The sequence below is a fragment of the Heteronotia binoei genome, chromosome 5, assembly GCF_032191835.1.
Source record: "Heteronotia binoei isolate CCM8104 ecotype False Entrance Well chromosome 5, APGP_CSIRO_Hbin_v1, whole genome shotgun sequence".
NCBI lineage: Eukaryota > Metazoa > Chordata > Lepidosauria > Squamata > Gekkonidae > Heteronotia > Heteronotia binoei.
This window is the reverse complement of record NC_083227.1, coordinates 130,111,950-130,174,755: the sequence shown is the minus strand read 5'-3', so window position 1 is coordinate 130,174,755 and position 62,806 is coordinate 130,111,950. Positions and strand designations below refer to the sequence as shown.

General features: G+C 42.4%; 2 protein-coding genes across 3 annotated transcripts; one reads left to right on the top strand and one right to left on the bottom strand.

Annotated features, from left to right (window-relative positions):
• Positions 1–2,286: 2,286 nt before the first annotated feature.
• HNRNPA0 (heterogeneous nuclear ribonucleoprotein A0) lies at positions 2,287–4,979 on the bottom strand. The gene has a single exon (XM_060240412.1). It carries the CDS (start codon positions 4,655–4,657, stop codon positions 3,740–3,742), a length of 918 nt encoding a protein of 305 aa, XP_060096395.1. The 5' UTR covers positions 4,658–4,979; the 3' UTR covers positions 2,287–3,739.
• A 15,534-nt stretch (positions 4,980–20,513) lies between these two features.
• Positions 20,514–36,536, top strand: LOC132571525 (neuropeptide Y receptor type 6-like). 2 transcript variants are annotated; one of them, XM_060238326.1, is made up of 2 exons: positions 20,514–20,674; positions 35,164–36,536. In XM_060238326.1, exon 2 carries the CDS (start codon positions 35,337–35,339, stop codon positions 36,450–36,452), a length of 1,116 nt encoding a protein of 371 aa, XP_060094309.1. In that variant the 5' UTR covers positions 20,514–20,674; positions 35,164–35,336; the 3' UTR covers positions 36,453–36,536. The 2 variants fall into 2 exon arrangements, with proteins under 2 accessions (XP_060094309.1, XP_060094310.1); XM_060238327.1 differs by lacking the exon at positions 20,514–20,674 and adding an exon at positions 34,371–34,482.
• Positions 36,537–62,806: the final 26,270 nt, after the last annotated feature.

The following is a 62,806-nucleotide window of genomic DNA, read 5'->3' as shown; positions in this document are numbered from 1 at the left end:
TTAACCATAAGAATGGGTTGAAAGGCAAAGGGAGAACAGATGATGTTCCTGAGTAACCAAGGGACAGGCAGGTAGGATAGCTTTAATTTACAAGGCTGAACAATAGTCTACATTTAAAGTAGACAAAAGTATGACATTTTTTCCCAAACATCTCACCAGGTTAACACCATTGAAACTCGTATCATAAATGACCAAGCCTCTAGATGATTTCAGTGAACACTGCAGAAGTATTCACAAAGCTAGAGCTCTCATCAATGTGTAACTGCACCTTTATCGTGACAGATTAAGATCTCCTTCCAAATAATGTTAAAGCAATTTTTGTATTTAGATATTTTCAACAAGTTGTGCTCCATCCATAAGTATAACACAAAGTAGTGCTAACCTGCTACAACTTTTGAACCTTAGTTATACAATAGAACTTGGTGGTTATCTTGGCAGGTGCCATAGCTTACTGAAGCATAGAAATTATTGATTTCTCTCACACGTTAAAAAAAAGATGACTCCCTATTTGACAGATGTATATAATTACTAAAAGAAACTAGAAAGCACAGGGCACTTTTGCATGGTGTATATTGTGATGCTAGGGTTTGTGTAGAAAAATACTTTCAGATATAGCAGTGTGCTTTGTAACCTTTGCATCAGACTGAAGCACAAGCTGTACTATAGCTGCCATACAGCTTCTGTTCAAAATTTTTCTAAGACATAGCTTTACTTTAAGGAAACTGGACTACACTAGAAACCTACTTGACTAAGAATAAATTACAAAGGATCAGATCAACTGCCTGTTTTTCAATATACACCGCTTTACTGTTTCAAAAGTATTATGCTAGCAGTTGCTCTTTTGAAATGACAGCTGAACGCACTGGTTTCTTACCGTACTACCACTGAACATTTCCAGTATAGTTTTTAGTTACATTACACATAGCACAACTCTTACATTTGAAAGCCCATAATAATAATTTTTGACAATAGTGATGTAGCACCAGTGTATTCTTGCTGGAAGAACTGCACAGCCATGCAATATAGTGAACACTCTATGGCACAATGAAGTGCTGCCATCAAGGTCATTTCACTCCTACATAAAGGAATTAGCACTAATATATAAAATTACCAGAGATGTTCATACATCTCATTTGCTATTAAGAACTGGAAGGGAAAATGTGCAAACAGCACCTCTGCATCAGAAGCTGTATTATATACTGCATGATGCAGACCTATTGTCCAAATACTCTTCTAGACACGAATACAGATGTACAAGTAAAAGCCCAATGCTATTACTTTATCAGTGAAGAGTTAATCACATTTATAACACCATCCCCTCACACTGTGACTTTTCACTAGTTCAGCCTCTTTCGTTTTAGCACCACTGGTCTTTCCCTTACGATAACCTTTATTACATTAGCAGCTTTATATATTCTTTTCAAAAGCCTCGTCATTGTATTCTAAGTGTTCTATAGTAAACATACAGGAACAATGCACCAGCTATTCTAGTGTCCAGTCACCAAGGATCATTTGTGTCCTATCTGCATGAAGCTTTACATTCCCTCTAAATTTGGAAAACCTAGGAACATTTAATGTATTGGAACTAACATTTCTCATTAACAGATAGTAAAAAATCAAACTTACTTCCAAACGCAGATACTTCCAAGTATTTCCAACACAGTATGTCTACTGCTAGTCACAGCTTATAAAAGCCTACTTCACATTATGCCTTTCTTACATGTAAAACTGTGCAGAGAGCATGAAAACTGTATAGACTGCCATATTTAGTATAGTATTTTGCTATGTGCACATGGTGCAAAACCACTGCTAACAATGTTTTAATGCTTTATAAAAATGCTTTCTTTAGAGCAAAAGGTACTGTGAAGCTGCCTTACAATTGATATCCCTTTTAAGTGAAGTTGATCTTGAAAATTGTACTTAACATTTTCACAAATCCAAAAAACCCTTTTAAAAAATCAAGCCAACTTCTAAAATTACTTATAATCTTTTAGTTTGCTCTACAATTGCACGTTCTTTAGAACATGTTTAACTGTGCAAGTAGTCAGATTCTTTTTCAGATCATCTGTTTCAAACACTTATTACTAGTTACCTTCAGTACATTTTTACTGGAAAACTGATGAGTCAAATAAGCTTTAAGTTATAAATCATATCAAAAATACTTTGAGCCAGGAATTCAATTGTAGCAGAGAGGCACTGTAGAATGCTGCAATATTCTGTCAAAGTCTGAATACTTAAAATCCAGTAACACTTTAGCCGTTTCATATATACTCACTGAAGCATGTGAAGAATTGAATTCTTTATTTGCAATATCCATAACTATTCTATATTTCTATTCAGAAAGGCAGTTTTTCTCTCTAGAACATTGTTAATAGAACAACAAACTTTAATTCTACTGTGTGAAAGGGCTACAAATACATCAAGCAGACTACAGAGATTTTGCTTTACAACTGGCACCTAGGTTACTGGCTCATTTATCAATCACCTAGCACAAAATCAGAAGATTGGGCTTTTTATGTACTCAAAACGTTTACTTTGGGGGAAATTTCATATATTGGTTGAGTCAAGTTCCACAAATTCTTTGACAACATGTAGGTTTGACCTTCGCCATATAAAGACCTAACAGACTTCACAGATCTGAAAGCCATTTTTTTCCTGTTGCTGGGATTCTTACTCCAATGTTCTACTATTCTGCCAGCAGATGGCACTGTAAAGGTAATTCTTGGTTTCTTTTATAAGAACAGTTTAGACAGTTATTTCAACCAGATGCTATGCAAGCAAAGTATTTAATAGAAGGGAATAACCTCTGGATTGTTTACAGGCAAGCCAATAAATAACACAATGTGAAACTGAGCAATCTGAAGTTTTGAACACCTATATGAAAAAAGCAGATGCTTTAATTGTGTTAGAACTACATATGCTGATGTAAAATGCCTTATACAAAAAAAACAGACCAACTGTGTCAGCAAGGCAAATGGCCCAATTACAAAATGATGGACATATAAAGTATTTAAACAGTTCATCCACCAATGGGCACTTCAAAAATCAGCCTATAACTCTGAAATAACAATCCAATAATAGCAGGACAGAAAAAAAAATTAGTTGAGGCCCTTACTAGAAATGAAGTATATTACCCTAAATGCATGGAGAAGTGTGAGCAGACTCAAAGAGCCTTTGTTTTAACTGTATGGAATGAACTCTAGGAAAAAAGACATGTAAAGGCCAATGAACACAATGATTTATTTAAAAAATAAAAATGTAAAAACGATTCCCCCCTCCCCTTTTACAGCCATGGGATCAGAATAGATTTTGTAGAAAAAAAATGTGTAGGTATCCAAGTCCTTACAAAGTTAATTCCCCTTTGCCCCTCCCGTGTTTTTAACTCCAGAATCAGCACATTCCCTCCCATCCCCAAATAAACCAAAATTAAAACAATCTTGTTCCTAGTATAAAAACGACCAATGTCCAAGCAATAAAAAAATAGAGTCCATCAATGACTAACACAAAATCGTTGTGTGAAGCCCGGTCCATCTTCGGGAAGAAAGAAGTGGCACAGGCAGCAGAGCGACCCCAGCAGGGGTAATCTGAGAGCTGCTCCGCATCATGGGAGCCTTTTAAATGGAGGTGCCCGAAGGCGAAGAATAGGGGGACTATTGAGAATCTGGCCCGGTACAAACGGAGAGCATACTCCATGCAGACAAAACTGGTACTCCCCACAGCGATTATGGGAAATTCCCGCTTAGAATGGGCCTCCTCCGTAGCCTCCCCCACCATAACCGCCTCTGTAAGGTCCACTGTTACTACGGGCTCCCCAGCTGCCGCCCCCTCCGCCTCCCGCGCCTCCGCTCTTCATGGGGCCGTAAGACGACTGGTGCTGGCTGTAGCTGCCAAATCCGCCGTACCCGTTGCCATAATCGCCGCCGCCGCCGCCGCCTCCTCCTCCATAGCTCCCTCCTCCGTATGACCCGTAGCCCCCTCCGCCGTAGCCTCCGTAACTGTTATAGCCGCCGCCGCCGCCTCCTTTGGAGAGCCCGTTGTGGTCCCGGTTGCCGCCGCCGCCGCCCCTTCCCCGTCCCCTGCCGCCCCAGCTCGACCGGGAAGACCCTCCGCCCCCTGCCTGGATGTCTTCCCGGGGCACAGCCTTCTTGACCTCCACGCGGTGACCCTGGATGGGGTGGAACTTTACCACGGCGGCCTTGTCGGCGGCGTCGTGGTTCTGGAAGTAGACGAAGCCGAAGCCCCGCTTCTTGCCGCTCTGCTTGTTAGAGATGATCTCGGCCTTCTCCACGGGGCCGAACTGGCTGAAGTGCTCCACCAGGTCGTTCTCGCCCAAGTCCCCCTTGAGGCCGCCGACGAAGAGCTTCTTCACTTTGGCGTGAGCTCCAGGCCGCGCCGAGTCCTCGCGGGAGACGGCTCGCTTCAGCTCCACCGCGTTGCCGTCCACGGCATGCGGAGAGGCGGCCATGGCAGCATCGGCCTCCTCCACGACCGAGTAGGTGACGAAGCCGAAGCATCGGGAGCGCTTCGTCTGCGGGTTCAGCACCACCACGCAGTCGGTCAGGGTGCCGTAGGCCGAGAAGTGCTCTCGCAGCCCTGCCTCCGTCGTCTGCACGTTCAGGCCGCCGATGAACAGCTTACACAGCTGGGAGTTATCCATGCCGGAGCCGCGGCCGCCAAACTCCTCCTCGCCTCCTCTCTGCTGCCGCCGGCAGGGGGCAGCTGCGGCCTAGCAAAGACGGACGCTACGAGGCTGGAGTTCGTCACAGGCGGGAGGGCGGCCACGGCGACCAGACCTAGCTTAACCGGCAGAAAACGGGGAAAGGGGGTGGGGAAGAGGAAGCGCACACTCACAAAATGGCGGCTTCGACGCCTCCTCAAGCGCGCTCACAGCCGGTAACTGGTGCCCACACACAAAGGAAATGCTAAACGGCCCGCCCACCGTGGTCTCGCAGAACACGCCCCGTTCTAAGACCTAAAACGGCTCTACCACTACCTTTTGCGCCGAAAGACATCCTGCTCCTGAGTGGCACCTCTGAAAGCCAATCATTTTTCTTTCTCGTGCAATGGGACGTTTTTTAAAAAGTAGGACGGGAGTGACACTTGAAACACCCAATCACGTTCTCTTTAAAAACAGTTGTGCAACGAAGAGGCGGGCACCTATTCGCGCTGAAAGAAAGCCGGAAAGAGGCAAATAGTACGCCTTGACGTCGGCGCGTAGAAGTATAGGCCAATAAGAACTTTCTTTTGCAGGCGCGCGGGCTTTCTCGTGGGGGAGGGGGGTAGCAGGCGTAGGGGAAGTTAAAGGAGTGCGTTTGAAAAGTTGAATGAGCGTGACCGTTATAGGGAGTTTTCGTTGTCTGACAGGTTCCAGCTCTAGCGAGCACGCAGAAACAAAAGCCTATTGGAGGCTCCGTGAAGTGTGGCCGCATCACCTATGCTTCGATTTCACCACGATGCTTAATCTCTTTTACTCGGAAGTAGGCCTCCTGTTAGCAGACACACTTTCGCATGTAAAGAAGCCATTTGTGTGGCCCTTCAAAGAGGAAAGCTATTGCCCCTTCTTTTCCACGCGTTCCAATCACTGCACGCCTCGTTGCTACTCATTTTGGAGCGTTGTGTCGTTACTTTCACTGTATAAGAATAAAACTGATTTTTCACTAGCAAAAAGAATATGCGGGACATTGTTTTAAGTTTCCGTATAGCCATAATTAAATCAATCATTCAAAGGTTCTATAAAGACATGACATTCCCCTCAGTAAACAAAAACTACCCGCGAATGTCTATTCAGATGCCTTATGTACTTGGCCTTTCCAATGATTGTGGTTTTGCTGATACAGTTTGAACCTTCTTTGCACAGCATTTGGTAATGTTTTGCCAAAATATTTCCAATAAAAATATAGTATCTTAAGCATATTAAAATAGATCCAAATTATACATTGCCCCACCATTTTATTTTTGCTTTCTTGTGATGTTTGAACTCAAGCTAGGGGGTGAAGTTTTATTACAATTTGTAGGTCTTGTCAGCCACCAGCGAGCCTGCAGCAAACGTGGACTATTGCACCCTTCTTAAATCTTCGTTCGCGAAGCCAAGCCGAGAGAGAGAGAGAGTACCCAAAGAAGAAAATAGAAAATGAAGTGGAGGGTTAAAGGGAAATGTTACATTATGGATTATCCATAATGTCTGTAAAATGATCTGAGCACTGCAAACATAAAGTACTGTTTTCATTTTATATTTTCATAGACAACTTTGCCCCAATCTGTGGATAATTATAGTGGTTAATTGGGGTGATTTACACAGAAGGCAATTTTTTCTGCAAACTTGGGGGGGACCCCATCCCACCACAGGCTTGCAGAAAAAGCTGCCTCCTGCCCTGACTAGACATATGAAGTAATCCCACTCGAGGCTACACACTACTGCTTCAGGCAGGGAAGCCTAGTGCGGCATGCAGTAAAGAGGGATCCTTGTCCATTTTGACTAGCCAGTGGCTGAGCCAGGTAGCCTTAACCAGGGCAGCAGCACACAGCACGTTCAGCATGGCAGGTGCAAGGCTCCATTCCCTGCGAATGTCTGCAGCAGCCTCCGTTTGCAAGGCAGAGAGGACAGTCAGTGGCTGCCTCCCACTGACTAACAGCGAGCCTACTACCTACATCCAATGTAGGGTTGCCAATCCCCAGGTGGGGGCAGGGGATCCCCCGGTTTGGAGGCCCTCCCCCCGCTTCAGGGTCGTCAGAAAGCGGGGGGAGGGGAGGGAAATGTCTTGAGCCCCAAAAGAAGGTGCCCCTATCCATTATTTCCTATGGAAGGAAGGAATTGAAAAGGTGTGCCGTTCCTTTAAATGTGATGGCCAGAACTCCCTTTGGAGTTCAGTTATGCTTGTAACAGCCTTGATCTTGGCTCCACCCCTAATTTCTCTTGGCTCCACCCCCAAAGTCCCCAGATATTTCTTGAATTGGACTTGGCAACCCTAATCCAATGTCAGATCCCCTCCCCCCCACCCTGACAATTTCCCATGGGAACTAAGAGTTGCTATTTTGACCAGGGCTTTTTTTGTAGAAAAAGCCCAGCAGGAACTCATTCACATTTTAGGTCACACCCCCTGACATCACCATTGTTTCACACAGGGCTTTTTTTTTGTATAAAAAGCCCAGCAGGAACTAACTGGCATATTAGGCCATACCCTCTTATGCCTATCCAGCAGGAATTGCGTTCCTGCGCGTTCCTGTTCAAAAAAAGCCCTGATTTTGACTAATAATCTGCCAAAAAGTTTGGAAAGGATATTTAGATATATGGTGACAGTGGCTAGAATTATTTATGCAGCAAAATGGGAAATAGACATTTGCCCAGATTAGAAGAATGGAAAAATAAACTAGCTAGTGATGGTAAAACTGATCTTATTTGAGAAACAGATCAGTTATGAAATTCCAGGGGAGATGGAGCGTGTACTATTTGTATGGAAATAGGAGACAAATTTAGAATGAGAAGTAATTTAAAACTTTGTATACAAATGTATTGCAATGGAGAAGTAGAAGTAGCTTTAACTGTTGAATGTTGAATATAATTACAGCAACAAAAATTGTTTTTATTGTATTTTATAGGCCGTGTTTCAAAAATTCTTTTATGTAAGGAAGGGGATATTGGAGAGAAAACACTGTCTGTATTCTGTTCATAATATATAATAATTTTTTATTTTTCGTATTTTCTTTTATGTTTTGTCTTTTGAAAAAACTTTCCTGAAATAAGAGGAAGAGGAGATTGGATTTATATCCTGTCCTTCACTTGGAGTCTCAGAGCAGTTTACAATCCGCTTTCCCTTCTCCTCCCCACAACAGACACCCTATGTGGTAGGTGGGGCTGAGAGAGCTCTTTGAAGAACTGCTGTTGAGGGAACAGCTCTGAGAGAAATGTGACCGATCCAAGGTCACATGAGCAGCTGCATGTCCAGGAGTGGGGAATCAAACCCAAGTCTCTCAGATTACAGTCTGTGTTCCTAACCACTACATCAAATTGTCTCTAAGGGGACTAGGGTGCTAGGGGGATATATTATCTCCAAGAACAATAAATAATTAAAAGAAATCAAGATAAGTACAGAAAATATGAAAAGCACATTTCAATTCACACCATAGCAAGAGTGATTTTAAAGATGCCTGATTACAATGCAGAAATTTTACTCACATGCATTTGCAGTCATCATGTCACTATGCCCTGGTCCTGGATGAGTAAACTAGTTTTCTGGAAGATCGAAGTGATAAGTGGGACTTCCTATTTTCCTCCTGAAAAACTATAAAACTTTAACTGGTTTTAGTTGGTGTATTTAATAACTTCTTTATAAGGATGTTTTCAAAGGCATAGATAGCACATTGGTACTCAGTTCCCTTCATTAACTAATCCCATGGAAGTTTCTCCCTATTTGATTTGTAAAGTTTGCAAACACCATTGCGATTCTTTTAGCGTGTGATCCTAAGTACGTGGAACAGCATCCCACTGACTGTGATGGAATTTGCTTCTAAATAAATGTGCTTAGGATATCTCTCTCTCTTTTTTCTTTCCAAAATATAACTTCAAGTTAAATGCCATGTAGGAACCACATGGTGGCAGACAAGCATAAAAGATCAGTGTGCATTTATGAAAAGAAATCAAAGATGAATAATCTCTAGCTTTACCTACCAGACCTCACACACTTTCTGTTATCTCTTGATCCTGCATGTATGTCCAAAATAAGTTCTAACTATTTCTTGTCATTTTGATGAAAGTTTGCATCCTGATTCTCTCTATAGCAGTAATACAACATCTTTGGTGGGGCTGCTCTGTCACCATCACTGCTTATTTAAACTATTTACTACAACCGTATTCTGTGTGAGAAGACCATCATTATATGGACTAAGTGCAGGGTCGTCTGTATGACAGGGTGAGGTTCTGATTGCTTTTTCAGGGTATCTACTATTTTAATTTTTTGCTTTATAACCAAACTAGGAATAAGGCCCATTGTGAAGAAAAATGCAGTGGGCTCTAGAAAGAGGCTCTGGGTGAGTGCCCCCACCCTTGCTGTCTTCTCATCCACCCACCCAAGTCAAGGCATTCACTCCCCCCCCTTCCCACCCACCCCCAACCATCTCTTCCTCTCAACTACCCCTGCACTTTTGACATTCACTCACCCGCAGCCTTGCTGTCTTCCCCCCCCCCCAACCCTTGGCATTCACTCACCCCTGTCTTCCTCCTGACTCTGCAGCTGAAACAGATGCTGGCTTCCCCCACCACATGTGTAGCCATGTGTCCCCATGTCTGTGGTGGCTCCAAGCCCTGAAAGAGGCTCAGCATGAAGATAAGAAAGAATAATTATGGAGGGTGTGGGTAGCATGATAACAGTCACACAGATGCTGAAGCTCAGCGTTCCTTTTGCTCACAGTGCAGCTTTGCCACCTTTTCCTGTCATATGCAGCCTTGCAGCGTTTAGCATCACTGTGTGCTTGTGATTTTATCTGGTTTTGCTTTTTGTTTTTTGGCCTGGCCTGGTTGTGTTATGGTATACCATAGAGTATGCGCCTCAAGGTGACTTTTCTGTAGGGGGAATTGATCTGAGATCAACTTTCCATCTCCTCCCCCGTCCCTGCAGCCTCTATCTACAAAAAGTACAGTCTTTCTCCACAATGTGGACCAATGCAGAAGGGAAGTGTTCTAAGCAGGGTATAATGACACAGAATCCACTCCGCAAAGCAGCCATTTTCTCTAGGCCATCTGGAGTAATTCTGAGTGATCTCCAGCCCTCACCTGGAGATTGGCAACAATGGTTCCCCAGGAGGAAGTGGCTGGTTTGGAGGGTGGAGTCTATAACATTGTAGCTGCCCAAGGCCCCACCCCTCCTCAAACCCCACCCTCTCCAGATTCCACCCCTCAAATCTCCAAGAATTTCCTAACCTGGAGTTGGCAACTGTATATCCTTCTCAACCAACCATCCACCTACCTTGATCTTCCTCTCTGACTTCAGCTTTCCATCTGCTCCCCACTTCCTGCAGGCTCTACCTAGGTTGTGGGGCTTACATCAGTCTCCTCTCCCCCTTTTGATTTGTATCACAACCCTGTGAGGTAGGGTAGGCTGAAAGTCTGTGAGTGGTCTGAAATCACCCAGTCAGCTTCCACAGCAAAAACCTGAGTCTGGCAGACCCCATTCTGAAGCCCTAATTCCTATACAGCGCTGTCTGTCATGGAGGAGGGGAGCTGCTGCTGAACGGTAGCAAGCAGCAAGGCCTAGCGTAGGTCCAGGAGGAACCTAAAAATCTCCTGGGATCGCAAGTGAACTTCAGACAATCCTTGTCTGTCCTGGGGTGAGGCTGAGGGGAAGTGGTAGAGAGGGAATGACAGAAAAGAAGTGGCAGCCATGGCCTCTGAGGGTCAGTCATAACTCTCTCAGAGCTGTTCTGCTCAAGAGTAGTTCTTGTAGAGCTTTCTCAATCCCACCTACCTCACGAAGTGTCTGTTGTGGGGAGAGGAAAGGAAAGGAGATTGTAAACTGCTCTGAGACTCCTTTGAGTAGTGAAGGGTAGGATATAAATCCAATCTCCTCCTCTTTTTCTCCTCCTTCTCCTCTGATGCAAGAACAGATTGACAAATAACCCTTACTTACAGCTTTAAGGAAGCTTTGAGGATATATCAGTAATATGGACATTTATGCTTATCTGAGAGTTAGCAGACATCATTCCCAAAGCTTTAAGGAAGCTTTGAGGATATATCAGTAATATGGACATTTATGCTTATCTGAGAGTTAGCAGACATCATTCCCTAATAAACAGGATTACCAGCTCAAGATTGAGAAATTCCTGGAGACTGGGGGGGAGGTTTGTGGGGAGGAGGACCTCAGTGACCTTTTTCTCCAGGGAAACAAATCTCTTTCACCTGGAGATCGATTGTAATCCCAGGAGATCTCCAGCCAATACCTTGAGGTTGGCATCCCTACAAATAAACTGGTTGTGCTGAGAGGTGGGCATATGAAAAAAAAGTGATGCAAAATGAAGCTCAATGTTATCTAGGCCAAAAACTTAATTATGCAACACTGTCGATTATTTAATATTGTCTAGCATTAAATATTCAAGAAAGGGAAAAAGGAGGATTTGTGTAACTACTGACCCGTCAGATTTGTCTATCATTCCAAAACTATATCGGAAAAGTTTTGGAATGATAGACAAATCAACCTGTTTGCACATTAAACATGCACTAACACTTCAGGGATTAATTAAAAGCTATGCCTTACACAAAGAATCATACTTGAATATGGGATATATTGATTAAGCTTAAAGTGTTTTATATTAAAGCCTTATTTTCTAATACAGAGATATTTAAGCCAGAAAGTGTTAGTAAGAGAGAAGACCGTGTTCCTAAACAAAAGGTCTTTATCTCAGAGAAAGTGCCAAACAAAGGGAAGCGTTTTCAAGAAAAAGTTCCATATTCCATACAGCATATTCCATACATACTTCGACAGGTGGGTCGAAGTAATAATAAACTGACCCAGGCACTTTGGAGAGATCCTAGGGCATCCCAGAATAATCCAGTGTTTCATTAGGAATGGAACTTCCAGCAGCCCACACTGGTCTTGGCTATCGTTTTGTTTTTTTTTCCCAATATATGCTAAGGTACACACTTTTTGCACCAGCACTGGCTCAGCTTTTTTGCAAGAGTTCAAGTAACCCGAGGGGAAACTGCCCAATGGAAACAGAGATAGGTTGTTCGGTCATATTTTGATAAACCAATTATAATTAATCTGTCCAATTTTGGATATGTTATCAAAATGTATATAAACGGTTGTGATTAACTTGATTCATTGAGAAACACAGGGGAAACTGGTATAGAGAGATTGTGAAGTGTTTCTCCAGGCCTGTTGATAAGCCTTATAAAAACAATTCCTGCTTCAACAGAACTCTGGCCGTGTGTTCCTTTGTTGATTGGGCGATGGAGCACACTTGGCTCACAGTTTATGTGCAGCAGAGACAAATAGCAGTCAGTCCTGGAACATTTAGAAAAATGGCTGTGATTACTACGAGCTGGCATGGGTTTCTCAAGAACGAGTAATGTCAGACTAACCTTATCTTCTTTGTTGAGAAAGTTACTACCTTGCTGGATTGGGAAATGCTGTAGACATAGTTTATATTGATTTTGATAAGGTTCCACATAGTATTCTTGTTGACAAGTTGGTAAAATGTGGTTTGGATCCTATTACTATTAGGTGGATCTGTAACTGGTTGACAGATCTCACTCAAAGAGTGCTTGTGAATCATTCCTCATCCTCTTGCAGAGGAGTGACAAGTGGACTGCCTCAAGGATCTGTCCTGGGTTCTGTTTTGTTCAATCTCTTCATAAATGATTTGGATGAAGGAACGGAGGGAATGCCTATTAAATTTGCAGATGATATGAAATTGGCAGGGGTTGCAAATACAGTAGAAGACAGAGTCAGGAGACAGGCTGATCTTGACCAGCTGGAAAACTGGTCTAAAACAAATGACATGAATTTTAACAGGGATAAATGTAAAGTTCTCCATTTAGGTAGATAAAATCCAATGCATGATTATAGGATAGGGGAGACTTGTCTTGGCAGTAGTATGTGCAAAAAGGATCTAGGGATCTTAGTGGACCATACACTGAACATGAATCAGCAGTGTGATGTGGTGGCTAAACAGGCAAATTCAGTTTGGGGCTGTATCAACAAAAGTATAGTGTCCAGATCACTTGAAGTGATGGTATCACTTTGCTCTGGTTAGACCTCACCTGGAACATTATATTCAGTTTTGGGCACCACAATTTAAGAAGGATATAGACAAGCTGCAACATGTCCAGAGGAGGGCAATGAAGATGGTGAGGGCTCTGGAGACCAAGTCCTGTGAGGAAAGATTGAAGCAGCTGGGTATGTTTAGCCTGGAGAGGAGATGACTAAGAGGTGATATAATCACTGTCTTCAAGTACTTGAAGTGCTGTCTTATAGAGAATGGTGAAGAATTGTTTTCTGTTACCCCAGAAGGTCAGACCAGAACCAACAGGTTGAAATTAAATCAAAGGAGTTCTCGGCTCAACATTAGAAAGAACTTCCTGATAGAGCAGTTCCTCAGTGGAACAGACTTCTGTGGGAGGTGGTGGGCTCTCCTTTTTTGGAGGTTTTTAAACAGAGGCTAGATGGCCATCTGACAGTAATGGTGATTCTTTGAATTAGGCAGATCATGAGAAGGAGGGCAGAAACGGTTGCATCAGTGCTTAGTTCTTGTGGCCCTTTCTTACACACCCAGGGAAATGCTGATTACCACTTTGGGGTCAGTCAGCAGTTTTTCTCCAGGCCACTTTGGCAGGGGATCCTGGAGTTTTTGCCATTTTCTGGGCATGGAGCAGAGGTCACTGTGGACATATGGGGGGGGGGGGGGAGGTATTTGTGAATTTCCTGCATTGTGCTGGGGGTTGGACTAGATGACCCTAGATGTACCTTCAAACTCTATGATTCTATGAAATAGACCATTAGGAGAGTTAAAAATAGGTTTCTGTTGACAAAGTAAATCTCTAGAAAGCCTCTTAATGAACCTATGGATATAATGTTGTATATTTTGCTCCTAGAGAGCAAAGTTATTGAAAGGAAGGAGAAGATTAATGGATTAGCTCCCTACCCCCCACAACCTACTATAATTTCTAAGCAATTTCTTGTTGAAAGCAAGTCCAAGCATTGCAGTTCAAGTCCGGTTTAAAGTAAACATAGGCTGGGTGTTCAGCGGCTAATCCTTGTAAGAGGATGAAGTGGAAAAAATCAGGAGTATAATGATGGAGTTGTCTGCTTCCTGAGATGCAAGGTTATCTTCACACTGCTGCCATCTCATAGTAGGCAAGCCTGGTGTCTAATACCTAGCATCGATTCCTCTTTGCAAGACTTTATCTGCAATATGTGTTTAATCTTTTCTTATCAGATTGGAATGATTATAAAATTAACTCCCTAATAAAGCTGTGGCTGTGTTCCATTCAACCATCGATCTGTGTTTACCTAGCGCTAAAGGCTACTCAGAGGTAGGTTTTTACTTGGCAGTTAAAACTAGCACGAATATTCAAGTACTGCAAACACAGTTCTGCCATTCATTAACCTTTACTGCAAACATAGTTGGTACAAGAAAAATATTGCTATTTTAGTATTATTTTTGGTTGGTAAAATTACCTGACACCAGTGTGTGTGTGTTGGTAATCGTTAGGAGTTGCATTCAAGTGCAATCATATCTTTAAACCACCATGTTTCATCCCCATATTACCACCTAATGTTGTTGCTTGGTCTGTACGGATGAATGAAGCTTTTTGTTTGCCTTTTATCACAATTTCTAAAGCTTCTTTGGCTGCTTTTTTTCAAAGGATGTAAGTAATAAGATTTAAAATACTAACTAAAGATGGGGGCTGCCTGCAAGGAATCTCAGGGGGCAGGGGGCTAAACAATTAGAAAATATCCCCTATTAAGTTTGGAGGTAAGGTTAAAAAGGGAGGCTTCTTCCAATCTTCATTCCACCTGCACGTCTGTTTCAGGATGCCATAAACTGTAAGGGGCTGTAGCTTGCTCGCTGCTTAATGAATCCTAGGAAGTTTGTTTTCTCCAGTCCTAGTCCTTCAGTTCCAGCTGATAGCCACTTGACTATGAGCTTCAGTATTTGAAAGAACAAACAAAGGGCCTGTGAGGAATTGCAGCAGAGGTAAATTGGCCACTCTAGACAACAAGAAAAGTCCCAGTGGAATGCTGGCCTGGAAGAGCACCACTTCTGGCTCCCCCACCAGGGCTGCCCCAATCAAGCGTTATATATGGTGGCCCTGGGCAAATCTTACATAAAGTAGCCTTTATAGCCCCAGGCAAGACTCACATGCAGTGGCCTCAGGTGAGAGTCATGCATAGTGGTCCTGGGCAAGTTGCCCACAGCTGCTACCACAAGGAAGTCCTACCTCCATGGAGGAAAAGAACCCTTTTCTCGAGCTATTTTAGCTTTCCAATTTCCCCTGAATTACAGAGAGAAGGGCAGAGAATAAACAGTTTGGAAATTTCCTCTATACACCATAATATGCACTCTGATCTCCACCTCCAGGATTGTATAAGATTCATCAGGTCCTCACTTCTGTTAGTTTCCTTTAACCAATGCTCAACTGTTCTCAACAGGTGGATCCACACATTAATGGATATGACTCATGGAGCATGGTCAGGTCTCATTAGGCCATTTTGGGAAGTTTTTTACATGTCTATGTTATACATTTACTACATCTCTTGGGGCTTCTCCCTGAATATACAGAGTACATGACTTGGATTTGCTTCATTTGTGATTGGCAACCACCCGCTTTGGTATTTGGTACAAGTACAATAACAATGAATGAAAATTATGGTCAGGGATACAGGAATTCTTCTTTTTGGATCAGATTGTGTCATGTTTACTGGTTGCCCTGATTAAGGTCCCTCATGATTTGCACAAAGTATCTCTTTCCAGGTCAATAGTTTCTGTGTTTAACAAGACATTGCTCTTATAACCACCCTATATGCCTTGTTCACAGGGCCGGTGCCAGGCTTTTTGGCACCCTAGATGAGGCTACCTACTTGTGCCCCGCCCCCAGCATGGCTGCCAAGCACTCCTCAGTGCACCTGTCCTCCTCCCCACCCCCTGCCGGCCCAGAGTTCAAGTCCTGCAAATTAAAAATAACCTTTTTTCAGCAGCACCACCACAGTGTTTATTCTCTCACCCAGTGTGTTTCAGCTTCCTCCCCTTGCACATGGGCTTCCTCTGAATGTGTGCCTTCAGCTCCTGTGACAGCGATTCCATTGTTGCAGTCACCCCCATGTCAGAATTCCAGAATTTATTCCTGCTGCTGCCACTTTCAAGGGTGGACCTAGCGTGCACCACAGGGATCACTTCCCCACTCAGCTCCCTCTTGCCCAAACTCCACCTGCCCTAGGCACAGCCCCCAATCTCCAGGAATTTCCTAAATTGGAAACAAAACTAAACCTAAATGAATGGGGATAGGATTGCTGCCTAAAATGCCTCCGTTTGAACATTTTAAGTTCTGAGCCTTCCACTTTTCATTTTGCAATGTCAGCCTTCAATGCCTAATTTTGGCATATTTTTTCCTTGTTGCTCCATTGGTTGCTAATGAAATATTCTCAGGCAAGCCAGCAGCCCTTTTGCCCTTTTGCATGGCCATTTTGGACAATGAGCCGCATGAGCAGAAAAGTCCAACTTGGCTTACCCTTGCTCTCCAGCAAAGTGCAAAGAGCGCCCAGCCCAACCAAGGGACAGGTGCATTCCAAGGGCTCCCCTAACTCTCCCTTTCACCATTGCAAGGGAGCCAGCAGCTGCTGAAGTGGCGAAAGGGGTGCAGGGCGGAGAAGGCAGTGGCTGCCTTGATTTCCTTCACACAACGCATAAAAGGAATATTCTGACACAGTTCCAAACCTCATAACCAGCCACCTGTCCCAGCAGCCACTGCTGAGAAAGTGGTGGCTGGGTGGGGAAGAACTTTCAGGAGTCACTGCAGCCCGAGGCTGAGGGCAAAGCTGGGTGTGCACTCCATCCCCTCTGGGACGGAGTGGGCAGCAGGAGCACTGTCCATGGCGGGGGAGGTGGCCATCCATGGGGTTGGGTGGCCGCAGCAGGAGCAAAGGCAGGCACTGCACTGAGTCTTGATGGTAGGTCACCCACTGCATGTGGAGGGGTTCCCACCACCCCTGTGGCCAGATGGCACCCTAGGCAATGGCCTACCTGGCCAACTTCCGAGCACTGGTTATGTTTTGTGGAAGGTGTAGATAGGCTGCTTCATGGCGTGGGCAACCCTCAAAACATTTAGCACTTGTGACATTCTGTACATTCTAAGCCAGGCTTGGCATACAAAATGGAGACTGACAGCACCTTAGTCAAGTTGCCCCAGCTCCAAACATGCTGTGACCCCTAGGCCCAGCACATGCCAGCACTGCGCAACTGAAGATAAGTATGCATAAACCTCTTTGTCTCTGGCTAAGGTGGCCCTGGAGCAAACGGACACCTGGCTAATCCCAGCATTCCTCCAACATCCATGGAATGCACCAACTTGGGAAAAGTCCCTTTTATTATGAATTCTCTTCCAGCTCTGCAGCCGTTGTCTTCTGTCAATAATACCTCTGGGTGTATCTATATTTATATTTCCTGGTAACACCCTGTCTCCAGCTCTTGACCCTCTTACTCCATCCCAGATATTAATTGCTTTCCTGCTCCTATTCAGATAATATCATCACCTTGCCACTCTCAATTCTTCTTGCCCTACTTTTTCAGACTTCCACCCTCAAATTCTGTTTGGGTACCCTCCACAGTAGAGTGCTTACCATACTGCTGTTCTTCTCCATGGACTTCAGCCCTCCAGAACAGGTAAATATGATCTCTCCTCCCCATCTCATCCCCTATACACTCTGTAACTACTATTTTTCTGCTATTCTTTGTGTGTGTGTTAGCTTAAATTCTGCTTGTTTTTAAACATATTTTATTCTATTCCAATAAAATTCCTTCTTCTTAATTACAATTGGTTTGGTCATTTCAAAATATATCTCTCTGAACTAGTACTGGTATACACTTGCTCCTAAATAACTCTACCTAGGTCTGCCTCCACTAATTCCCACATAAAAAGAGGAGACCCCCCCCACATTTCTAGTAACAATCTTTCTTCAGCACAATGGCAATTTTATCCCATTATAAAAGCCGCATTCAACAACATAGTAAAGGTTAAAGAATGTCTGCACAATGCACATAAAAAAATATAAAGTTTGCACATATAGGAGGCAGCAGGTGTCCATTGGCACACACTGCCCCACCTCTGGCTGAGGTTTGGCATAATTTATGAAAGATCTTACATGCATACAAATTGTACATTTTTGATTAAAGGCAAAGGTAGTGCCCTGTGCAAGCACCAGTCGTTTTTGACTCTGGGGTGACGTTGCTTTCACAATGTTATCTGTATAACTGAGAGTTCTGCAGAAGTAAGTTCCTTTATCATGCTGATAGAACTTATGTGCATACGTATTATATATATCTACATATCTTCTTGTATTTTTCAAGTTCATAATTTGTTAATGGCATCCCATTCTTGTTGGGATGATTCAGGGTCCTAGGCGTGTACCACCAAAAGCCAGCAAGGGCTTGTCTTGGATGTGACCAGAGGAGGTGCAGACCTAGGTAGGGGTGCCAGTCCTCTCCCATGCTGCTAAAGTCTGGAAGCAAGTCTCCCAACTGAGGTGGCTTGGCTGGAAAACTAGTTTTGCTGCTTGTCTTCCCTGTATTTAATATGCATAATAAAATTTCTGTGAGTTTCAAATTTTACAGTTTTAATAAGAATGTTGGAACTAATGTAATATAACTGGCAATGTGATTGAGTTATAACCTGGAAACTACTAATAAAAATTCTTGTTCTGGCCATGAGCTCTTTGATCTACATAGCCTAAAGGGCCTCCAAACTTTAAAAAACATCTAGAACATGGGAGCACAGTGCCACAAGAACTTTTGGTCTTAGAAGTTCAGATGCAGGGGAAACAAATGCTTTCTGTGTTCCCATGCTTTTGCTCAAAGGTATCATCTACATGGGAAACAGCTAAACAGCCCAGATGCACCATAGATGCATGGATCAACATCCACTCTGAATTTTCTGAAATCCCTCTCACTTTCTCGGTTTTGCAAAATAAATCATCAAAGCTATTTAGATTTCTTTTATAACTGTCATTCCTAGATCTTTATAGTCAAGCCAAGAAGGACCATTTTTCTCATCTCTCAGATGCCATGAACATATCTGTGTCAATCATAACACCTACCACAGGTGCACTTTTCATATGACAAGCACTTGTCATAGCACAATATACACCAGTAGGGTTTTGCCCCAGAACAGCACCAATCCAGCTCAAAGTTCAACAATAATACTCAGTCTCAAAGACCAATGGTAGAAGAGGTCCCAATATCAGACCAATAGCAGTTCTTCTCTGTAGGGACTCAGGTAAATTCACATGAGTAAGAGAGACTCCCTAAGCTTGCTGTTCTTAGTAAATGGGTTCCACTAAGTATTGATAACATTGAAGAAAATCCAATATTGTATTATAGGTTGTTTATGGTTAAAAATGATAAAAATGTCAATTTTTTTAAAAAGGAAATGGCTTCCATCCAAAATCATCTCTCATTCCCCAGAAACACGGTGACACTGGACCCTTCAAGATAGGCAGAGTATGATTTCTCGTTGCTTTCCTTCTCCTATTTAACCTTTCATATCCTCTTTTCAGCTCCTCTTCTTTTATCTTTTCTATTGCCAACCGGGTTGTCTTATTACAGCTGGTTCCTTTCCATTGCATCCTGGTCAGGATCCTGGTCCCAGTTATCTCAGACTCCATCCCTGTCTGTATCACTACACCTTCAAGTCTCATTTCAGGCAGCCCATCACCTTTTTTCTCTCTCAGGATTTGTTTCTCCAGAGAACCCAAGAGAGGAGAACAGAATTAGGATCTCACAATAACTTTGATTGAGAACTTATCTCAAAATGACACAACTACATAATGGGATTAGGTAAAACTGATTGTTTTATTTGGTTTCTGTAAAACAGCTTCCAACTATTTTTGTTTTTATTGCTGATTTCTCTATTTTTGTCTGTACCTTTTTACAACAATAAAGATACTTGCTGCTTAAGTGCTTTGTTTTCTGTCCTTCTCTTATTGCCCAGGAAATTGCTGTATCCAAAAACAGGAGTGGTGTTTACAACAGACAGAAAGGATTCCAAATAGTTCCAGATCCTGTGGGCAGATCGTACGCATATAGGGCATGCCCTGACACATGTAGACTCACACAAGAACTGACTTGGGTTACATTAAGCAGACTTCTATCTCTTAACCTAAACATCTCATCAGCATTGTAATATGGGAATAGTAATGACTTTCATTACAAAATTGCCATTAAGATTACTGGGACAATCTTGGATGCACTTTGAATGCTGAGAAAGTCAACTAATACATGGTCTGTCTCTTGAATCTTGTTATCTATGGTTCTAGAAGTGCCTCTGCCCTTGGAAGACAGTAACAACTACTATTGATCTGATTGGATTGCAGTTGAACAATACAGTAGAAAAATAAATATGGTTTTAATTGTGCCATCAGCAGTACCACAAAAGGGGAAAAAGCAGATTAAAGCAATCTACTGCATTTTGATACCCCCACACTCTACACTGAAGCAATAAAGCTGAGTAAATATGCACAGATCCAAAATCCAGCATGGATTTTTTTTTTAAATAAACAAGTGTGCTATAGAATAGATAACTGCAAATCAGGTTGGAAGATAACACTTGAAAAAAACCACTCATGGAAAACATTATCCCCATGACTACTGGTGTCTCCTCCCAGCTGCCTCCTCATTGGTTTCCCTCTCCTCTCCGACTCCAGAGCTCGCTTTATTTCTCTGTTTCTCAGCAGTGGCTCTTCAGTGTGGTGACTTCAGTTCCCAGTGGGGAATGTCAGTCAATCAGTTTGCTTCAGAAGGCTGAATGAATTGAATAGACTTTATACGTAGTTTAAGTAAGAGAGATGATACACTTCTGATCCCTTTGGACACAAAATATAAGTCTCTTGGTTTTTGCCAGTACTTAGTATGAAAAAGAAAAGAAGACCATTCAAAACAAGGGAGTGGAAATGTTATTTGAAATTTCCAAAAGGTAAGATGTTGGAATATTCATAATAAGATTATTGTTTTTTATTTTATTTTATTTATGTGCCTTGTGGACAGCTGCTGGGATCCAGTTCCTCTCCCTAAGTGCAAGCAGAAGGTGCTTCTACCTGTGCATAGGGGAAAGGACATTTCCTTTTATTGGAAGAGCCTTGCATCTCATGGCATGCCACTCTGGAGGACTGTGTGCTGACTTTGGCGTGCTGTGAAGGGGTACTGCTGGAAGGGGGAGCTGAAAACCCCCATGTATGAACATAACATTGTATGCTTCTTTGGATCCCAGCCACCCTCAATAGCATGAATGTATATTTCAAAGTATCAGTTTCTCTGGATTGTTTAGGAAACAAGTAGGAATGGATAGCAATAGAGAATTTATTATCCAAATTTGATGTTCTATGAAGATGTCTTTTGCCGGTGGTCTTACCAAGGATTCTTCAGCATCTCTGTGAATGAAAACTATAGGCTGAATCAATTTGTGGTGCAATTGTAATTATTCCCCCCCCCCCCCCCCCGCTGAGTGGTTGTTTATGGAAATGAAACATTTATGAACGTATTATTTTTAAGGGAAAAAATTAGTCATGCAGTATGACAGATAAATTTTATAAGTAAACACAATAGAAAAATACATTGTCAACATAAATTGGACTTGGAATAATTACATTGATCATTTTTACAAGTATGATCTATACTAGAATGCAGATGGTTCTAGTTGTATAGTACAATGGCATAGGTATAGGAGAAAGATGGGGGGAGTTGGTGCCACTGACCTACAAGAAGGCTTTTGCCATCCCCAAAATCCTTGGGCACCTTTGCATTTTGTTTTGTGGCAGTCATATCTCTTTAGCATTAAGAACACTCAGAACAACTGTAGCTTTTTTACAATAATAGTTAACTTCTATTGAGTTCTTTGGAGCCAGGATTTCAAAATTGCAAACTCCAAACTTACTGATGTTCTATTCCAAGGCTAAAAATATTTTTGATTGCAACTTTCGGACACAGGAAATCCTGCCTGTTTAGATCACATTTCCCCCCCACATTTCATATTTCAAAGTACAAGAAAGAAAGACAAAATTCATGTAGCAAGAGAGACAGCTGCTAGAAATATAAGGAAAAAAATGCTTCCTAAGGGGAAGAAACTGGAAGTAATAGCAACCTCTGTTTCACTGCCGGCAAAATTACTGAAACCAGGAGGGTCTGTCTACATGAAATCTACTATAATAAACAACTTTAATGAAGGAAAACACACTGTTCAAAACATTTCATATATCTTCTGGACTGATTTGTTTCATAAAATCATGCCCTAAACAGCTGCATTTATTTTGATGAGATGTAAATGTTCAGAAATGTATATTGGACAGTGGCCTCACTATTTTAAACTTATCTTTAATAAAACTACTTTGTTTATAGATAAATATGAACACATGAAGCTGCTTTATACTGAATCAGACCCTTGGTCCATCAAGGTCAGTATTATCTATTTGGACTGACAGTGGCTCTCCAGGGTGCTAGGCAGAGGTCTTTCACATCACCTACTGCCAGATCCTTTGAATTGGAGATGCCAGGGGCTGAGCCTGAGACCTTCTGCATGCCAAGCAGATGCTCTACAACTGAGCCACAGCCCCTCCCCTAATATAGATAAATAGTTGTTACATTTGCCAGCTCTTGCAGAAACCCCCAACAAAGGCATTGTCTACTTGCATATTTGAACTGAGTTACTTATTTTAAATGTACAGTTGCCTTGATGCAGAGCACTGAGCATTGGTTATGTTTAACCCGTGGTGAGTGATAACTACATAATATAAAATATGGGCTCAGGTGCAAAGTAGGATAAGAATGCTTCCATTCATGAAACAGATTTCCTTCTTTTTCTCTCTCTTGCATCTACCTCCATGCACATGTGCACTCATCATGGGGGGGGGAGTCCTCCAAAAGTTTAAGGGACTCTCCAGAGTGTTGTCAGGGGCAAGTGAGAAGCTGCAATGAACTCTTCTCTATTTGTGTAAAGGAGAGGGGAGTGGATCTAAACAGTTGAAAAATAGAGTCATATAGAAGAACCCAAACTATTACAATCCCCTGGTATGATAAATCTTAGGCTACGATCACACACACTAAATAATGCACTTTCGATCCACTTTCTATGCACTTTCCTACTGGATTTTACTGTGTGAATTGGAAGTAGATTGAAAGTGCATTATTTAGTGTGTGTGAGATCACCGCAGCTTTACATTTTGAGCAATGAAAACGTGTGGGAGTGCTTAACTTTTTCTCTGTTCTTCAATCCAAGTTGCCCTTCCCCAAAGTTCTCCCCATGGATTTGTAAATGGGAGAAGTGGCAAGTAGGTAAATATTTATACTCCTCCCCTGCAGATTTTCCACTTGCACCCTCTTGAAGTTGCAGTTCCATGGGGAAAGAAATCATTTATTATGTGCATAGGTGTAAAAAGTATTCCCTGGAAACAGTGTATGGAGAAGTATCACTAGCTGTTCTAGTGTTTTATTTTCACTAAATTTCAAAATGAATTTGCACTGTAATAGGAGATAAGTATGTTATTGTAGAAGTGGAAATGAAACATGTAGGTAAAACTACACCTGGGGCCAGACACAACAGAGGAAAGCCTTGTCTGCATAGCACAGACGACTAAGAGCCATTCACTCCTGCATATTCACTATCCATTGACTGTGCCATGGAGTGATCACTTGCATGTTTGAACAAGCCGTTTACAATATTCATATTGCCCATTTCACTTTTCAGTGAAATTTATTCATATTTTCAGCTGCAACATGTTTAATGTTGAACTATTTAAATGATCCAAGCTGTTGGCAACAATTAACAACACAGGAAGTACACAGGGTTATCAATGGGTTTGCAATATGGCTGGGATTATGGAATACAACAGTTATAGGAAGCAGTTGCCATAAATTGCAGCGGTTGCAATGACTAAAAAAAAGGCTGCTTGCACATGTCTTATTGTTACATCTTGAAAAATATCTTAAAAGTAGGTCCAGTCAGAATATGTTGTTTTGTATTTTTGATATGTGCCATGTCATTAACAAGACCACCATCTAGTTGAGTAAGGAAAGAAAATTACAAAGCATCATAGCCCTTCCTGACCCACCAAGACTTTGTTTGCAGGTTATATCTTACTCACAGACAAATTTCAATGTATTGAAGGGAATGTCTCACAAGTAATAAAAGTCGCTGTGTTACACTGTACCCAAGCACTCAGTGCCTCAAAACACACTTTCCCATGACACAGAATGTTTCTTTTGAGATTCACTTCTCTCCCTTTGCATACTGAATAACTCACACAGTTCTGCTCATTTATAAAGCTGTGTTTTTTGTTTTAAATTTGAAACAACAAAAAATATGCTTGAACCAAGGATATTAGAGAACTTCCATAAACTTTAAAGAAAAATGTTGAATATTAATAATTTCTAACATTGTTTGCATCTGGGGTATTTTTATACCCCTAGAACATATTTCTCTGTTGTGAGATAACTATTCTCTAGACTATCAGTAATGAAGTTAGTCTGAAGAAGACAGAAGTTCTCCACCAGCCTGCACCCCAGGAAGATTATCACCCTCCCTGCATCACTGTGGATGAATCAATTCTGAAGACAGTCCAGCAGTTCAACTACCTGGGGTGCATCATCTCCTCAGATGCCAAGATCGACAAGGAGATTGACAACAGGCTGGCAAAGGCAAATCGTGCATTTGGCCGACTGCACAAAAGAGTGTGGAGCAACAAGCATCTGAAAAAAGGCACAAAGATCAATGTTTACAAAGCGGTTGTGATGACAACCCTCATCTACGGCTCCGAATCGTGGGTTTTATACCGTCATCACCTGCGACTCCTTGAGCGCTTTCATCAGCGCTGCCTTCACACCATCCTCAACATCCACTGGAGTGACTTTGTGACCAACACTGAAGTCCTCAAGAGGGCGGAGGTTACCAGCATCGAGGCACTGCTGTTGAAGACGCAGCTGCGCTGGGCAGAGCATATTTCTAGGATGGAAAACCACCGCCTTCCCAAGATTGCTCTGTATGGCGAACTTTCCACCGGCCATCGAAATAGAGGGGCACCAAAGAAGAGGTACAAGGACTCCTTGAAGAAATCCCTTGGCACCTGTCGCATCAACCATCACCAGTGGTCTGACCTAGCCTCAGATCGCAAAGCATGGAGGCACACCATCCACCAGGCTGTCTCTTCCTTTGAGAACGCACGCATAGCTGGTCTTGAGGACAAAAGGAGATTGAGGAAGAATCGCACTGCTACAGCACCAACCCCAAATCAGACTTTTCCCTGCAGCCACTGTGGCCGGATCTGCCTGTCCCGCATTGGTCTTGTCAGCCACCAGCGAGCCTGCAGCAGAAGTGGACTACTGCACCCTTCTTAAATCTTCGTTCGCAAAGTCAAGCCGAGAGAGAGAGAGAGAGAGATCAGTAATGATCATCAGATTGTTGGAAGGGGTTGTATCTTTTAACAGCACTTAAAATGCTTCTCTGCATTAGTGTTTTCTGTTTTAAAAGATACTCATGGGGTATGTTTGTACTCCAATATGGACTAGGGTTAAAAAAATCCCAAAGTCAGAAACCAGCGGATTTCTGGGGTTCTTTTGTACCCAGATGTTTTTGTTTGTTTGTCTGGTTGGTTGATTATGGAAAGTAACCTGAAAGTTGTAAGTGGCTGTACTTTGGAAGCATTGTCATCTATACTTCTTATCTAAATGACAAGCAGGGAATCCACAAGGACTTGTGGAAGGCATCTCACATTCTCCTCCCACATTATTTCACCTTTCTCTTCCCTGCAAGCCTGTATGCTTTTTCCTCTTTTCCTGCTACCTTCTCTCCTTTCCACCCACCAGCCAACCTACCTTTATCTGCCCCTATGTTTTCAGCTTCCCCTCCTTTCTTTCCTCTGGCAGCCTCTACCTGAGAAAACAATGGCTTAGTTACACAGTGATGCCCCCTATGCCAGGTGCATTTGCACACTGGAGAACCTGCTGTATTCTCTGTTTCTCCTTCCCTGAACTCTTCCCTATTTCCTTCCTTCTGACAACCCACATATCCTCATCTTTCCCTGCTTCTTTCTCACCGTGCCCTGTAGTGAACAATCTACTTTTTATCTGCCCCTCCCCCCTTTCAGGTATATCTATTGCTTTGTTTTTATGCCACCTTTCTCTACAATGGGACCTAAAACACCTTACATCCTTCTCCCTTGCTCCATTTTATCTTCACAACATCTCTGTGTGACTGAGGTAAGTTAGGCTGAGATTATGTAAGTGGCCCAAGTTTACCTCAGTGGACCGACAAAGCAGAGTAGGGATTCAAACCTAGGCATTCCAGATCCTAGTATGTTGCCAGACACCCCAGCTGGCTGGCAGGTGGAGCCCCACCCCCAAACAGGGATGTTGTAGCATGACATCCCTGATGCAATGATGTCACTTGGAAGTGACCTCACTGCATTGCTTTGGGCAAACTCTAATTTTGTAGTAAAAAAAAAAATAGAGCACTGTGTGCAGTTATAGGAATGTCACACGACTCAGGGTTAAGGATCTCGCACCAGTCTGTCCGTGTCTGTGTGACAGTGGTTGCGTTGCTTTATTTTTATACATTATTCTTTACACAATCATTTACTAACAACGTGCAAAATAAGGAGACCGATGTTCACCTTAGCTTGTTACCCCAAATGTGTATTCCAGGAAGGAGGTGAAAGGGCAGCACATTCTGAGGCCCTCAGCATTCTTGCATAGGGCAAAGTACATGAAGGCTTAAGCCTGCCTTCTAAGTCTATAGATGAAGTCAGATCAAGGTTGGCCAGGCCATTGACCCTTCCTTCATCCCATTCTTTTCTGTTTTTAAGAGGTATCAAAAACATTCTGACCCCTCACCACCACTCTCTGGAATCGATTGTATAAAAGGGGTGTATTGTTCCAATTGCTTTGCTAATACATATGCATGATTGGCTTGCAAGATATATTCTTCTCCTGACGGTTTACATATTCTTGTAAACAAGACACATAAGGAAGGCAAGCATTGTACAAAGCAACACATCGCTACAGCTAGTCCTAACATTCCCAAACCCCACTAACACAAAGTGCCCAGCCATCCTGTAGGCAGCCAGGACCATAGTGCTTCCCACCAGGATGGTAGAATGTCCTTATGAATGGAAGCAGCCAACTGCCGTAGGTTATCGAGCTGATGGTTTATTCTTTGAGAATTGTCAGTGATATTGAAGCAGCACATATTTTGCAATGATTCACATCCTTGGTGGTGGAGGAGGAGCAGATAGTTTATAGCTGCACAGTTGTCTAAAACAGCATGCCACAGCTCCACCTGTTCTGTATTCAAGGCAGCCAAGGCAATGGAGGTAGAATTAATAGTTTTTGCTAAGCTGCAAGCAATTTTACTTAATGTTCTGTGATTAATAACAGCTAAGGCTGGCACCCCAATGAGTGAAGCAGCAAAAAACACATATTCAGCTTGAGATAATAATGCCATATCAGAAGAATCACAGGTAGAGTCTAAGGGGACAGTTTCTCTGCTAATGCGTGAGGCAGAGGGTTCAATAAGCCAGGATCTTTGAGGCAACACCACAGCAAGGCGACTTAAACAACATACAGAAAAGAGATATATTAGCAGGAATGTAACTAAAAGTAACTAAAACTAAAACTAAAAACAGCTGCGGCATGCTGTTTTAGACAACTGTGCAGCCATAATTACTGGTTACATTAATTGTTGCATTACATTTCCACAAAGGGGCACCGGTTTGCAGGCAACTGTGCAATGGCTTATGGTGAGAGCAATTTACCATCTGTGCACAAGTAAGATTTCCATGGTTAGCCACATATGGGGTAGATAGAGTTAAGGCATCCACTGGAAGCTTATAGGTGGGAATGCCCTAGTTGGGTAAAGTTGCATAAGAGATTTGGGATTCATTTAAACATTTACCAAGAGCTGTATCAGTTCCTGGAGCCTTGCAAACAGGAATTAGACAGGTTCCTAATAACATATGTAAATCAGTGTGTTGTGTCAAACAAAAATGTGAAACATTGTTAATGTTAGCTAAGCGTTCCCAAATATTAAACTGAAGACGATCTCCAAAACTAATAGCCTTGACAGGAGACAAAATACATAAACACAAACAACAAATAGTCAAGGAGTTCATTGTTAGCTGTGCAAATACAGCAGCCACTAAATTCTCTGGAGATGGCTCTCGCCCAGCCTCTTCCAACGTTTGTTGAGCTGGATTAGTTAGATGCTTCACATCCCTCCATGTGACATCACGAGCTGTCTGGGTGTGTGGGCGTCGCACCATCTCCCATGTGAGACTGAGATTGAAATTGGGAATCGGATTTGGGAGACCCTGATGCCACGCCATCTTTAGCTGGGCGAGCACAACGTGCCAGAACCCTCAAAGGACCTGTAAGAGAGAACACAGCAGCATGCCGGCACCCCCAGTTAATAAGGGGAACTGGACCATGCCAAGTTAATAAGACCAAATTCAATTGTTCCTGAACCCGCATTTGGGTAGGAACCTTCATTTTCACTCCTTTTAATTGTTTTTGAAGAGTGGTTTTCAATGCCTGATTAGCATGTTCCACAATAGCTTGACCTGTGGAATTATATGCAATGCTATGCTGGATTTGAATGTTCCATTGTGCACAAAAATCAACAAATTCAGAAAAACTATATGCTGAGGCATTATCAGTTTTCAACAGTTGCAGTCAACCCATTACCGCAAAGGCAGAAATAAGGTGAGCCATGACGTTTTGTGGCTTCACCACAGTGAGCAGTAGCCCAAAGATATCCAGAGTATGTGTCTACACAAACATTCACACAGTACCAGGGTTTCAAGGAAACTATATGGGTAACATCCATTTGCCAGAGCTTGTTAGGGAACACTTTCCCTATGAAGAAAGGTTAAAACACTTGGGGCTCTTTGGCTTGGAAAAACATTGACTGCGGGGTGACATGATAAGAGGTTTACAAGATTATGCATGGGATGCAGAAAGTAGAGAAAGAAGTACTTTTCTCCCTTTCTCACAATACAAAAACTTGTGGGCATTCAATGAAATTGCTGAGCAGTCAGGGTAAAACAGATAAAAGGAAGTACTTCTTCACCCAAAGGTGATTAACATGTGGAATTCACTGCAGCTACAAGCATAGCCAAGGTGGTGGCAGCTGCAAGCATAGCCAGCCCCAAGAGGGGACTGGATAAAAACATGGAGCAAAGGTCCATCAGTTACTATTAACCACAGTGTATATGTGTGTGTGTGTGTACATAGAAGACAACATTGGATTTATATTCCGCCCTCCACTCAAGAGTCTCAGAGCGGCTCACGATCTCCTTTATCTCCCTCCCCCACAACAGACACCCTGTGAGGTGGGTAGGGCTGAGAGGATTCCCATAGCAGCTGCCCTTTCAAGAACAACTTCTGCCAGAGCTATGGCTGACCCAAGGCCATTCCATCAGGGGCAAGTGGAGGAGTGGGGAATCAAACCTGGCTCTCCCAGATAAGAGTCCACACACAACTACTACACCAAACGAACACATATATTGGTCACTGTATGTCACAGAGTGCTGGACTGGATGGACCATTGACCTGAGAACTGTTTGACAAATGCTTTGGCATTCTGGTGAAAATAACTATGACTGAGAAAGGAAAAGTAGATAGAAAAGTAACACCTTCTAAAGCTTATCAGCATGCATCACCCTGAGCAATCAAGCCAGGAAGATTAGAATGGCTTCCACTATGAGCAACAGAAAAAAGTACTGTGCAGCAAGAAATTAAAAACTGCAAGATTAAAAAAATTGCTAATCAAATTTGAGGGTCAATTTGGAGAGTGATACATGCACCAGGAAGTTGATGAATCAAATTTAATTCATATAAGGTGTCAACTATTAAGTTGAAAGACCTTTGTAAATAGTTTTTCTAGCAGCAATTTCAGCCTGCTGTACTGAGTGCTGTTGCAAAGTAAAGTGTGTCTTTTACACTTTCCCCCCAGCAATCTGGGTACTCATTTGACCAAGCTAGGAAGGAGGGAAGGCTGAGTAACCTTGAGGCAGCTACTTGAATCTAGTTTCCGCCAGGATCAAACTCAGGCCATGAGCAGAACTCAAGACTGCAGTACTGCAGCTTTAACACTCTGCACCACGGGGCTCTTCCTGAATCCAAATTAGCATTTTCCTTGGCCAATTTCATCTTCAATTCTCCTGCTGCATCAGGATTATCAACCTGTCTTCTGATTGCTGCCTGAAGACGGTTGATAAAGTCTAAATAGGACTCTTGTGGCTTTTGACAGACAGTTGCAAAACGATGGGCTGGTTTCCCTTCTGTAGGTACTTTGGCAAGGGTCTGTAAAGCACATTTAGATACAACAGCAAGGGTTGCAACAGGGAGCACAGCTTGTGCTTCAATAGTACTGAACTGTCCAGATCCATATAGTTGTTCAACGGTATAAGTCCCATTGGAGCCACGCCCTTGAACATCAGCCAAATTACAATATTCACTGTCCCATACCACATACTGTCCAGGAGTTAACATCATCCCCACCATATTTTTCCAATCTTGAGAAATCACAGTGTATCCATTAGAGAGCCCTTCTAAAAGACTCTGCACATCGGTTCCCCTTATGCCCATATCTCTGATAGCCTTTTGAATTTCACTCAAAACATAGTGGGGCAACACAGTATAGTTAACAACCTGTTGTCTATTCTCATTCTGTGCATATGTTACTGGGCATACCGATAAAAGGTCAGGCAACTCTTCCCCTGTCAAATGTTCAGGGCAAATAGACAACATTTCTGCCAATTCTGGGACATTTTCCAATTTAGCCTCATCAAGTTCCTTCTCCAAAACTTCACAGACCATGCATCCCGGGGCGTTAGTTAGTGGGCCCATGGCTGGATCCATTGGTGGACGAGGAGGAGGAGGAAGAGGAGGAACAGGGGGCACAAGTTGGACACCAGTGCATTTTAGGGGACAATCTTTGGAGAGCTGGCTTGTGTTAGAAACGGGCATAAATTTCTCTACTGCATACCTGCATTTATGCCAGGCTTGAAGTAGTTTGACAGAAGCTCGGGGCTCTGTATGAAGGGTCTTCCCTATCTTCTCCCAGTCCCGAAGTTTAAGAGAATCTCCCTCCGAGTACCAGGAGCATTGTTTACCGATCTCTTGTAAGAGAGTCTTAAGTTGCCCAGAAGTCACAGACCTGCCGTACTTCTGAATGAGGAACCGCAGCTCCTCCAAATGTTTCTGCTGGGTTTGCGAGAACTGTCCTCCCATACTCACCAATGAAGGGGTCATTTAGAATGATGGAGTGCACTCAAGGGGCCTATGCCAGGCATTGATGAGAGGGGTCCCTGTTTGCTGCGCCACTTTAAGGAATGTCACATGACTCAGGGTTGAGGATCTCGCACCAGTCTGTCCGTGTCTGTGGGACAGTGGTTGCATTGCTTTATTTTTATACATTATTCTTTACACAATCATTTACTAACAACGTGCAGAATAAGGAGACCGATGTTTACCTTAGTTTGTTACCCCAAATATTTATTCCAGGAAGGAGGTGAAAGGGCAGCACATTCCAAGGCCCTCAGCATTCTTGCTTAGGACAAAGTACATGAAGGCTTAAGCCTGCCTTCTAAGTCTATAGATGAAGTCGGATCAAGGTTGGCCAGGCCGTTGACCCTTCCTTCATGCAGTGTCGGTGATGTGATAAAATCACTTGGCACCACAATGTCAGACCTGCCATGGTATGCTCCTTCTGAAAGATCACAGTCCAATCAGGCTTGCATGCCATGTGGATGGAAAAGTGCCAAGTTTTGAAACTCCCATCCACATCAGCAGCATTTTGCTGGCATCATCCCCTTGTGGCTGCCATCCTGCCCACACATATTGACCATCAGAGGACTTTGCTAACTTTTTAAATAAAGTCAGAAGTTGCTATAACACTATAACAGTGATGTTTTTCAGCCAACACAAAGTCTTCAGGTGGCACAAGGAAGAGTAATGAAGCTATGAGGGGATGGCCAAGGAAAGTATATAGAATCCTTCCATATGGAGGGTCCATTGCTGTTGCAAATGCATTTCTGTTTGTAGCCATAATGACTGCTCAGTGGTGAAATCATCACAATGTGAAAGCAACCAGAGTTTGTAGCACATCCTGATTTCCATGTTAAGATGGCAGCTGCAGATTGGGTTTTCTTGCCATGCCATAAAGCAACATTTTCCCCACTCTTTTAGTTTTTTGTACTGAATATCTAGCATGAAGAAGAGTTAATGAGATTTCAGTGAATACACAGTTTGCAGTGCACAGGGTGATGTGATTCATCCATTGTTCCTAAACAAGATTTGCTTTTTATCTGGAGACATGTAAACATAATGGCCTGCAGAAGTGTCATATCACAACCCTTCTATTTTAAAGTATGCAGACAAAAAGTGAATCAGCAAATGTGAGAACTGGAATTTTGCTTTTATCATTGGTTAACTGGCATACCTAAATGTCTTCGGGCAATAACTTGTGTCGGAAAAATAAGCATTAATAAACTAAGCATACCCAGAAGGGTGATATCCCTACTCTACTTTTCCAGCACTTTTTGGGGCCTTGAGCAGTTATTGCTGAAAGATGCAGGACTATATCAGAAAGAGAGTTGTGTTTGCAATGCACCTCAGTAGTTTCTTTCTTTCTTTCTTTCTTTCTTTCTTTCTTTCTTTCTTTCTTTCTTTCTTTCTTTCTTTCTTTCTTTCTTTCTCTCTCTCTCTCTCTCTCTCTCTTTCTCAACATTTTTTCATTTATTAAGTTTTCCAAAGGATATTACAAATCAAAAGAAAAACTTTTACAGAAGGTAGATAAGTAAGTATATAGCTTCAAGTTTTGATTTTAAAAACAAAAGTAACGTAAAACATTCAGCTCAGGGGCGTAGCTAGGGCTTCGGGGGCCTGGGGCGCAAGATTTATGTGGGCCCCCCTATGTGAGTGGCGGAGGGGAGGGGGAGGGGAGGGGCTTCCCTGCCTTAAGACGCTGAGCGGCACGCGGCCCTCCCCACATCCCTCCGCCCCCGCAGCCTGCCTCACGCACGCCCGAAGTTCCTCTTTCTGGCGCACCGCCGCAGCTGGGGCCAGGAGCGGCTGAGTCGTCGGCGCCTGGGAGTTGAGGGGGCCGGAGAGCTCCGGGGCGCTGCTGCCGAGTGTGGGGATGCGGCCACTGGGCGCGCAACGCCGCCGCCTCCTCCTCCTGCTGCTGCCCGCCGCCGCCTTCTGCTTCCTGCTGCTGCCCGCGGCACGTGGAGCAGCAGGAGAAGCCTCGAGCAGGCGAGGGTCGGACGGCGCTTCCCCCGCCCCGAGCTGGGACTGTGGCCGGAAGGTCTGCGTGACGCTCCGGAGCCCTGCCGGGGAGGGGAGGAACCCCCCTTGGCAATGCGGGGGCCCCCCAGATCCCCCAGACCTGGGGCGATCCGCCCCCCCACCCTCCCTCCCTACGCCACTGATTCAGCTGACCATCATTAGAAGTATAGCATTTGATTGTACATCCAGTTCTTAAGAATTATGTCTAAAGTTGCCAGATATTCTACAATAGGAAACCAAATTGATACAAAATGTTTTTCACACTTATCAACAGAAGAAAAAAACACTGAATTGGAAATTTTAGCCATTATAAAGTGTTCCCACAGACGTTGTTGCCAGTCAATAATTGTTGGCTTATAATAGGATATCCATTTGGCTGCAATGGTAGTGCATGCTAGCAAAATGTGTATCCTTATATTTTCAGTCAAGTTATCATCTAAGGGAGACCATTTGCGTAATAATAAAACTTTGGGGTCAAACGGAAGCTTGATATTGGTAAGGAAAGTACCGCAATAGTTCTCATGATGTTACATAAGCTCACTTTTTAAGATCCCCTATTATGGACTGGTATGTATTGCAACCCAAAAGCCATCATTATAGATCTTCACTCCAGCTTTGTCTAATTATTGCTATGAAGTTGCATTGTGATAATCATGTGGGATGTCTTTCCAATGTGACAATAGAATGGTAATGTTTCTTAATGATTATAGATGTCTCCTCAGTTGGCCTTAAGTGTCACAAGAAGACTCTGGCCAATTATCTGTTGGGGCTTGAAAGAGGTGATCCCTCTCTCCCAGCAGATGAAGTTTTGTATGAAAATAAAATGTAGTTTATAGTCTGGCAGAGACGGAAACAGAAGCAGACAGACACTGCTGAGAGAAGGCTGAAGCAAGATCTTGCTCTGTCTCTCTCTGGAGATCTGATGTGATAGAGCATATCTGCTGTTCTGCAGGACTGCATCAGTTGTATCAATTTATTCTTTACCTACGTCTTTCTAAATGAAGTGAAACACTACCCAAAGCCATATGCTTTGAGTTCTCTCTATAGGGAACCATCCCAGGTTAACATTACCCCTGAAACTTTCACTGCTAAGTGGGGTGTGTGCATATTGTTATGCTTGCCCATGCTTGCCGATTCATTTGTGAAAGAAAAGTGCTATGAAATGCTGTGAGGAGAAATCTGAGAGTGCTGGTTCTGCTAATCATTTGCAGCAAAAACAGCAGAGTCTTGTTGCATCTTAAATATTGACAAAGTGGGCCCCACTGCACAAAAGTTTATGCATGAATGGGGAAAAAACATGGATACATGTTATTTGTTTTTTCCTGTTATATTTCTACAGCTTGTTTCCAGACGTTGATTTTACCTTGTAACAGGAGGATACTTATTGACAGAGGTGAAAAACAACTCATCCAGGCATGTGGATCAGTGTCCCTTCATTAATGGACTAAGGTGAGGTATATTTAGGGTATCTAAGATGGGGAAGGGAAGCAAGTGACCAGTGATTCATTCTCCTGCTTATAGCTCGGGCCAGGCTGATCTTATACTTGCCTCTGTGTTCTTGGGAAGGTATTTGCACCAGTGACCTTGATTTGTATGTTAGTTGCATATGGTGTATGCTGTTTGTAAGGACTGAAATAACAGAGGGACAAGAAGCATGGCATTGGAATGTATCCAAAACATATATTCTAGGAAGATAGTTCTATTGAATTCATTAGGATTTACTTTTGAGTAAGCTTGTTTGAAAACTAGGGTGCTTGAGATTCAAATCAGCTTTTCAGCATGCAAGTCAGGGCTACCAGGCACAGTGTTCCCTGTAACTATCCATTTAATGTCAGAGGCCATTCTATATGTGCATACCCATTGCCATGAGATTCTGCTTAAATGGAGCTCTGTGTCCTGAAGCTCTGTGGAGAAGTTTGTATTTGGGGTAGTAGGTGTGTCTTTTTAAAAAAAGGTTTACAGTTTAAGCATAATTTTACAATTTTTGAAAATCTTTACTTTGTAACTTCTGTTTCTCCTAACCAGTTCTAAAAGTACCAAATTCCTGAGTTTTAAAAAAAATAGTTCCAATAGCATAATACTAAAACAGTTATATAAATGAGCTTCCGTTCCCCTCCCTTGTATTTTCAGAATTCATCCATGATCAGATCTCCCCAAGAAGCAGCTCGTAAAGAAGAATTTTATTTTTTTTAAGTACACCTGCTGCTGAGCTACTCCAAGAAAATAATTAAATCAAAGGATGTTTTAAAAAACAAAAACTGGCTTCCAAGCTACAATTATATATATGGTTTCAGAGTTGTTTCATGATTGGTAAAACTATTCAGCAGCCCAGCATGAATCTGTCTATTGCAAACAGCAGTACATCACAGTTCCAGCACTTTGAATCCTGCCGGTCGTCCTTTCCTGCAGTCTTCTTGCTCATCACAGCTTATGCTGTAGTGATATTGGTGGGGATTTTTGGCAACCTGTGCCTGATTATCATCATCAAAAAACAGAAAGAAAGCCAAAACGTTACCAACATTTTGATTGCCAATCTCTCCTTATCCGATGTCTTCATTTGCATTATGTGCATCCCTTTCAATGCTTCGTACACTCTGATGGACTATTGGGTCTTTGGAGAGGCAATGTGTAAAATAACTAGCTTCGTACAAAGTATGTCTGTCACTGCTTCCACATTCTCACTTATATTAATTGCTGTTGAAAGGTACCAGCTAATAGTGAACCCACGTGGCTGGAAGCCCAGCATTTCCCATGCATACTGGGGAATTGTCTTCATTTGGGGGTTCTCTATGATCGTATCAATTCCTTTTTTTGTGTTCCTGCAAGTTACTGATGAACCCCTTAAAACCCTTTCTTCCCACACTGATGCCTACATGAACAAGGTTGTCTGCATTGAAGTGTGGCCATCTGTTGAAGAGCGACGGGTTTTTACCACAACCATGTTCATTTTCCAGTACTTCTTCCCACTGGGGTTCATTTTTGTCTGTTATCTCAAGATATTTGTGTGCCTTCAAAAGAGGCATGGTAAAGTAGATAAGATAAGGGAGAATGAGAGCAGGATAAATGAGAGCAAAAGAATTAATATTATGCTCTTTTCCATTGTTGCAACTTTTGCAGCATGCTGGTTACCTCTGAACATATTTAACATTGTGTTTGACTGGAACCATGAGGTGCTGATGAACTGCCACCATAATGTGGTCTTTATCTTGTGCCACTTGGTAGCAATGATGGCAACATGCATCAATCCAGTGTTTTATGGGTTTCTAAACAAGAATTTTCAAAAGGATTTAGTCATTCTGCTTCACAACTTTAGATGCTTTGCATCTCAAGAATTATATGAAAACATTGCCCTTTCAACGGTGAACACTGATGTGTCAAAGGGATCCCTGAAACTGAACAACATGCCTGCAAATATCTGAAAACAGGCAACTTTCCAACATTTACTTATCTAGTACATTTGTATTCCTCTTATTGTGGTGGTTTTAGTTGTGTTGCTTGAAGGCTGAAATACCTTGCAGAGAGTAAAATAAAAATAATTATTAATATTTAATTTAAGTTCCTAGCAAGAGTTTCCCATGCTGCCAGACTTTAGCGTATTAGTGCTAAACTAGAGTGATCTATTGCTAAGCAGAGGTATACCATCTTATTCACAGCAGGTTGGATTTAAACTAAATTAACAATTGCCACCCATTCCCTCTCCTTCCTGCAGACCCTCTTCAAGTATTGTTTCTCAATATTTTCTGTCCCCCAAGGGTAATTTGGTGGAGATCAGTGGGCTGCAATAGGGGAGGGGAGGCAGGAAGGATCAATTCTGCCACTGGAAAATTTAGTCTGGATCAAACCATTGACTTGATTGACTTAGAATGGTGTAACTCTGTTTAGGATTGCATCATCATCATTATTATCATCATTAATTTGATTTATTAATTGCACTGTCCTAGCTTGTGCCAGGCTCTGGGTGACCTACAAAAGGAGGCATAATGCCATAAGGCATATATACAAAACACTGGAATTCAGTATACAAAATTAATAAAAACATGTGGAAAGCAGTATTCAGGAAGGAGGTACCTTGTTTGCTTGAGGGTGATGAGTGGGTGATAGAGTGGCACTCATATTTAACATACCCTAGGACCTGGCATGATGATGTGCTGAAGCGCCATACTCCAGGATCTGGGTCTGATCACTGCCTACATGGGTGACTTCCTGAAGACTTTATGTATCCTATCTTGAGCTCTGTGGAAGAAAGGCATGATATAAATGTAACACAGAGATTAATGCTTCTCCTGATCTGCCAGAATTATTACCTTTTACAAAGCCCTTTTCCACCCTAAAGTAGTACCGTTAGTTAGCACCTTAAACAATGGCTTTTAAATTCTTTTCCAAATCCACTATGTCCCTAGTCCTTATATAAACTCCTACCTCATAAATTCTCTCTGATAATTTACCCTATTCAGTTCTGGGCCAAACTGCATAGTCCTCTTCCATTCCATCCTAATCTGTGCTTTTAAATGCTAACATGTGGCTTCTTATCTCAAAGAGGCAGTAAATCTGTCTGCCTACATACTACCTTGCTAGTACAATTTTATCCAGCTTTTCCTTCAAGGTGCTCGGGGTGGCATATATGGTTATCCTTTCGCCTTTTTATTCTCACAACAACCCTGTGAGGTATTTAGCCTGACAGAGAGAGAGAGAGGCCCAAGATTACTCAGGAAGCTTCATGGAAGGGACGGGATATCTTTCAGGTCTTAGTGCAACACTCTGACCCCTATACCACACTGTCCAGCTGCTGTCTGTTGCTCTACCTACAAATATGTATATCTGACTGACAAACTGTGAAGTTATTATTCTGTCCTTCTAGAAGAAGCAAGTAGCAGAGCAGCAGACAGTGTGGTGAAATGGTGGGGGGGGGGGGGGGAGAAAGAACCCAGCCATTTACTGAACTACAACAAATACTTTTATGACAACAATTGAGATATCTCAAAGGGCAGCTAAAGTTGCTCAGGATAATGGAGTGAAGAGCTTCTCTAGATTAGACTTCACTATTGTGGCCATTTCTTGAAGCATTTATGTCCACTTCAGCTAAATTAGCTCAGATAAGTACATTTCAACAAGCATTTTCTGGGGTTTTTTTTAATCACTGGAAGTTTATTTTTTTGTTTTTAACCTTTAATTGGCTTCTCAGATTTTCAGTGATTTGTGGTTAGAAACACAATTTCAGAAGCCCATACCAAAGAAGAAAGGTGGCTGCTTCTCATAAACACATACTCAAATTTAAGAAGCACATTTTCAGACATTACTTTGCCTTAAGTATGGCTAGTTCAGATATGTACCAGCTCTCATGCTAGTGTCTCAGAAGTGCCTGGAGCCTAGGGTTACCAGCTCTGGGTTGGGAAGTACCTGAAGATTTTAGGGGGTGGAGCCTAAAGAGGATAGAGTTTGGGAAAGGGAAGAACCTCAGTGGGGTATGCCATAGAATCCATCTTCCAAAGCAGCCATTTTCTCCAGGTCAACTGATCTCCGTTGCCTGGAGATCTGTTGTAATCCCAGATATCCAGTCACCACCTGGAGGTTGGCAACTACTGAAGCAATATCTGGGAAATGCTCATATGAATGAATGAGTTCATTGAAATGGAACATCCACTGACATGGAAGTCCTGATCTATGGAGTGGTGAGGATGGCACTTTTTGAGCTGATTTCTGGAGCGCTGAGGATCACACTGAAATGATGAGAGTGACATTTTTTGAGCTGCTACTGCATTCAGACTTGAGGCATTTTTTAATGGAAAGATCTTGCAGAGATCTTTATTCAAGCAATCCTTCAAGGCATGCATCAAAACTAACAGAGAGTTAAAAGCCAGTTTCTGGGACCAAAAGTAACAGAAAGTTATAAGCCAGTTTCTGTCTTCTCCAGGGCCAATCTGTTATTTAGATAATAGTGTGGGGACTGGAATTCCCTCTCTTATCACATGAGTTGATCCTCTCATGGTAGTGGTAGTACCTTCTAGCTGTCAGTCCATCACTGTGCTGCATTATGAACTTCTACAAATGCCAAGACCACTGTGCTTGCTCCCAAACTGGTCCCAGTATATGTATTGTCAGCCTTTCAGGGTGCCTCTGATGTCATCAAGTGGTTCCATGTGAACAGAAACCATCATAGAGGAGGCAAGTCCCCACACCCACCACAGAGGAGGTTTTAATATTTTTTTTCTCTGCCTTGTTGATATTTTAGGTCCTCCTCTGACAGCTGTGTATAGCAGGTAGGTTTGCAAGCTTTAATCAATTGCAATCAGTAGATTAATCAACTTGAGCTTTAATTGCGGTTCCAATTCCACCTTCCTATCAGTAATTAATTGGAAACAAGCTTGCTTGGAAACAAGCAAAGACTCTTGAAGGGCATATGAGCAGGCAAGCCAAAGGAACTAGGTTCCTTTTCATTAATACAGTGGTTCTTAAAGTGAGGACCAGGACCCCAAAGTTGGTCACAACTACTCACAGATTACCTTTACAGAATTAAAAAGTGACTATTTATAGTGTGAGGTCAGAACTAGTCATTTCTGCTTCACTTGCTAAGACTAGGATTATGTTTTTGCTGTCACAACACAAACCAGAGGCTGGCTGAGTTGCTTAGTCCTTCTGTATCTCTGGTGTTCATATCAATGACCCATTGGAATCAAATGGCCATTTTAAATGCTGCTTCCATTGCAGTGATCTCCAAGCTGTCAAAGTTCATATTTCTCTGTGATTCCCCTCCCCCCCCCCCCACACACACATGTACCACTAGGACAGATAATCAAAATCCAGAAGTTCCTTGGAATAGATTTATATTTACATTTGGGATCTATTTTCAAATAACATACATTGCAATGCCAGCTAAAATCAGCCATGGAGCTGAGGCAGTGGTAGGGTAGACATTGCTGCTCTGATATTCAGATATCTGTTCTTAGAGTTGCCAGGTCTCCCCTGGCTATGAGTGAGAGGTGGAGGGATGGGTAGGGTTTCCAAATCCAGTTTGAAAACTCCTGGAGATTTGAGAATGGATCCTGGGGGAGACAGGGACCTCAGTGGGATACAATGCCATAGAGTCCACCCTCCAAAACATCCATTTTCTCCAGGTGAACTGATTTCTGTGGTCTGCAGATGAGTTGTAATTCTGGGGGATCCCCAGGTCCCACCTGGAGGCTGGTGTCCCTGTGTTGCACAGATGTTGCACTTCCTTCATCTCCTTTTGTGGGAGAGAGCACAGTTTTATCCAAAGGAAGAAAAGTCTGTTATGCATGGATAACATTTTCCTTACCCTCATGGGAAATTAATATGAGATCTACTGGATGAGCATTACAAATAATAACCCTTGCATTTTAAGCCTGATTTAACCATACCACTTACAGGCCAAAAACGTAAGCCCTGTGGCTTTGAACTTGCACAGTGACTTGTTTAAACTGGGCTGCAATTTGTGCAAAACCTGCTTTGTGTCCAACGCAACATCCGCTTAGGCTACAGACCACTGCCATGCTAACTTAGTAGCCCACTTGGGTGAATGCAAAGTTGCATGCGTAAGTGCTTTTCCTCCCCTCACAAGTTCATATTTACATCAGCTCTCAGCAAGAGCCTAACACATGACTTAACACTTTACAAAAATGGCTTGTTTCCTGATATAAGACAACAGGATTTCAAATCTATTGTGATAACTTCATCCCATGGTAATCAGCCATACAGATGTTATAAATAGGGAACTGCTTGCAGGAGAGAGAATTGCTAAAACTGTAATTGGACTTAGTTGAGATGATCAATGAGGAATTAGTGGATCAAGAGAAATCAAAGCCTCCTACTAATCACTCCACAGTAAGGTATGGGTTTATTATAGACATATATCATGGAAACAAAGCACTTAATATATTCCTAAGGAACAGAAACGAGGTATGAGTCTTGTACTCTGTCTCCCTTAATATTTATTAGATTGGACATTCATTTGGTCAGCATCACATACTTTGGTATAGCCACTGAACTTTCTAGACTTTCTGGGCCAGTATTCATATACTTTTCAGCTAAAAAGGTTAAGTTGTAACAATAATTGCTAGTGGCTTTGCCTTTGGAGAAACCAATTTGTTCAGACCTAATAATGTTATTTTGGTGCACCCAATCCATGAGATTCCGGATGTTTAGCATATAATTTGCCCACTATTAACAGTAAGCTGATGGAGCAAAAGTTTTCCAGGAGTTCCAGACTCCTTTTTTAATAAATTGGAATGATTATGGAATCAAACCAAGAGTCGGGGATGATACCATAAAAATTGATCAGTGTAAATAATTTCACAAGGGTAAAAGCCACCAGTCAGCATTTTTTTAAAGACCTCTGCAGGGAGGCCATTAGGGCCTAGTGCTTTGCCCACTTTTAGATCTCTCAGTAAAATACTGATTTCATTTGAAGTTATTGGGGACCAGACTGGAAAATCAGTGAATTAACCATATTAGGAACAGACAGCAAATATGTTAGAAAAATGATCAACTCAGGATTGGGCAGCAATCTTAGGATCATAGAGTTGGAAGGGACCTCCACAATCATCTAGTCCAACCCCTTGCACAATGCAGGAAACTCACAAATACCTCCCCCTAAATTTTTAGGTTACCTAAAAAGTTTTTAGGTTACCTGAAATCATTCTTCAAAACGCCATTATTGTTAGATTTTATCGAATGATATAATTGATTCCATTTGCTCTGGGTATAAGCTTTCTTTTAGAAGCTATAAGATCTGAAAAGGTTTTTTTGCAGTTGGCATGGGCCTTGATTTTTAAGGGATCTTTGGAATTACAGAACTCTTTGAATCGTGCTCTCAATGATTTTTCTAAACTAAACAATCTATGTCAAACCAACTTGAGCAGCTGGGTCTGGATAAGGATACAAGTTTCACTTTGGTGCTGCATTGACTAAGTAATAGTATGAATCCTGCATAAGCAGTATAAACAGCATAAGGCTTAGATGGCAGCATTCAAATTCTGTCTCAATTAATTAATTAATTTTAAATTAATTAAAAGATTAATTTCAGGGCCAAGCCTAACAGTCTTCTCACCTACCTGATGAGAGAAACTTACACTTCAGCTTAGTCAGCCGCCCTTCTTTCCAAACTCAATCAATTAGGGTTAGCTGTTGATGACCTGTTTACTTCTGATTAATCATACATCTTTATTTGCATCAAGAAAAAATTACTTTATTTAGAGAAACTTAAATTATGCTCAGTTAACCCTAATGCCTGCTCACCAGCCACCTTAAGTTTGGACATCTGTTGCAGTAAGATGCTCCGATATTTAACTGATTTAGTGATCCCTATTCTTTGTAGGGATTTTATGTTGACCAGATTGAATGCATTCCCTTCCAGGGTTTTGCAGGGGAGATATCTCCAAATTCTTTTCCATGAAAGACTTTGCCCTTGTGGTGTGAACTGCCCTGATTTAATCTATCATAAGAACATAAGAGAAGCCATGTTGGATCAGGCCAATGGCTCATCCAGTCTAACACTCTGTGTCACACAGTGACCAAAAAACCCAAGTACCATTAAGAGGTTCATCAGTGGGGCTAGAAGCCCTTCCACTGTGCCCCCCCCCCAAGCACAAGAATACAGAGCATCACTGCCCCAGACAGAGAGTTCCAACAATAAGCTGTGGCTAATAGCCACTGATGGACCTCTGGTCCATATGCTTATTCATTCCCCTCTTGAAGCTGTCTATGCTTGTAGATGCCACCACCTCCTGTGGCAGTGAATTCCACATGTTAATCACCCTTTGGGTGAAGTACTTCCTTTTATCAGTTCTAACCTGACTGCTCAGCAATTTCATTGAATGCCCACAAGTTCTTGTATTGTGAGAGAGGGAGAAAAGTACTTCTTTCTCTACCTTCTCTATCATATATTGCTTAACTGTCATCTATTTGAAAAACCCTGACAGGAATTTTTTCACAGATTCTCCCCACATAGTGTCAATCAGAACAATCTTTCCCTTTGTCGTTTTTTTCTGAACGACTCTAATTCAGAAACTACCTGTGCTGTAGCAAAATTCTTGGCTGTTATTTCTCAATACGATGCTGGCTATGTTTGACTTTATGTCTAAGCTAAGTTTATTTCAGATTTATTTTGCACATTTAAATCCTTCTGTGTATTCTATATCATGCCATTAAAGGTCTGAAATTGGAAAAAAAATGACTTTCTGGGCCAGAAGATATTTCGGCTCAGTGAACAATGCATAATAATCAGTTCCATATCCACAAGTAGCAGTTATCTAACTTATGGTGCATTCACACACACTAAATAATGCACTTTGCAACTGGATTTTTACTGTGTAAGAACAGCAAATCCACTTGCAAACAGTTGCCATGTGAAGGCACCCTTAGTTTACAGTCCTGACATATGCTTATAGAGTAAGCCCCTGATTATTGTAACTTAGGAGCAGTATACAATGCTGAAAGAAAATCATACTTTGCTCTGTAGAACATGGACAAACTTAGCATTATCAGTATTGTCTCATTACTAGGGTTTCCATGTTTTTATGAGCCCTGTTCATCCCACCCACCCGCATTCTGTTTTTATTTTAAATTTGCAAAGATACAAGAATATAATGTCAGATACTACCACTGATCATCACACAAAAAACCCCAACCCCATAATGAAATAAAAAAACCCGTAAGAAAAACCAAAACCCACCTTAGATACAATCACCAAACAATCCAAGGACCAATACAGCTGTAGCAAGTTAAACAATCAGAATCTATTACAGAGAGTCAGAGACAGTTTTGTAGGCATACTACTGAACCTTAAAGTCATTACTGACTAGCTTACATGGAAAGTATGAGTCTTTCAATTGCATTTTCCCAGAGAACAGTACGACCCTGTTTCAAACCATGTATGCCATTAATATTTCTTACCGATTTCAGTAGGATTTGCTGTAAAATAAACATGTCTAGAACTGCAGCAGAGAAGAGTGCAAATCCTTCCAAATTTAACCCTAGAATACAGTGCAAAAGCTAGTGAAATAAGTTCATAATATCTACATATAAAATATGTTTGGCAAGAGACAGATTGGTCTAATTGAAGGTTTTTTATTGAGAACACAACAGTGTCCTTAATGCATAAAAGGTACAGCAATTTTGTCTGTGATATTGTACAGTTGGCTGGAACTGTTTGTATCATTTCTTTAAAATTTGTAATTATAGCAACATGTTTTACCTGTGGATAAATGCTGACCTGTACATCTCTGACTTTGTATATATACCAAGTCTTGTACAATTTTTTTCTGAATCTTGTACTTTGGAATGCTAAACATTGTAACCCACTGTGATTCACATAAAAACACACTTTGAAAGACATCTTAAAAGTAAAAGAACTCTCAGAAGTTAAAAGAGGAAGTTTACACAGGAATTATTTCAAAGCATCAGGGTTGTCTAGAGAGTAAGTCTGGATGTTCCACTAAGTCTTGTTTCATGTGACTCTGAAGACAGATCTCCCCAGGCTAATAGGTGCTGACCAAATTATTTTCCACAAATTTAATTTTGTATAAAACAAAGGGTTTCATGGCAAGATTTTCTACAACAGCTAAGTGTGGAAGAGGGAAGATGGTAGTGACTGCCTGTGCTCCCCTGCTGAGATGATCTAGTGAAAAATTATTGCGGTGGGGGGGAGCACAAGATGAGACAGAGAGACCAAAGAGTAATTGACATGTGGAATTCACTGCCACAAGAAGTGGTGGCAGCTACAAGCACAGAGGGGGATTGGATAAACATATGGAGCAGATGCCCATCAGTGGCTATTAGCCACAAGATATAGATAGAACATTATGTCTGGGACAGTGATGTTCTGTATTCTTGGTGTTGGGAAGCAACAGTGGAAGGGCTTCTGGAGTTCTGGTCCTGCTGTTGGATCTCTTGATAGCACCTGGGTTTTGGGCACTGTGTGACACAGAGTGTTGGCCTGATCCAACATGTATTCATTTATTTATTTTATATCCTACCCTATCCTGCAAGCAAGCTCACAACACATAATAAAACAATAAAAATTCATAATAGCAACAACAATTTCGTCCAATACTTATTTCAATACTTAAATTAATACCTGATGGCAGCTATTAGTGTCTGACTACAGTGGATGTTGCAGCTATGTTAGGGGGGCATATGTCTCTCAACTAACCAAGATCAGCTGATACTAGTGCCAAGTAGAGGCAATACAATTGAGGCATATTGAGTAGATTAAGCAGGGAAGGGCAATGTTCTGTGGACATCCACTGCCTTATCTGAAAGCCTGGCACAATAGCTCCATTTTGCAGGCCCTGCAGAATAGTAATGAATCCCACAAGGCCATTATCTCAACCAGAAGCATGTTCTACCAGACGGGGGCCCCGGCCCAGGTTGAGGCAAGTCAAATGTCGGCTGGGGACTACTGAACAGTACTGCTCAGAAAAGCACAAGGCTCTTTGGGGCACATATGGGGAGAGACAGTCCTGTAGATATGTTGGCTGCATAGGGCCTTAAAAGTTAGTACCATCACCTTGAATCTGATTCAGTACTCAACTGGCAACCAATGCAGTTGGTGCAGCACTGGCTGAAGGTGTGTCAACATAGATGTACCAGTCAGCAGGTGAGTCACTGTATTTTGTACCAGCTGAAGCTTCTGGGTCAGACCCAAAAGTAGGCCCATGTAGAGCGAGTTGCAGTAATCTAACCTGGAAGTGGCAGTGGCATGGATCACTGTCACCAAGTCATGGGGGAAGAGACAGGGAATCAGTTGCCTGACCAGCTGAAGATGGTAAAAAGCTGGCCTGGGAACATTGGTGACCTGAGCCAGAGCCACCCCAAGACTCCTCATCATTGGGGCCAGCATCAATGGTGCCCCACTAAAGGCTGGGAGTCAGATTTCCAATCCCAGCCCCCCATGACTCAGGTACAGGACCTCTGTCTTTGCTGGATTCAACTGACTCTGTTGCAGCCAACCAGCCACGGCCTCAAAGCCCTGGTCAAATAATCTGGGGTGGAGTCAGGCTGGCCATCCATCAACAGATATAGCTGGGTATCATCAGCACACTGGTGACAGCCCAGCCCAACCCCCCAGATTAACTGGATGAGGGGGTGCATGTAGATGTTAAATAACATTGGGGAGAGGATCGCCCCTTGCAGGACGCCACATACCAAAAGGTAGCATGGAGATACCCTCCCCCCAAATGCCACCTTCCGTCCCTGACCATGGAGAAAGGAGGATAGCCATAGCAAAGCAGTCCCCATATCCCTGTTGCAGTTCCGCAGGGTCTGTAAGACAGAGCTGTTCCACCAGGCATTCAATTGAGGTGGTGGACATTTTGTTATTCTGTGGCCTCCCTGCTTTAGGTACCCTGATGAAATAACTCTGTTGACCCATTTATCTCATACCAGCTGGAGGATGTACAGAAGGAGTGGAGGCAACTGATACCACTAACTGCAGAATTGGAGGGGTTTTTTAGATTGTATATTGTTTTATTATATGTATTGGATTTTAACCTTGTATTATTGACTGTTGTTACCCACTCAGAGCCCATTTGGGAAAGGGCGGGCTATAAATCTAAATAAATAAATCCCTGTGTCAGTGAGGGATTCAGAGGTTTCTCTTATGTTCTTATGTTCTCTTATGACTCATGGTCAGCACTAAGCCTATTCATTGGAAGTCATTACATTCCAATTGTGTTTAAAGTCACAAAGACAGGTGTATACAGATATCTAATCTCTGTCATCAGTTTTACATGCTTTGGGGGTTGTGTACACAGCACTTCCAGCTGAAAATGTACCAAATATGTGTCTCCTGTATGTTATAGCAGCATCACTGTGTGTATTTTTTTAAGTATAGTAATTGACTATTGTATTATGGAGTGATAAAAATGAAAGGAGAATTAAATTATTCTCTGCTTATTACAGTTATATGTTATAGTTCTATGAACAAACTGTTATTTATAATAAAACATTTTAAAAATTTAAAGACCAATAAAATTAGCAGTATAAAATCTGTCTCTTCAGTACTGAATGTGAAATTACTGCTGACTATCAGTGAAGACAAATGTCTCATAGAACCTGAGAGAATCTCCTTAAAATTGCCACCAGTTTCACATTCTAAACATCCTCTGTCACCCGCTGCCATCCATCCCTGGCTGCGAAGCTGGTCTGGCATGGAGTTGAGCTAAGAAACAAACAAAGGAGAAGAGGAAAACAAACTCAACCTGAAATATACTGAGAATGCTACAAGGGTCAAGCTACAGCAAATAAAACTATATTAAAAATATTATAAGGTATACGCAAAAATGTAATTAAAAACATAGGGCCTGAATATCAGGCTACATTCAGAATAATCTAGAACAAGCTTTACATAAACTGTAATAATTTCCCATACAAAGTTGATGAAAATGTCAAACGACCAACACAAGACTATACATGTTTTGACCACAAAAGTCTTCCTTGGTGGTCATTTTAAATTTCATTTGCTGGTTGATGACACACACATATCTGTACGGAAATATCTGTATGGAAACGTTAAACCAGATTATTATCTCAATGAAGATTTATGTGTGAGTACAGTTGCCATGTGAGTACAGTTACCATGGTCTGCCTTATAAGCTTACATCAAACCATAAACAAGGTAAGAGTTCCTGTATACTCATAAAGCTCACATGTATCCACACATATATCACTTGATAAATCAGGAAAAAAAAAGAGACTTCCTTCACCACTTCCTCCATTCCCTTGGTTCTGATGAGGACAGAGCATACTCATTGCTTTCCAGGAAGTACAAAATATTGAAGGCAGGGGAACATCAGTAGGAAAACCAGAAATGGGGAAGAAAGAGTGAAAACTGGCCCACTGAAGCCCCTATCAGCTTATGGTGGCTAGAAGGAGCCTGGGGAGGACTGGGTTTGGGAAGAGGAAAGACCTCAGCACAGTATAATGCCATAGAATTCCCTCTCCGCGATTGCCATTTTCTCCAAGAGAACAGGTCTCTATTGTCTGGAGATCAGTTGTAACTCCATGAGATATCCAGGTGCCTTCTGGAGGCTGGCAACCCTGGCAGAAAGCAGAACCAAGGAGGATAGGACAGGTTAGCTACTCAGGCCACTAAAAGCTTTGGAAGAGGAGATTTGGGGGTGTTTTTACACTGGTAGTTTGCAACTCTCTATCTTCGCATTGTAAGCTCACCTTTTACATTGCATAACGTTCCCATAACTGTTTCGCATTGTTGCTTTCCGAGGCATTTACGTTTGTTTCAGTGAGATGGGTTTCGATGCCACTACAAAAGCATTTTTCTTGAGACTAGTTTTGGTCTGGTCTTTTCTCTACGGGCATTTCAAACTTGTATTGCAAAAGTTTTCCTGCGTTTTAAAAGACTCCTCCAAAAGCCACCACAAGGTGCAGTACTTTGCATGAGAACCGACAGCACTTGAAATTTTTACATATCATTGCTTGCCTCATCTAGTGATTTAAATTTGTATTGTTTTTGCAGTGTTGACACAATTTTCAAGCAATCATATATATTAACTAAGCACTGGTATTCCGGCTGCCCTCTGATCAGAGACACCCCACCACCCCAAATTGAAATGCTTAAATGTAAAAGGAAAATAATTAAAGCGGAACAGTGGCAGGCGATTTGAAGACTCTAAAACTCTGGATCAAACTGAACGTAAAAACACCCTTGGGTAAAGGAGATCTCTGTCACTCATCCTTGTCCCTCTTCTGGATTTGTCTAGCAAAATGCTCTCAATCCATGTATTTAGGAAGCTAATCCTGAACCTCTAACCAGATGCAAAAGCCTTCTGGATTTTGCTGGCCAAATGCTCTCTGCATTCATTTATATTAGGAGCAAGCCATTCCTGATGCAAAAGCATTCTGAATTTTTATGGCAATATGTTCTCAATACCACTGAAGTGTTTAATTTAGGAGCAAGCCAGTCCTGAACCTGTTATCTAGCAAGATGTAACAGCTTTCTGAATTTTACTGGCAAAATGATCTCTCCAAAAAGCTTGAAAACTAACTCTATTTAAAGAAACCTATTCTAGATAACTCCATGCAGCTGTGTCTGGGATATTTCTTTTTTAAAGGTATAACACAAAGTAATATAGTAAAGATTCAATGATATAGTAAAGATTAATAAAGGCTTTATTTTTGGAGATTTGAGGGGTAAAGGCTGGAGAGGACGGAGTTTGAGGAAGAGTGGGAACTCAGACAGGTACAGTTCCTTGGACTGCACCTCGCAAGCCAGTCAATTCCAGAAGCTCTGCAGCTCCTTCCACCTGGCAGCCAGGCAGACAAAAGAGGCCTCACGGCCTCTCTCCCAGCTGCCTCCCCTGCAAAAGGAGATAGCCTCAGAGTGAGGCACGGCAGCCCCACGGTCCCTTTCACCTGCCCAGCACCCAGGCAGATGAAAAAGGCATTGCCACCTCACTCGGACCCCATGGGGGGTGGCATTGGGGTGGCAAAAAACCCAGCACCGCTTCTGCCTCCTTCTATCTTTCCTTCCCCAGCACCCCCCAAGGCCATGAAACTCATCCAAAGCTACTTTCTATTGCCCACTGTATTCCTCCCCAAAGCGTGCCTTATTACTAGTGGAGTAATAATCTCTTTATGAGTCATCTTATCATATGGGCAGCTAAAAGACATATGCTTTATGGCAGGGGTGGGGAACCTCCATCCTGAGGGCCATTTATGGGCCTCAAGATCACTTGGGCTGGCCCTTGGGAATTGCTGGATGAAGCTGGGCTGGGAGGCGAGGATCGTGGGGCCCAGCCACACTGTGCAGCAGCTTCCCCAGGGCCCAATTGGTGGGAGCCACTACCAGTTCAATTTGCACTTGATTATCCCAGATGGTATGGCCTAATATGCTAATGAGTGTGTGACCTAATATGCTAATATTAGGGGATGTGGTCTAATATGCTAATGAGTTCCTTCCAAGATTTTTCTACAAAAAAAAGCCCTGGACCTAGGCATTTGCCTAGGGTGGCATGTTGGGGTGTGTTAGGCTCTCCCCACATGACTTCAAAGAGAAAAAGAATTATTTACATTAATTTTGCCGACCTGAATCATTCTCCCTTGGCAGAGCACTGTTTTTTAAGTTGATGATTTTGTATGGCCCGCAAATGATGTTATAAATACCCAAATGGCCCTTGGCAGAAAAAGGTTCCCCACCCCTGCTTTATGAACTCACATCTCTTTTAATGAACATGTGCACAGCCTTTCAGAATAGGGGATTTTCCTATACCTACCTACCAATACTGCAGAAGGAAAGGTAGAATTGCTTGCCAAAGAGTGTGCCTTTCTGAAACTATTTACTTCCAGCAAAGTCAGGTAGGCTGCAGGCTTGTCAATGCTTTTAACATTCAAAATCACATTAAGGCTTTGTAAACTGGAAATTTCCATTCTGTCTCTTGAATTCTCTATTTAACTAGCATTTTTGCCTGTTTAAATCCACAGGATAGAAGCTCATAACAGGAAAGCCCAATTTTATTTATATGATTTTGCATAGCCTTAAACCAATTAGATTGATAGTTATTGTGGATTATCAAAGAAAGAAGGCCTTGGGGATTAAGATGTCCCTTTAATCACTGGTAAATAGACAGAATGTGCACCCTAGCTTCAAATCTTATAATATGTGTCTCAAGTCTTATCCAGTCATTAGGCACACATCTAGAAACCTGTAAGATAGCTATTAAGTAATTTGATTGCATTATTTCTTGTGGAACAAAACAAGTGTACACGGCCCTAGGAATGTTGTCCGATTTTTATATGAGCCACTTTTCCATCCTTCAGCTTTATATGTATAATATAGCGGGTTCAACGCAAGGAAGAAGCGAGGTGGTAGTGATCATAGCTCTTTATTAAGTACAGCATCGTATAGGGCTGCACTCTCAGACTGCTGAACTGGGCAAATGGGGCCAACTATATACAACTCCGGGTTTCCGCGCAAGCATGTTATTGGATCATTCAGACCAGCAGGGGGCCCGTGATTGGAGCAGGGCAGCAGTGATTTGGATCCTACTGCCCATTGTTCCCGAGTCCCCAAGCTCAGTCGTTATGGCTCCAATGAGCCAGACAGGAACACCCATAATAGTCTTCACTTTGGTCCACATACACAACAATATGTTTTTGTCTAAATCCAACCGTGAATCAAGCATGTTTAAACCCCATCAATCTCAATGGGACTTTCTTATGCCTAATCCATGCTAGGGATGTCGGTCTCCAGGTCGGATCTGGGGATTCCCCAGATTTACAACTCATCGCCAGACTACAGATCTCAGTTTCCCTGGAAAAAATGGATGCTTTGGAGGGTAGCCTCTATGGCTTTATGCTCTACTGAGGTCCCTGTCCTCCCCAATTCCAAACTTGGATCTGACAACCTTTCCTATCCCCCATCACTGACCAAGGGGGACCTGGTAATCCTCATCCATGCATACAATTGAATGTGTTTTTTTAGCCTTTCTCCTGTTATTGATGTGCAAATGTAAAAACAGAAAGGAAAGGTGATTCTAAATATAAAAGTTTATTTTTAGAAAAAGGCAAATTTTAAATATTTTTGTCTGCTCAGATCTGCAGGCCCTTCAGACTTCAGACAGGCACAATGCCATTTCCTCCTAGGGAACCACTGTTGCCGATCTCCAGGTGAGGGCTGGCGATCACTCAGAATTACAACTGCTCTCCAGATAGCAGATATTAGCTCCCATTGAGGGGGGGGGGGCGGGATGAATGCCTTCACTTGGGTGGGTGGGAATACAGCAAGGGTGGGGGGGCACTCGCCCAGAGTCTCCTTCTAGAGTCCATTGCATTTTTCTTCACAACAGGCCTTACTCCCAGTAAAAGTAATAATCCATTTTCCACCAGGTAGTTGCCAACTCTAATTGATGTCCATGCAGAAAGGTTCATTTACAATTACATTTCAACCTTCCTGCCCCTTAAAGTGCACATACAATGTGGGTCTTAGTGCCCTCAACTGAAACTCCTGCAGAGATGGCTGCCAAACTAGGACCCATAGTCCTTAGAATTGTAGAATCATAGAGTTGGAAGAGGCCATACAGGCCCTCTAGTCCAACCCCTTGCTCAATGCAGGATCATCCTAAAGCACCACTATAATATAGTGGATCCTTAGGCATTGAAGAGGTGAAGTAGTTGTGATAACAAGCTCTTTATAGAGTACAGCATGGTTGGTGGCTGCACTAACTGAACTGAAGAATGGGGCCCACTGGGCCAACTATATACAACACTGGGTTCCCATGCTAACACGTTATTGGGTCATTCAAACCAGCAAGAGGCCTGTGATTGGAGCAGGGCAGTTGGGATTTGGATCCTCTTGCCCATTGTTCCTAAGTCCCCAAGCTCAGTCCGTCAGGCTCCAATGAGCCAGGCAGAAACACCATTTGGTACACACAGATTCATATACATAACAACCACTGATGTGTTCATCCAGCTGTTGCTTGAAGAGTGGCAGTGATGGGGAGCTCATTACCTTCCCAGTCAGCTGATTCCACTGCTGAACTACTTTTACTGGGGGTAAAGGGGGGGAATCCTGCTATCCATCCAGTATCGTTCTGCCCATAATTTAAACCCATTATGGCAAGTCTATCCTCTGCTGCCCTTAAGGGGATCCCCTTACTCAGGAAAATGGGCATGCAGGCTGGCTTTCCTAGGCCTAGGGTTGCCAGCAGTGTTCCCTCTTAGCTGTGTGTGTGAGCAGCCCCTCAATAACACGGGAAGCCTTGCTCAGTAGCAGTCTGGAGCTGCACAGGGTCTCGTACTGCCATTGCCCCTTTTAAGATTACAACAGTTATATCCTAGTAGTCAGCCGTGTTGGTCTGAAGTAGTAGAACAAAATAGGAGTCAAGTTGCACCTTTAAGACCAACTTAGTTTTATTCAGAACGTAATCTTCTGAGATATAAATATCTTCCTTTTGACCCAGGCTTAATACAATATAGTCATTAACAGACATTCTCACATTTTGACACATTACTGTTTTATTGCTTTTGCATGTTCATGCTACTCAGCTCAAAGGTTTGCTCAATTTGTTAATTTTACTATTCTGTCATTGAATCTTAAATTTGTATTCTAAACCGCTCCCTATCAGATAATTTTACTATACTGTGATTGGATCTTAAATTTGTACCAGTTTGCATTCTGAGCCACTGACTACCAGCTATGTGCGGCTTTGCTCACTGTACCGGATTCCTCATCTGATGAAGTGTGCTTAGAGAGCACACGAAAGCTTTATGTTCTGAATAAAACTAAGTTGGTCTTAAAGGTGCAACTTGACTCCTATTTTGTTCTAACAGTTATATCCTGCTCAGGATGTGAACTGCTCCACTCAGGAGGGAGAAAAAATTAGAAGGAACATTTGTTGGCAGTCCCCAGGTCTGAGCGGGAGATCCCCCAGTTTCTAGGGTTTCTCCCCACCGTGGACCAGCTGAACATCGGGGGAAACCCTGCCCCTAAAGAGGGACATCGCTGTGCAATGTCCCTGACATGATGACATTACAGCATCACCACATTGTGGACGTTGTGTGGGGACACTCTGGTTTGTGGACAAAATTCTAAAGTTTGAGGGCAAATTTACCATAGAGTTTCACCCAAAAACCAGAGCGTTGCCCCCAGCATCACTGGCAAGATGACATCATGTCCAGGTGACATCACTGCATTGCACAATGTTGCACAGCATTCCCGTCCACCTCAGAATGCCTCCCATATATGCCCACCAAAGCAACAAAAGGACCTGGCAACCCTAGTCAGGCCTCGGGTTACCAGGTCCAACTCTATAAATATCTGGTGACTTTGTAGGTGGAGCCAGGAGACTTTGGGAGTGGAACCAGGAGCAAGGGTGTGACAAGCACGACTGAACTCCAAAGGAAGTTCTGGCTATCACATTTAAAAGGACCACACACCTTTTAAATGCCTTCCCCCCATTTGGAAAGAATGAATGCAAATGCTAGAAGTGTTCAAAGTAAAATTGGTGAATTGGAATGTTTAGTGTTGGGAGAAAACATAGACATTGTGGGAATTTCAGAAACTTGGTGGAATGAGGAGAATCAGTGGGACACGGTGATTCCTGGATATAAGCTATATCGGAAGGCTAGGGAGGGAAGGGTTGGAGGTGGGGTGGCTCTGTATGTCAGAGAGGATATACGGTCCAGTAAGGCTGAGATCAGAGAATTAGATTCACTTTTAGAAATGCTTTGGGTTGAAATAGAGGGCCCAAAAGGAAATTTAACTATGGGAGTTTGTTATCGCCCACCAAATCAAAAGAGAGAGGACGATTATAATATGATGGAAGGCTTAAAGATAGCGGCTAAACGTAAAAACTGTGTTGTAATAGGTGATTTTAACTACCCGCAGATTGATTGGGTCAATATGTGTTCTGGTCAAGAGAAAGAGATTGAGTTTCTTGATGCTCTCAATGACTGTGCTATGGAGCAGATGATCTCAGAACCTACCAGGGGTGGGGCGATCCTGGATTTGGTCCTAAGTAATGCCCAAGACTTGGTGAGAGATGTAAAAGTGATTGCGCCGCTTGGGAGCAGTGACCACAATGTTATTGATTTCACCGTTTGTATAAATAGGGAGTTGTCCAAAAAGACCACCACAACCACGTTTAACTTTAAAAGGGGTAAATACACTGAGATGAGGAGGCATGTGAGGAAGAAACTGAAGGGAAAGGTACATACAGTCAAAACCCTTGGGGAAGCTTGGACGCTATTTAAAACTATAATCCTAGAAGCTCAGATAAAATACATACCACAAGTTAGGAAAGGCACAAACAGGCATAAGAAAAGGCCTGCGTGGTTAACAAACAAAGTAATGGAAGCTATAAAAGGTAAGAAGGACTCCTTTAAGCGGTGGAAAACCAGTCCAAGTGAGATTAGTAAAAGGGAACACAGGCTGTGGCAAATCAAATGCAAGACTGTGATCAGGCAGGCAAAAAGGGACTATGAGGAGCATATTGCAAAAAACATAAAGACCAACAATAAAACTTTCTTCAAATATATTAGAAGTAGGAAACCAGCCAGGGAGGCAGTGGAGCCCTTGGATGACCATGGGGTAAAAGGATTACTGAAGGAGGATAGGGAAATGGCTGAGAAGCTAAATGAATTTTTTGCCTCCGTCTTCACTGTAGAAGACGAGAACTTTTTGCCCGCCCCAGAACCACTAATTTTGGAAGGGGTGTTGAAAGACCTGAGTCAGATTGAGGTGACAAATGAGGAGGTCCTACAACTGATAGACAAATTAAAAACTAATAAGTCACCGGGTCCGGATGGCATACATCCGAGAGTTCTGAAGGAACTCAAAGTTGAACTTGTGGATCTTCTAACAAAAATCTGTAATCTTTCATTGAAATCTGCCTCCATTCCTGAGGACTGGAAGGTAGCAAATGTCACCCCCATCTTTAAAAAAGGTTCCAGAGGAGATCCGGGAAATTACAGGCCAGTCAGTCTGACTTCAATACCGGGAAAGTTGGTAGAAACCATTATCAAGGACAGAATGAGTAGGCACATTGATGAACACGGGTTATTGAGGAAGACTCAGCATGGGTTCTGCAAGGGAAGATCTTGCCTCACTAACCTGTTGCATTTCTTTGAGGGGGTGAACAAACATGTGGACAAAGGAGACCCGATAGATGTTGTTTACCTTGACTTCCAGAAAGCTTTTGATAAAGTTCCTCATCAAAGGCTCCTTAGAAAGCTTGAGAATCATGGAGTAAAAGGACAGGTCCTCTTGTGGATCAAAAACTGGCTGAGTAATAGGAAGCAGAGAGTGAGTATAAATGGGCAGTCTTCGCAGTGGAGGACGGTAAGCAGTGGGGTGCCACAGGGCTCGGTACTGGGTCCCATGCTCTTTAACTTGTTCATAAATGATTTAGAGTTGGGAGTGAGCAGTGAAGTGGCCAAGTTTGCGGATGACACTAAATTGTTCAGGGTGGTGAGAACCAGAGAGGATTGTGAGGAACTCCAAAGGGATCTGTTGAGGCTGGGTGAGTGGGCGTCAACGTGGCAGATGCGGTTCAATGTGGCCAAGTGCAAAGTAATGCACATTGGGGCTAAGAATCCCAGCTACAAATACAAGTTGATGGGGTGTGAACTGGCAGAGACTGATCAAGAGAGAGATCTTGGGGTCATGATAGATAACTCACTGAAAGTGTCAAGACAGTGTGCGTTTGCAATAAAAAAGGCCAATGCCATGCTGGGAATTATTAGGAAGGGAATTGAAAACAAATCAGCCAGTATCATAATGCCCCTGTATAAATCGATGGTGCGGTCTCATTTGGAGTACTGTGTGCAGTTCTGGTCGCCGCACCTCAAAAAGGATATTATAGCTTTAGAGAAGGTGCAGAGAAGGGCAACTAGAATGATTAAAGGGCTGGAGCACTTTCCCTATGAAGAAAGGTTGAAACGCTTGGGACTCTTTAGCTTGGAGAAACGTCGACTGCGGGGTGACATGATAGAGGTTTACAAGATAATGCATGGAATGGAGAAAGTAGAGAAAGAAGTACTTTTCTCCCTTTCTCACAATACAAGAACTCGTGGGCATTCGATGAAATTGCTGAGCAGACAGGTTAAAACGGATAAAAGGAAGTACTTCTTCACCCAAAGGGTGATTAACATGTGGAATTCACTGCCACAGGAGGTGGTGGCGGCCACAAGTATAGCCACCTTCAAGAGGGGTTTAGATAAAAATATGGAGCACAGGTCCATCAGTGGCTATTAGCCACAGTGTATGTGTGTATATAACATTTTTTGCCACTGTGTGACACAGAGTGTTGGACTTGATGGGCCGTTGGCCTGATCCAACATGGCTTCTCTTATGTTCTTATGTTCTTAAGGATGGGGCACCTTCTTTTGAGGCTCATGGAATTGGACCTTATGGTCCAGTCTTTTTTAAACTTGGGGGGGTTGAGGAGAGGCACCAGATGCTATGCTGAAAATTTGGTGCCTCTATCTCAAAAAACAGCTCCCCAAGAGCCCCACAGATTCTCCATTATACCCTATGGGAATCAGTCTCCATAGGGTATAATGGAGTGCCCAGCAGACATTTCTCAACCCCTGCTTTCTGATAGCCCCGGAGTGGAGGGATTCAAACTGGGGGATACCCTGCCCCCACCTGGGGATTATACAACACACAAAGAGTAACACGGCAAAAGGACAGAAAATCAAAGGCACATAGCCCACCGTGAAAACCAGTTTCTATTATTAAATTATACAAAGTCAACATAAATAAATATGCTCATATATAAATTTCACCATCATAAATTAAGTTTTACCACAAGATGAGATAAATAAAGTTTTACCACAAGATGAAAAAAAAAAGGACTCTTGGTGTTAATGCTTCCTTTTTCTACTAAGGACTGAATGTCAGTTTTGCTGTAATTTATGATGGTGAAATTTATATATGAGCATGTTTATTTTTGTTGACTTTGTATAATTTAATAATAGAAGCTGGTTTTCACGGTGGGCTATGTGCCTTTGATTTTCTGCCCACCTGGAGACTGGCAACCCTAAAGGCCCCATGCTGATATTGCCCATATTGTGACATGTATGAAAATAAACAGAAGCATAAACCCCCCACTTACAGAGGAAACAATAAAGAATGGGAGGGCCTATCCCAGGGGTCAGAGAGGGCAGGGGGGCTGAATGGGTTTTTGTTACCTTGTGGCCTCACTTGTCTTACATCACCATTGCTCCACCTAAGACCCACACACAGTAGGCCAGCTCTCAGAGAGCAGACAGCAACAGAGCATGCACAGTCACTCCAGCCCCTGGAGAGCCTGGTATGTACAGCAAAGCCAGCACGTCAGTGCAACTACAGCAAAGATGAAGGAGGCAGCCCAACTAGGAGGTAGTCACCTAACTCAGCCTTCCTCTTCCCTAGGAGGCCCAAGCTTTCCATGCTTGCCATAGCCCCACTCATAGACTATCTTTCTTTGAGATGCCACCTTTGCCTGATGGGCAGGCCATTTTGGCAGCATGCTGCACTGGACTCAAATGCAGATGGAGGCAAAATAGAGAACCAGTGTTGCCACAGTAGGTTGGCTGGAAAGTGTTGAACCAGAAGAAAAGATAATTTCTTGGTTCTTTCTATTTACATACTCCAGCACAGAACATGATATAATGCCATAAAGAGCCACTGCATAGGATCCTGCATTGTAAAAGGAAAACCAGGGCTGTGTATAATGTATGCACTGGTATTAAGGGGATACTACAAAAGAGAGTAAACAAGCCTCTTTTCCCCATAGAAATCGCAGAGATAAATTAAGGGTCTTTGCACTTTCATAATCTGAAAATTAGATCTTCCAATCAAGTACTCATTTAGTCACTTGAACTGCTGTTCTGCGTTTAGCACAACAATAATAAATTTGATTTTTGTTTGTGGTGACGTATTAAGCATTCGTACTGCAGCTGCTAATTCTATTTCTTGAAAGGTAAGAGACACACACAAAGCAATTCAGTATTCCTGAAAATTTTATTTGATGCTACAAAATAAGGTTTGTCACAGGAGTTTGTCCTTAGGTTACTAGACATTCAGGATAACGCAAAGCTTGATGACCTCAGTTACCTATTCCTGTAGTTTTCTGAACTTATGTCAACACAACTCACACCTAATTTTACTGCTCAGCATGTTTTGCAGGCTACAAATTCAATTTTTCCTCAGATGTCTGACTTCATGCCCAGCTTTTGCCCTGCTGCACCAATACTATTGTGTCATATTTCGATAACACTGTCTATTTGACAGCAGTTTTTTCCTCATCTCCTGGCCCAGTGCCCTGTAAGGAGATTTCAGCTGTAAACCTGACTGTGTGCAGAATGACTACAAAATTAAGACAAAACATTTATTAAATGAGAATTTAGGGGTCCATAACCAGCATGAAACTTTTGTGTGTGGAGAGACAAAAAGGATACGGATGGAGGAAATGGTCAGGAGAACCTATTTAGTAAATCTGATCTCTTCTTCCTTCACACATGAGCAACAGTCTACTTTACAAGCTGGGCTGAGAAGTGTTCAGGCATTGCTGCCCTTCTGCTCAAGGAAAGGGTGTCAAGACAGAGACCATTTTACAGAGATCTTCTAATCTGTTCCAGCTAAAATTTACAGTTATCTGATTTACTGCAGGTGCAATTCACTCTTTGCACAGCATGTATTTGTCAAGGTCATCCATTCAAGTATATTAATTAGGCTCACATAGTTCAGCTGTGAATCTGGCATGAGAGGGGGGAATATACTCTCACCTGGAAGGTTCTATGGATACTGCCCAGTGATTGGTTGAGGAGGTCAGAAGGTTATGGCCTACAGCTTTCTATAAATATGGTTAGTAAGAAGTGTTATCCCTGCTTTTAATTTTTCTTCCATGCTGCCAAAAATATAGTTGTATTATCTTGCATTATGCTCTAGGACTGCTTTAAGAACCACCTGCTCTGTGTTTGGGCTCCAATAAAAGGTACCTGGTTTGCTTTCATTTTCTGTGTCTTTTTACCGCTTTTGAACTATATGCCATGTTTTTAAACCTTTTCTTGAAATTCTTCAATTAAGGCCTTATTTTGCTTTATTGTATGTGTGTGTGTTACTGAGACCAACCCCATGTACAGCTTGATTACATCACCACAGCAAGACAGGGTCAGCCTTAGGGTTGCCAGGTCCAATTCAAGAAATGTCTGGGGACTTTGGGGTGGAGCCAGGAGACTTTGGGGGTGGAGCCAGAAGCAAGGTTATGGCAAACATAATTGAACTCCAAAGGGAGTTCTGGCCATCACATTTAAAGGGACTGCACACCTTTTAAATGCCTTCCATCCATTGGAAATAATTAAGCATAGGGGCACCTTCTTTTGGAGTTCATAGAACTGGACCTCCTAGTCTAATCTTTTTGAAATTTGGAGAGTGTTTTGAGGAGAGGCACTGGATGCTATGCTGAAAATTTAGGGTGACATTAGAGGGGTGTTTATTTCTCTCTTTAACCAGTAAACTGTTCCTCTGTGAGAGGAGGGTCTGCTAATAGTGTGAAAACACCCAATAAGCTCTTTGGCTGCAACAGCCTATAAGCAATCCTGACACTTCATCGCTGCTATGAGACTTGCAAGCAAATATCTCACAGCTGGCACACTTTCTGCTTTTTAAAACATCTCCTGTCCTAAGGCAGGTGAAACAGCAACCACTTGTTGATGTTCTACTTGAAAATGAAGCTTCTCCTGGTACTTGTGGTACAGTATATCATAGACAAGCTAGAGATGACTTGATGCTTGAGCCTGGGCATTTCTTCCATCCTTCAGTGAAACTGGGAGCCTCTTTCCCTGGATTTACAAGGAGTATGTGCCTTTTCTGACCTGAATGCTTCTTCCAGTCAGAGTGGGTGGGTCTTCTTTACTCATAAAATATAAGTGGCAATGGCAGTAACATCTAATATACTGAAGAACAGTGCAATTGACCACCTTGCTTTTCCACTTGCATATATACATCGCAACAAAGTAGCCAAGATTATCCACCTCGCTTTTTCCTTTTTTGCATTGTAATGCGCAATTATTTCTTGTTTCCGTTTCTCACCTTGTACAACAAAGTCATGATGCATGGTAGAAAACAGAAGTACAACTTCACCTTTCTTGGGATATATGAAACCAATGTATATTCTTTGTCCAAGTACTGATAACTGTGGTTCCCTGGGTAGATGTTGACTGCATTTCTGGGTGGTGTGGGGATGTATGCCTTGTTTTGCCTAATTATGCCAACAAATATCAGGCTTCTAGTTAGCAAAGCTTCTGCAACCTCTAGGCTGGGTGGGGAAATTATCCCCCACTACATTTCTCCCACTGTGGTTCCAAGATCTGACCAGTATCATTGCCATACGGTATGACAGATGGGATTCACATAGTGTTCCAGGCTGTCTGCCTAGGTACACTTCTCCTTTGAGAGGACATGATGTCTCAACTTCATAACAGCACCATAATTTTAGTTTGTATTTGTCATGGCATACATTGCTGGAATGGAGAAGGACATCTGAACCCAACCAACTGTTCATCTGTGGTAAGGTCCATTTCTGATGTGTACCATTTTTGCTCAATAAATACAGCCTTTCAGATGTCACAGAAGGCAACCAGTTATCTACAGATCTAAGTTTCTTTCTTGTATATTTGTTGTCAACTCCCATGTATTTTGTAATGACATGAAATCTTCACAGGCTCCTTGGATGACCACACACTCAAGACCTGCTTCTTCCATGTGTCTCTGGCAGACTTTCTGGAGGTTGCTCCTTCTTTGTGGATGTACTTGAGCTTGAGGGATGTTTTGAAGGAGTATAGTTTTCTGGTTATAGACAGCATTCTGTTTGTGCCACATAATTCACTTTTAGATCCTGTGCAATCACTTTCAGAGTCACTCCTCAAGACCATAATGAGAGCCTCTTCAGGATTCAAACATGTGTGTTCAATGGCACCTCTACTCTGCAATACAAATATAATACCACCATAGACTGGAATACTGGATGTTACTCAATCCCTACTTGTGCCACCACTACCCATCTCAAATAATTGCCCATTTTGAAAGTGCAGCACCCAGCACAAACGCACAGCACCTACACCCAAGGAGGGGGGAATTACCATGAAACAATTGGCTGGGTGGCTTCCAATGTACCCTGTAGGTTTCTAATAGAAGCAAGACAGCAGGGAGAATATCATAGGAAAACATTTATTAATCAGAAATAAAAACCTTAATGACAAAACCAGCACTGTCTTCGCTTGCAAAATCTCTGTGTTTCCAGGAGAATTCTAACAGCTATATTAGAACCTGCAAACGAAAAAAAAAATGTAGTTGGTTTTTCTCTAACAAAATTTGCATATGGTTTATCTCCCAATGGAGGGTGCTTCCTACAAACACAAAGATGAAGCCTCCACAGCTATCTGAAGTACCTCCTGCTCCAGTGAAGTAGAGGTTGGAAAGCCAGGACAGGTTCTTTACTTAGGAGAAGAGCTATTTCAAGGAAGAAAGAAATGTGTGACAGAAATATATGGGTCAGCACCATGGCCCCCATAGGCACTAAAGCAAAGATCAATAGCAAAGGAACATGAAAGGGAATTCCATAAATTCAGATATCCACAACCATGATAGCTAGCACTACATCTTACGGTATCCATTTCTGTAGTTATTTATGTGTTTTGTGAAGGAGTTAGTTATTCTACTTTATTTAAAATATTGATGTCCCACCTTTCAGCAGGGATTTTTTTGTTGAAAAAGCTCAGCAGGAGCTCATTTGCTTATTAGATCGCACCCTCTGACATCACCATTGTTTCACACAGAGCTTTTTAAATAGAAAAGGCCCAGCTGGAACTCATTTGCATATTAGGCCACACCCCAAGACACCAAGCCAGCCAGAACTGCATTCCTGTGGGTTCCTGCTAAAAAAAAAAAAGCCCTGACAAAAAGCATCATACATAATAATAGCTCCTCAAAGCAGCCAACACACTAGACACAAGTATCATTCTATGTTTCAGTTGGGTTCATAATGATTTATCTCAAAAAGCACAAGCCAGTGTAGTAGTCTGTTTCTGTAGTTTTACAGTGTGACAAGACAAAGTGTTTCCAGTATCATGCTGGTCATCAAAATAGTGCTTTCTGATGAATGGGAAAGCTGTTTTCTTGACATCCTCAGGTGGTCTGATCAAATGTTGGCCTTTGCATGTACAATAGCTGGTGTAAAAATAACTGACTTTTTCAGGCAGGACAAAATGGGAAACTGTATTCCGGGTTGTAGTGGACAATACACCTACCATTAACAAA

Excerpts from the sequence above, each read along its gene's own strand:
- HNRNPA0 (XM_060240412.1), bottom strand. The coding sequence starts at position 4,657 with ATGGATAACTCCCAGCTGTGTAAGCTGTTCATCGGCGGCCTGAACGTG.
- LOC132571525 (XM_060238326.1), top strand. The coding sequence starts at position 35,337 with ATGATTGGTAAAACTATTCAGCAGCCCAGCATGAATCTGTCTATTGCA.